The 72,089-nt window shown below is 39.5% G+C and overlaps 2 protein-coding genes across 5 annotated transcripts; both read left to right on the top strand.

The window, feature by feature from the left end:
- The first annotated feature begins 15,255 nt into the window (after nucleotides 1–15,255).
- On the top strand, nucleotides 15,256–68,992 carry LOC121525613 (tenascin-like). 4 transcript variants are annotated; one of them, XM_041811680.1, is made up of 24 exons: nucleotides 15,256–15,401; nucleotides 29,336–29,892; nucleotides 32,229–33,542; nucleotides 36,375–36,638; nucleotides 39,714–39,829; nucleotides 42,908–43,061; nucleotides 44,088–44,357; nucleotides 45,052–45,237; nucleotides 45,331–45,420; nucleotides 45,650–45,913; nucleotides 48,556–49,032; nucleotides 51,239–51,514; nucleotides 59,487–59,759; nucleotides 60,064–60,186; nucleotides 62,195–62,338; nucleotides 62,453–62,572; nucleotides 62,689–62,832; nucleotides 62,962–63,092; nucleotides 64,979–65,111; nucleotides 65,470–65,621; nucleotides 65,804–65,900; nucleotides 65,977–66,138; nucleotides 67,882–68,045; nucleotides 68,291–68,992. In XM_041811680.1, the coding sequence occupies exons 2-24, from the start codon at nucleotides 29,412–29,414 to the stop codon at nucleotides 68,399–68,401; spliced, it is 5,646 nt and encodes a 1,881-aa protein (XP_041667614.1). In that variant the 5' UTR covers nucleotides 15,256–15,401; nucleotides 29,336–29,411; the 3' UTR covers nucleotides 68,402–68,992. The 4 variants fall into 4 exon arrangements, with proteins under 4 accessions (XP_041667614.1, XP_041667615.1, XP_041667617.1 ...); XM_041811681.1 differs by lacking the exon at nucleotides 48,556–49,032; XM_041811683.1 differs by lacking the exons at nucleotides 48,556–49,032; nucleotides 51,239–51,514; nucleotides 59,487–59,759.
- Nucleotides 55,000–56,885, top strand: LOC121525614 (tenascin-like). Its single transcript, XM_041811685.1, has 2 exons — nucleotides 55,000–55,317; nucleotides 55,405–56,885. Exons 1-2 carry the CDS (start codon nucleotides 55,182–55,184, stop codon nucleotides 55,719–55,721), a joined length of 453 nt encoding a protein of 150 aa, XP_041667619.1. The 5' UTR covers nucleotides 55,000–55,181; the 3' UTR covers nucleotides 55,722–56,885.
- Nucleotides 68,993–72,089: the final 3,097 nt, after the last annotated feature.

Raw genomic sequence — 72,089 nt, 5'->3', positions numbered from 1 at the left:
GAGTATTCTCGCTACAATTCACTGTCTTTGTCTCTGTTACGCTCTGACTTGTCTCCTTGGCCGGGTGTGCGTCTTTCAAAGTCTATAAACTCCAAATCTTTGAATAGAAACACACCCAAAAACTGCTGCTGGGATTGAAGTTACTCATGTCCGCCATCTCCTGGTGTAAAGTGGTAACAGCGCAGACCTCTGCCATTAGCCCTATCTCCCAATAGTACAGAATCCTTAAAAAAATTCCTGGATCCAGACGGTGATCCGGATCACTCCCAAAATCTAATCAGTTCTTCCTTGAGCCATTTCTGACATTTCCTGAAAATATCATCAAAATCTGTCCACTACTTTTTGAGTTATGTTGCTAAAAAACGAACAAACCCACCCGATCACATAACCTCCTTGGCGGAGGTAACAAATATATCAACATCCACATGACAAGACCTGTGGAGAAAACACTAGCACTACATGCAGCACAGTGAACATTTTACCTCAATTGTCTTGTTTTCATGAAGTAGTGAGCCAAAATCATAATTGACATCGAGCCAGGAATAACTGCTCAGCACTGATAACTGTTGCTGGCTGCCATCATGCTGTGTTTAGATTCCATGTCACGTCAACTCTTACCGAAGGTGGAAAGGTTGTGAGATGCCTCACTTCTCACTAGTCTCCACTCTAGAAAACAATGTCATATAGCCTACATGTACAGCATAAGATAGGCACAATGATGTAACCAACAAATTCTCATTGACATGTCATTGTTTAACCCCCAATTCATACACATTCATACACTCATGACAGAGTACACTGAAAACTGCATTTTATTATAGTGCTGCACTGCTTATGAAAAGTCAGACCTGATGCCATTGTTGAAAAAAAAAAAAGAATTTGGCGGATAGCTGTGTCTATACTGATGTTTTTAAACTACTGTTGTTACTTGTTTTGATTTTGTGCTTATTAACTTTTTCATCTAGGCTGGGGTCCAAAATGAACTTTTATTGTTGAACATCAGAATAATTCCAGCCTTTTTTACACTTAACCTTTAAAGCCCGAGAGACCCCCCATATGGGGCTAGCTTCGCCTCTTTGAGGAAAACCTCTAAAAGGCAGTCTCAGAGTCCATCAACAGAGTCCTTTCACACACCCTTTGAAGCCCAAAGATCACGACAAACTAACAAGCACAACATATTCCACCGAAACAAAACACAGCTCAGACCACAACCAGTGGAATGAAAAGATGTCAAGAACTACAGTTCCTCTAAACACGGTACTTTACTGTAAACAAGGCACCCTCAATACTTTATAGTTCAAGCCAGCGACACAGGAGATATTTACTCTAAAAGTGAAAACATTTTTAGGCAGGAAAAAATCAGTTATGCTATTTTCCATCAGTAACTTCTACAGGGGAATCTACCGAAATCTGTGAAGAGTTATCTTTACATTGATGCCAAGATTATTCATGCAGACTCTGTAGTTGCAGAGAAATACTCAGTTGTATTTGGGTATGTCATTTTCAAGCATGAACACTGAAAAAGGCCCTTGGGATGAAAGGTTAATAGGAGAATCTTTGACGTGTCATTATTTCTTGCTGATTTCAACCACATCTGAGACGCTGCTTATTGCAAACTCAGCAGACGGCTCCAGCTTTCTGATCTGGACAGTGTCGTAGCTTTAGTCATATTTCAGCATTTTATCTCACAGCAGCATGCACTTCAGATTTGTCTATTTTTCACATTTCTTCACATCAAACACTGACAACAGTCATCTGAACATGCCATGTTTTTTTGCCAATGGCCCAGTGAGCGTTCACAAGGCCACCATCAGCCACTGATGCATTGGTGCATCATTACTTTATTATTAACTAATCACCCTCAGTCCTTGTTCAACCAAAGTAAATGCTGTGACTGTTTCAGCACAATGTCCAGAACATTCCTGGTGGCTTTAAGTTTATTCCTTTGTAAACACCAATTGGCTGTCACCAGTGAGGTTGGGTGGTTATATGGTAATACTGCATCCTGGATTTTTTATAAAATAGCCACGGTATCTCTAAAATTGCCACTCTGCTGTATAATGGAGACAAGTTTATGAGAAGCGCTTTAAGACTGTGTGTTTGTTTCCATCAGTACCACTGCCTGTGATTGGAGATGCTATAAAGTGATAATAGAATTCCTCATTATTTAAACATGCTCAGATTTGGCGCCACATAAATGTCTTCTCCAGTCAAACCAGTCATTGTAATGTGATCTACAGCAATGTTCAGTTTAAAACTGCATTCAGTTTTCTTTCTGGGGGTTAAAAAGTTTTAGAAATGGTCAGAGTTTATTGTCAATAAACCGTAGGTGGGTTGAACAAATCTTTATTTGATCATTTTTTCCATTGTGACTCCATATACCAGTGAAGTTCTACAAAAATCACTTCCAGTGCCCCAAGGGAAAATTAGAGAAATGTTTAATGGTATTAAAACTTGGATACTGCCCAATCATAGTCACCTCTTCTGTTTGGGATTTTAATTATCTTCCACTTCTTTCAAACCCTAGAAAAGGAAGGATGATTCCTTCATGATTTTTTTTTCCCTTGGAAAAGACCAGAGTTAAGCCTTGATTGTGTACACAGGAATCCAATGACGTCAAATAAGTTAATTTCTTCAGTTTTATTGACATTTAACCCATACTGCTCTGTCTTCTTAAGCTAAAAGTTCCACTGCATAGCTGTTAAACACTAGAGGGAAATTTAGGCAACAAGACTAAATGTCCTGTGTTTATAACATGTATGTCCTACTGACTAGTCATTTTTGAAGAGACCCAGAGACCTAACAGGATTGTCATTACAAAGAAAGCCTTCCACACATTAGAAAGGATTACTGTATACTGCTGGGATACAGACACCAGTAGAGACCTTGTGCATGATATCAGTGCAAATACATCCAAGCTCTGTTCTTGATTTGTGTTTTGGGACTTACCCAAAACACAAATCTGGTGTATTTTGGACAGTGCCTTTTGTTTGTCCTGAAAGCCAGACGAGAGAGGAAAATGCATGTTTCCATTGTCGTAATGGGTTTGAAAGCATCAGTGGTATTGTGCACACATTCAGATATGCAGCAACAAAGGATCAGAGTGTCTACAGAATAGTTCAGTCAAAACTACAAAGTTTTCAAGTCAAATAAGGTAAGCACAACAAGTGCTGTCAGAAGTTATGGGTTTATTATAGAATTATGACAGAGACAGATGGTATCTACTGCTGAATTCTCTCTCTGGGTTTCAGACGACTTTGTTTCATTAATAACTCAGAACTCTTTACATCACTGAGTGCGCTGGGGCATGTAGCACTGACAAAAGACTCGACTAATGCAGTCAATGCATGTCTAAGACTTCTTTGTCTGCTTTAATTGACAATTTAATTCCTCTCACCACTCAATAGGACTATTATTGAAGCAAAATTAACCAGTCAAAGGAGAGAAAGAAAGCACTAAGATCCTTTTGGTACGCTTTGAATTGAATGCTGGACATTTTATATATGTCTGTAGTCTTGATTCTGGGAATATGTTGTTTTTTATCTATAGAGGCATTCAAATATAAGTAGCTGGTTATCTAAATAACTTTGTTTTGAAGTTCTGAGTGGATATAATCAATACAGTGTACCTGATCACCTGTACTTTAGCTAACTCTGAAAAAAAAAAACTAAGCCCACTGAAGTTTGTTTGAGTTTTGCACAGGATGATTCCAATTAACATTTGGGAACCCAAAACTTTTCCTGTATTAGAGGTGGGCAGTGAACCAGTATCAATATAACCTTGCAAAGCAGATGGATACGCCCGTTTCCTTGTTTTTCGCTGGCGAATCCACCTTGTTAAGCTCCCATCTGAACCGTTTGGGCCTGGTTAGAAGGTGACAGGACCAATCAGCAACAAGGGGCAGTACTTCCAGGCGCAGCAGAGTCGTGACGTAAGCAAGCAGCAACAACAGGCCAGTGCAATTATGGCGGTAGACATTAGCGTGGATGCTGCTAAAGCGCCATTTTTATCAGAACTTGACAACATTTCTTCGTTAAAAGAAGAACAAAGGACAGCAGTGAGTTGTTTTCTTTTCAAAAACGACAAAAGTCGTGTACTGACATTTCTACAGTCGCCATGGTTTGCTATTGCTTGGTAGCTGCGCATGCGCACCTCGGGCGCGGCTACGTTGTGTTTTGTTGCTCTGATTGGCCCATAAAGATGTGACAGACAGAGCGTTCATCCAGTTTTTTTTCAAATCCTCTGCCTTTTCCCAAATGCTTAGTATCTAAGGTTTTCCAGATGGATGTGTGAAACAAATCAATCTGGCGTGTCAGGTTACAGCAGCATGGTTTCACTTCTGCTCTGTTCTTTGTGCACAGTTTGGCAATTGTGTAAAGAAATTTCCTTGCTTTTACAAAAGGCTTCTATTCAGAAATTTTCCTGGCTCATTTTAGCAATGAATAAAGTCACTTCAGGGAGATTTATTGATGTAAAACTTATGGAAAGGTCAACAGCCACAGTGCTTACAACTATAACATATACCAGTAACATTTCATCAGCTAACCTTATCATTATACCCAACCACAAATATTTACATTTCAGCTTCAACACCTACCTGGTACATGTGGTAAATATGCCTGCTAATTGTTCCATGCTAATATTTAGCACAAAACACAGCAACAAGAAGGGTACTGTAACATTAAATTGGGAGTACTTTAGCATTAGTTCCTCCATGTCTAAAGCCTTAAGTCTTGCAGAGCTGCATAGCTGACTTCAGACATAAACTCAACTAAAACTGAGCTGACTTCCATTAAATTGCTCCATTACTGTTGGATGTGCTACCTAAATTCTTAATACATAAATACAATTATATAGTTTAACTTAGCACTGTAATTCTCTTTAAATATGACATCGTTAGTGATTAATGACAGATCACTGATCCTATTAAGGATATTGAGCCCAACACAGATACAAACAAAGGGTCACATTCAGTACACATCATTTACCAGTGTCACACTAATCCTCAAACTAATGCCACAGGGTGCAGATCCTCTTATCTGCATAGAGCACAAGCTCATTAGAGCTACCACACTGAGACAACATGGGGAAGGGATCTGAATGCAGTTTGTGTCTTCTGTTCGAGCCATCTCTAAGTACTAACTGCAATCAGAAGCTCTCATTAGACAAGCTAGCAAGCCCCAGAAGTGACCTGAGAGGGATTTGTGAATCATTCAGGACCATATTAGTTCATGTTTGTGTGAGCTGTGACTTCTCTGCTGCGCTCAGGGCCTGCTGGAGGCTGTTAGCTGACTCAGAGTGGGACTGATGTAACACCACATTAGACAGTGCAGGACTCTGCCAAGGACGTTCATAGCACACTAATGCTAATATTTGCAATATTATACGATTTTTAAGAGGGAGGATCTTGACAAGTCTTCCCTGCTCACCTTTCATTAACACTATCTTGCCATTATTTTTTTTCTCAGTTTAATATTTATAGGCACGACAGTGAAGTGCCCTTTTCACCTTAGAAAACCCCCAAGTCTCATCAACTTTATGGTTTTCTGACTTTAACCAGCCTTTGTGCAGCTGTTAGAATGAATTACGTTGTTTGCAGTGAAAGCATCCTCTAAATATCTTTATTCAAACACAAGTGTCGTTTAAGTGTCACCGCTTTGCACAAGTTTTAGTGAGTCATTAAGATTAAAGAGGCTGTGGATTCTCTGGATTCTCTGTGTTTGTTACTGACAATTTATAACAAATCTTGTCATTTCTGTCGGAAATACTCCATCATTTTAAAAGTCTAGCTAAATGGATCTAAACTGATATGGATAAACAAAAATCTTGGTTAATGGTCTAATTATGACACACAGAAATATCCTGTAGCCCCCTGCGTCATATGATGGTGGATCCAAACAGAAATCACGTAATAAATGTCTCACACCCTGAACAGAAGATGAGTGTTTGCATTTTTGTGCACGCTTTGGCCAGTTCTGACTTGTTTGTGGCAACAAAGGATTACAATAAACCTTTACTAAAATATCCCTAATTAAGAAACAAACAAACAAAAACAAATTTGCTCATAAACAGTAGGGATGCGCGTGATTAGCCTGCATAATGATTAAATGCCTTGCCCCTAAGTCGTTAGCGCCAGAATTACTTGTCTGTTAACCTAATTCTTCAAAATTTTAATCACTTAAGGCCCATAGTGCCTTACAGATGTTCTGTCTGAAGTGTATAACTCCCACCCACCCAATAGAAGCTGCTTTTTTCATTTTTTGTGCAAATAGAGTCCATGACCTTTAGCAGGCTTCATCCAAACATTCTGCTGCAAGGTTACAAAATTAACTTCTGCTGTCATCGGTAGTGTCTTGTTTTGACTAGCTGGAAACGTTTTCCTTTAAAAAGATAAGTCAGATCACTTTTTTGCTCTCAGGACAGCTCTATAAACACTTAACTGTGTTGGTTTGTGTTGGGATAAAAGGAAGCTGCCAAATCAAAAAAGCAGCAGCAAAGGACACAGGCCCTTAAGGGGGACTTTTTATTTTTAGCTAATTTTACAAGACACTATTCACAAAATACCTTCCTTTTTAATCTGACTACACTCTTAACTTCCTGCTACCCATGTTTTTTTGGAACGCACAATACAATAAAAAGGACTTTGGCTGATATTTGATATGCTGATATTTACAAAATGACTTTACCAAGACCTATACTGGTACTGATATTTGAATAGAGTTCAGACCTAGAACCTCAGTCCTCAAAACACAACATTTCAAGTTTGAAAATCAGGAAAGGAAGGAATTATGTTTTTATTATTTTATTTATTGTATAAGAGAGTGCACATTAATGAACATGGACATGTGACAGATTGTAGCCATAGGCTGATTTCCATCTGTAGTTCCAAGCAGGTTGATGGTGTGCATATAAAAATGTACATCAAGCATGCATATTATGAAAATAAAAAATGCACTTAAAATCAGACAACATGCAGAGATTAAACATAAACAGTACAATATTATACAAAGATACGCATATAACAATACAGAAGGTGGCTATATGACTTGTCTTAAGCTTGACCATAGGGTAAAGCTACCATTGCAGTTAAAGTGCATGAGGCAGATGGTAAAGTGCTATGAGAAAATTACACATTTGCTCTTGGCTTGTTCATTTAAAGTGCTGATATGATTGCCCATTTGCCCTATTGCACATAATTTGCATGTACAGATGTGTTTATGCATGCATTATTGCACAGGGATAGTATACATGAGTGCTTCTCTGTATAGCACAGAGGATTCATACATAGTTGTATGTAAGTATGTACGCATAGAGATAATGAAAAGTTTAAACATGCTCACATTTCTGGTTTGTCCTGAGCCAAGCTTTCAGATGACCCCTGATGGTGGATAAACAGAAAGACCTCCGCTGACGTAGGTCTGTTGGTCCAGCCACTAAAGTATTTGTAAGTATGGCAAATATTTCTGGTGATGTAGTCAAATTATTATAGCTAAAATATCGTTTGTAAATATAAGCAGACATTTTAATATCTGCCAATCAATATTTCACTTTTAAGCTTATATCTGCGGATACCCCTATCATACTGATATTGTGCATCCCAAATTTCACCAGTCCCTAATCATGAAAACCATCATGAAGATACTGCTACATAACCCCGATATATGAGAAAATAAACCCCTATACATTTACAAAAACAATAAGTGTTGGCACTTTACATGGAAATTCAACATCAAAAATGACATGTATTTTCCTGCTTACGCCATAAAATGATAGGATTTTTCATACATAAATGTATAGAATTTTGTAGCAAAAGTACGTACTAGTTACTATTCATTCATTGTTCACAAATATACAGATGCTTTGTTTGCTGACCCAGCAGTTCATTTAAGGTGAGCAGTTGAGCCCAAACTATCCATGACCCGTTGAACTCCATGATTACAGCCTTTAAAAGTTCACACTAGAGGCACTTTGGCTTTCCTTGTGGCATTTTATCCGAGTGAGATTACAGAGCACAGGACAAGGGAGCATGGATGAATTAACCATAATTTGTAAGAAGAAATGCCACGGTATAAACCTTCAATAAATGTTTAGTCTCAGTCAAACTGTGAAGTGCACAGGACACAAAAATCATATCATTTCTTTTAAAAAAGAAACTGTAACTACTTCTGTAATGGATCAGAAACTATCTTTCAAATGCTTAAAATAAGATAGGCTTTTAAAAATCTCAAAAACAGGTCATCAAATAAAACATTAAGCCATTAAATTATAGGATTATTATGAAATTAAGGGTTTAGTTTTGCTACAGATCAGTTAATAAGCTGATTTTTTTTGTAGAGTGTTGTGAGAAAGAATCAAACAAGATGCAAATAACAGAAAAATGACCAAAAAAACAACTATTTTAAGTAGGTTGTTTCATTTAAATCTGTGCTGAAACTCAGTCAATGTATTGTCTCACAAGGAGAAGAAAAATGGACAAATCCCCTGACTGAAAAAGAGAAGGGTTTCAATTTGAGATTGTTGTTCAAAAAGATGAAGAAAAAGAAATTATCCATGAGATTATGCACTGTCTACACCATATCCAAAGAAAGATACAACACTTCTCAGAAAAAAATAAGTATATATCTAAATTTAAGACAGAACTAAAGAATTTTTTCAATTGAGCATTTTTTTCTTAGTCAATAAAGTCTCAAAGTTTACAGCCTTTAACCACTTTATGGTCCTGGATTTGTCTGTGGTCATTTATGGTCTCCTTAAATCTTACCTCCATGATTCTCTCTACCATATCGACACTAAAAACCATGTTCTCACCACATTATCATTTCAATGCTCTCATATTTTCTGTGTCTTGTCATGGCCACGTGTAGAAAGCTCTGAATGAAGAATTGGATGTTGTTTATTAGAAAATGACCCGTGTGTGTAACAACCACTTAAATCTCCAACTCACCAACACCTGTGTTGTTTTAACAGAGGATAGTTTGGGTCTGAGTGTCTTCACATCTGCTCTGCAGATTTTCTGATGGTCTTTTTTACAACGATACCTTTTTATGCCAGATTTTCATAACTTTGCTTCTTTTTAAGTTTTGTTTTGAGGTGCTAAAGTCGTTGATAGATAGCAGAGCTGCTGTGTTTACATGGACAGCAGTATTCTGATATTAACCTGATTTAGAGAGCAGCCACTGCCATGTAAACAATGCTCTCTGATTATCTCAACTGGAATAAGGCACTGAAGAAAAGACATAATTAAAGTAAGATCCTATGTGGAATATATAAATCTGAGTCGCTTTATCTTGTACATTATACACGCTATGATGTTTTAAACAAACTTAAACACTTCCATTGGAATGTTGTCCTATTCAGAATAAGGTCAGTGGTGCTGTCTACTCAAATATGTCTATCTAAACATTGAGATGTGGCTCTTGTGGTCAGTTGGGCAAGCACTACCAAATAAAAGTTTTAATCAGTTTGGATGGTTAAAATTTTGTGTTGACAGTCTTAAGAGGCTGTAAGACGTGCGTCTTGGTTGCGACACAGCTTGATTTTGAGTTCATTTGCATGTTAACAAGGCAGGGCTTTCAGTCTGTCTGAGTGCCATGTCCCACCCACCTGATGCACACGTCTCACGTCCGGAGAATCTAGAGAACTGAGGTCTTGCCTATGTTTTTCTGCACGCTAAGCACCAAGTGCATTTATCAGCCAAAATAATTAGGAAAATGATAAAGAGAAATGATTACGATCTGTTCCTAGCAAGCCAAAAGTGCAGAAATCTGCCACTTTGCAAATGCTCTTGGGCAAATAAAGTGCTAGAAAAAGAATCTGCAAAAAGCATTAATGTCGATGTTTCAAAATAAGATGCTGAAAAAAAGGTTTTTCAAAATAAAACACATTTAGAATGGTGTTTCGAAATACTACTCTAAGCACAAGCACTTAAGTGGTGTTTTAAATATGGTTTTAGTTTGAAACAGTTCATTACAGCGTCCTATTTTAAAAATACCACAAATAACCCTAATTTTCAAGCAAGAATGGTATGTTTTACAGCCGTTTACACAAAGAATTGCAACTTTTATGGTATTTTTTGGCCAAAAAGCACTTGCAAAGTGACGAATTTTAGAATTTTTGTCTTGACGGCCCTGCCACCTTCTATTTGTGAAGCTTTCTGTTTGCACACCCATACAATATGTCACAAGAAGAGAAAAAACAAAACAACTGCCATTGAATTAATTAATGAGAATAGTGGATTCTTTGGGTTGAAATGCAAATGTAAATCTGTTATTTCTTCAAAGCTTTGGTACCTTTAGTATTATGAAGTGTATAATAATGGCTATTGTATTGTTTTAAGCATGTGGTTTTCAACATGCTTTTAAATTGACTTCAACCCATTGATCACGATATTCATGATCCCTGATGTTTATTTTAGGATTTTAATTTTGATTTTGATATTTTGATTTTGATTTTGATTTTTGTACACCCTGGACTGGTGGCCAGTCAATCACAGGGTTGACATATGGAGACAAACAAACGGGCACTCTCTCAGTCACACCAAGGCCAATTTAGAGTCAGCAATTCACCTTATGAGCATGTCTTTGGTGGTGGGAGGAAGCTGCAGTACCCAGAGAGAGGCCATGCATGCACGGGAGAACATGCAAACTCTGCACAGAAAGACCCTGACCGGGATCCTTCTCACTGTTAGGCAACCGCTCTAACCCCTGAGCCACCCTGCAGCCCCCCAACTAACAGATATTTAATCAAAAACCTAAAAAACTATGATCGTCCCACCAACTTCATGTTAATTGTTTGATTCTTTAGAATTAGTCAGTTTATCAGCACTATTAGCTGTTTCATAGTGACCATGGTGATGTTGCAAAAAGAACTGTTTTGCAAAAGAGTATTCGCGCAGAGTTGCAAGCTTGGCTGCACACCCCTACTTTAATATCAGGATGGTTGGCTAAGTGTTTCTGTTCCACTGGTGGCAGATTGTCGTGTTGTAATCATAACTATGTTGTTTATAGCTGCAGTAGCAGTATCTTGCAAATGTCTCTGGTTTTTGTCCGAGCCACATGTGCCGCAACGCCACATGTCGTACATGCGAAACACATGTGGAGTCTTAAATTAAAAGGGGCCACGGTGTGACGTATTTTCTCGGTTCCACACACATTTTCTCATTTTTTAGGGCTCTCATTCAGAGAGAATCCCTGGGGTCTTCTGAAGCTTAGCAGCAGAGCTGATTTGATGAATGTTGACAAATTTATGGGTTTATCCTCTGTCTGTGAGTGGACCCTCTGCAGCACATACTTGAACTCTCTTCAGACACTGATGTGTTTCCTGTTTGGCACCACAACAGTACAGATGCTCTGTCTTTGTATCTTGTTGTTTTGTTTACCTGACCCGACCACACTGCAATGAAAAGTGACAAATCTACTTAGCCCTTAGATTAGCAGGGTTTATACAGTATTCTCCTGCTTCCTGTCTCTTTATAAAACCAACATTACTTATTTGACTTGCCACAGTTCAGGTCAAATCTTCAGATGCATGTTTAATTTCTAAACCTTAGCACATTTAATTGAAGAAACTTGGTGTTTGGAAGGTAATTTGTCAAACCAGTTGATTTGAAACATTACCATGGGCTTTAGTGAATTGTACTGAAAATATTTATCACTGTTTGACATTTCATAAGCCATTAAAATAAAAAGAAACCTACTGTTTCATACTTTGCAATAAAAAAACACCCTCCATGATGGCTCCTATATAATCTGCACTTTGTATTGATAAACAACCAGCACGCCTCAAGCATCTTAACCAGCCTCACAGACTCACTTTAAAGATTTAAGCTGATACTTCCTTTATCCTCATTTAATCATATTAAGGTTAAACTGTGTGGAGACTGAGTACATATGGTGGCATGTAGTCGGCTTCCCCTCGTAGTGTTGTGTTTTCCATTCAGACTTTAAACCAGCTACCACTGATATAACATCTCTAACAGCAGCTCACTTTCATTTTATTCTAAAGAGGCTGAACACAACAGCTACATTTGATTCCTGCTTTTCTACATCTGTTAAATGTATCAGTGTTTCACTGTCTTTGGAAGAAAGTGCATCAAAACAAGGAAACGTTTTCTCTAGAAATCGGAAACTGCCTTCACTTTTAGACACTGATTTATCAGCATCAGGGTAAATAACTACAAATACTCAATCATGGATTTTGCTGTGGACATCCATTACCGTCTGTGACGGAACTGAAGGAAAATTTGCATCTTTTCTGTTTATGCAGATTATCCTTGTTGTCTGCATGCATAAAAATAACAGTAAAATAAGACCGGATCAAATGTGCAAATCAACAATGATAATGCAAGAAGAACAACCCGAGGGCTTGTTGCCATTTAGTAAAAAAATTGTACTCAGTGTAAAAAACGTCGATTAGTCCTCACCCTCAAAGCGATGACCTGAAGGCAAAAGGTCAAACTCCCTTTGAAACAGATGATTTGGACAATCCAGTATAACATTAGCCCTCCTAATAATCTGCCTGTCATAAACGGCCATAAACCCGGCCTTCCAGCTCCCTGAGATTTTGCCAGCAGTTTTTACAAGACTCCCAGGATGATTCTTATTAGCCTCTAAACCATGCAACAATGCAGACAATTAAAACAGATTCATTTAAACTTCTGATAAGAGAGACGTCTGTATAAGAGACATGGAAAGTTTCATTTCACTTAAGAAAGGTCTTTGTTGAACTGTTTTGGAGGTAGAAACAAAGAAAGGTTTAATTCACATTTTACTGTCAAATAATGTTAGATAATCGTTACTGTATCAGTCTCTTAGAGATTTAACAGTATCAAAATCTCACAGTAGGATAATACCTCTGTACAGTATTTATTGCAATATTAAAAAAAAAAACTAATGAAGACTTGGGAAAAAGTTATAATAGCATTTATTAAACAACAATTGTACTTTGAAAATATGGCAAAAAAGTGCCATAGGTGTGGATAAGGCTTAAAACTATATGCTTATACTTTGGCTCAACCTTTGTTGTCCACCACTGAAAATAGTTGCAGGTCTTTGACGATATTGTACTGTTGTGGGGAAGTGTGGTTGTGAATGCTTCCTTAGGAGTCTTTGGCCCAGCCTGATTGTGCTCCTTGTATCTTTTATAAAGATGTATTTTTGGGCTTTTTATACTTTTATTGATAGAGGAGGACAGTGGATAGAATCAGAAACCGGGATGAGAGAAAGAAGAGACATGTGGGAAATGCCACCCGTGTACATGGGGCACACCTTAAACCACTAGGCTATCTGTGCCCCGTGCTCCTTGTGTCTCTGTGCTTCTTTTGAGGATGATTAATAAAAACAATATCCTCCTGACGAGGTGCTTCACAGCAGTCAGGCAGTGTCTGCATATTGTTTTTGTTTGTCCGTCACTTTTTCTCCTTTTTGATTTCTTGACACCAGGGAACCAAAATGCTTCCACACACCAGATTTAAAAGTGGAGTCTCCACAATCTCAAAAACTTCAGTTGCAGTTACCCAGGTCTCCCTGTAGACGGATTTTCCCTCGTCACTCGTAGTAACCACCATTTTCAGGCTGTTAGGTCAAGCCATGGAGAGGAGTACAAAGGATGATAGGTTCACAAGAAAGTGGGAACCGTAGTACCTACTTCTGTTTGCTCTGCTCTGCACTGAAAAGAGTAGTGGTCATTTTGGTCTGCAAAAAATTGCATTTTTTTTCATTATTAAGTTCTCAGCTTTTGCAAAAACCTCATAAAGCCAAAGGATTGGCCAGATTCCACGCCTGTCATGTGGCAGATCCATCTTGCAAAGCTCCAGTCTGAACAATTGTGCCTGGTCTGAGAATGGACTGGACTAAACAGCGCCATTTAAGGAGACGAAGCTGTATCTAGATATTGTTAACAGTTTTAACAGAACTGGACCACATTTCTTTATCAAAAGAATTGCAAAGACCTGACGCTAGTTTATTTCACCAACTGGAGTCAGTAATAATCGCCAAGTCTCACATTCATAGCCCAGATGAATGTGTGATAATCTATCTGGTGTGTCCAAATACTTTTGCAATAAAGACATCCAAATTTATCACAATGAATAAGAAATTATCTAAAGCACATAAGTATTGCATTCTAACTCAGCATATGTATATTTTACACACTCTCACACCACCTCTGCACAATCAGATGAACCCAAGTGAGGTATCAGCATGAATAGCATTTTCAAATAGCCACAGGTAAAGCTAATGCTGAGTCTTTGATATAAGTGTATTACACGTCATATGATTATCTCACTGTTGGAAAATAGTCCATCACATTTTTTCCTCATGGTGTCATCCCAACATTTCAATAGAATGCCAGTCAAAAAACATAACTGAAAGATTCAAATGTTAGTTGCCTTTATCTAAGCGTATTGATGCATTTATTTTTAGCTGTGTTTCATTTTGCAGGAGCAGAAAGAATGCCAGTTTTCACCCAATCATTCGGCTCTAGTGGTCACTGGGGAAGGAAATTCCAGCGTAATTCAGGATATGATACAGTAGAGTACAATTTTATATGAAAGAACACAAAGCAGAATATCCTGTGAGTACCTCTGTCCATTCCCACCCATGTCCATAAGTGTATGTATCTTTTTAATTTCACCTGCATACATCACAAAAATAAGCATATGTTTTATCATTTATAATATCAATGTTCTGCACCAGCGATAGGATAATAACATCAAAAGACATTCTACTGCTGTATCAATATTTTGTCCCATAGTGTCACTGGGTGATTACAGAGAAAGTTTCCTTAAATTTTCTCATTAAATGAAACTAATCAACCAAATTAATGTTGTGTATTTGTCACTGTAAAGTTAACATGGATTAAGGGAAACTGCTGTCTGCACTCTGACTTCACTTTTTTCCTGATTCTGGCTTTCCCTTCTAATTTTTCTGCACAACCACAGATGCTGCTCTGTCTTTCATGACTCCCAGTAACACTGGCATCTCATTTAAAGGTCCGGCTCCGCATCCATTAGTTACAGTGGAGGGAGGGAAGATAGGCTGCAGCGAGAGAAAGGGAGGGAGAGTGACGGCTATTTAAGGGTTGGAGTTAAAGCAACGGGGGTCTGACCTAAACCCTCCTCACACTTCAGAAGTCCCTCTCCCTCCCTCCCTGTCTTTCTCTCTCACTCTATCTGGGTTTCACTCTCTCCCTTTCTCTCTGTCAGTGAACAAGCTGAACTCCAGCCTGAGCTGTGAACAGAGGGGAGATAAGGAGCCGGCTGAAGGAGGACTGACAGAGCTGCCACCTTGCTGGAGAGGCTGCAAGACAGAGCAAAGCATCATTTTCTTGGCTCCAGTGAATGTGTGAAGACTCAGAGGAAGTCTCATCTTGCATGCAGGGAATTGTGATTTGCATTAGAACAGGTAAGAGTTTAAACCACTTATTTATTTTTTATTCTTGCAGAGATGCAATATTTAAACAGACAAATGCATGGAAAAATTTACTAATTTACTTTACTTTTTTACACCAAGGAGAGTGAGTGCAAGTGTATATATGAACAGTCTTTTAAAATGCTCAAATGAAGTGGGAATTTTGTTGGATTTCATGAGACAAAAGTCCATTTAAGAGGCTTTAATTTTGTTTGTGTGCTCTTTGAATGGTTGAATTCACTTTAAAGAAGTATAAGTCAATTCAGTGGAAAATAGAGGCAAATGCTGCAGTAGTTTCATGCACCTTGTTTTCCCTTGAAGTGGTACATTTCTCTCTAGTGTAGAGTTACTCCAACACCAGAAGGCATCGATTATAGTTTATTGGACGTGCATTCTTGGTGTATACTGCAACTTCTTCCCCAGTCAAACTCTCACAGGAGCCAGTGCAGAGATCAGAGATGACTGAGGGAGAGAGTGAACATGTGCAGGAGTTATCCATATCTTTGATCACTTTGGTAGCCAGACAGCACATCTGAAGCCAGAAGTATTCCCTCATATTTGTCCATTTGAGGATCAATACTCCTAAAATAAATCCAAATACATTTATGTGTGTGCGTGTGACTCTGTCTGGTGAGGTTTTTGCAGTCCGATGATTCATCACATTACCCTGGGCGATGCAATTCAGCTTTCATTGTGTGTCATTTTTCCATCTTGGAGATTGAATTAAAGGGAAAAGTGGGTAGCTGGATTTGCCTGTGTGGGCAAGGAGAAAAAATACTTCATCCATTCAGTCCATTAGCTCTGCTTAATTTAAACCTAGTCTAGCTTACAGTAAGGTTGTCAAAATGTTAGACCCTTAAATATAAAAAGGACCAAAGCTTGAAAAGAAACAACCTTTCAATAAGACACATGCTATTTTGTCATTTCAAGGGCACAAAACAGCAGCGGTTTACCACTCACTGTAGTAGCTTCCTGCTCTCACAGTGATGTAAAATGAGGACACTGTTGCTCCTGTGAATGTCTCATTTCACCTAAAAAAACTGAGTAGACAAGTCAGAAGTAATCATACCCTGTGATAACCAAAATTCCACTTTCATTCACCCTCTCCTCAGCTATTTTAATGCACTCTATCTATTGCAAGGTTTTTTTCTGTGTTTAAACTAATGTTTTTTCGATCTACCCAAGGTTCCCTATTTTCATTCAAATAAAAGGATGTTTTAATCCAAACAGGAAGTAAATTCCCTCAGTTTAGGGCAGCACAAATTACAAAATTAAAGCATAACAAATAACTAGGGATGTAACAATACCAAAATCTCACCGTACGGTAAAACCTCAGTAACAAGTCCATGATGTGGTATTTATTGTGGTATCAAAAACCCCAAATCCACAATTGAAGACTTGGAAAATCAGTGACATTACCATTTATTAAACAACAGTTGCATTTTGAAAATTGCAGTACATGCAAAAAACATTTACTTACACTTTGGCTTTAGCATGTTTACTAACCTTCTGAAACCTTTACTGATACATCGTATGATCTGCCCACATCATGCATCTCTGCAAATCTTCCCAGGCTGATGATTTGCCAAGTGGCTCCTCACGTTTCTCGTATTCCTTTTGAGTGTGCCACCACAGTCTGGTGGTGTCTGCCAATTATTTTTTCTCCTTTCTCATTTCTTGACATCAAGGAATCAAAACACTTCCACACAACAGTTTCAAAAGCAGCCGGAGCCTCCACAAGCTCAAAAACTTTGTCGCTCAGTTCTCCCTTGACACTCTTAGCATCCACCATTTCTGCACTGTTAGAGCAAGCCAGTGAGTGGAGTGCAAAGGATGATGGGTATGCAAGGGCTGTGGTTACTCTAGTTCCCACTTCCATTCGCTCTGCTCCACAAAAACTGCACTATCTGCCCTGCAGACCTACCGTTTGAAATCGTCACGTCCACAACAGTGTCGAGACGCTTCTGTCACTGCGATACTGCATAATTAACGACTCCGTTACATCTCTGTAAAGAACACTTGTGAAACTCCTTTAGCTTAACTTCACTTTAACATGGTTGCGCTATAGAGACAGAAACTTAAAATCTGAATGCATGTTGACCAGGGATCCCTGGATATCAGTGAGTCATTTTGTTCATGCGCTCCTGCTTTTTTCTAAACTGATAACAGTATTGAACACTGTATACATGATAGACACCTTAAAGCTGTCTCATACTTAAGCAGTGCAGCTCTATTTAAATAATACATCTAAATATGTCCCTTCTATTTGTTTTCCAAATCAAAAGACTGATACAAATTGCTGCAAATTTTGAATATGTTTAAAAAAAATGCAAGGTTTGAAATGCAAAGTAATTGAATCTAAAGCATGCAGTTAAAAATGGTTCATTACAATTCTCTCTTGAAATTCAGCAATTACCTGGGATTTGAAAAATCTATTTGACAGCCCTGAAATGAAAGTATTATCAGAAATTGCAAGGACCTCTGGCACACTGTCTAAATTGCACAAATAAACTTGTTGTGTATTTGTTCAATGTTTTGTGCAATTTTCTTCTTTCCTCTTTTCTTGCTGTGACATTGAAACAGGTATCAGTGTTGCGTGGTTCTCACTAGTATCATGCTGAAGTTTAAAGTTCTGGTAACTCGACAACCTTAACCTTCAGACTTTAGTTTTTTTCCCCTAAATTTTCCCACTGGTCTCTAAATGCACATCATCTCCTGCCCTGTCTTTTTCAAACTGGGATGTTTTACAGCCTCCTGCTATGCACCGTGTCCTAGGATGTGTCCGTGCAGCAGTGAGAAAGGTGTCTTGTTGAACAAACCTCTGTCAGGGCAGAGGGACAGCTGGTTTAGTAGCTGAAGCTCCCTCAGGGCTCGTGCTGCACTGTTTCCCTCTGCGTGACCTCGACATGCAGAGCCAGGGGTTGATCATAACTCAGCATCACACGCCTCTTGAGTTTTATGTCAAAATGTGTCCGATTATTTCTGTGTCCTAATTTCCAGGGTCAGTCTGGAAACAGGGGTGTTGCATGATGGCACGAAGAGTTAATGACGGCATTGTACAGAGGTTTATGTGCCACATAGGTCATGTTGTTCCTTCTTCCAAGGCAGAGAATTAAGTCATAGCTGAGCTCATTTACAGTTCACAATATTCAGATAGATGTGTGTATAGGATCATGTAAGCGTCCTGTTCTGTGTGAGCTCTAACTGTGTCAGTGTTGTTTAACGCTGGGCATTGTAAATCTGCCAGGATGTCCAGAACCAGGTGTGTCATTTATGAGGGGGGATGTGCACAGATGGCTCTCTTGAAAGTGGAAGATGTTCCAGCTGATTCAGATCAGCTTTTATTAGCAGTGAGAGAACATCTTCTAATACACCAGTCATCCATAAATAAATGTGCTGAAAGAGAACATTTACTATAAAGCTGAAAAAAGAAGCACTTATCAATCTGACTTATTTGGCTTCCTTCAGATTGGTCAGTGCCGCCTCAAAGAGATGCTACAGCTCTTCTGTTAATTGTCCTTTTATGTTCATCAGCAGGTTAAATGTTCAAAGTTGCATAGTTTAGACAGCGCTGTAAAGCCCAAAAGTTTAAAATTATCCAATTTTGTCAACCTGGAACCACTAATTTTAGGGTTCAGCTGTAGTAATAGTCACTTTGCTATACTCAGTCATTATCTGACAACACTAGAAGTTACTATTTTCGATAAATTTGTCACAGTGTTGAGATTTAATGTTATTAAATATAATAGAGTTTAGGATTTTAATCACATACTGATCATTTTGTATGGCAAACTGCGACTAAACTATGATATAGTATATTTTGTAGTCCTCTGAGGTAGTTTGCATGCACAGCGACAAACAAGTATTGTTGTAGTTTACGAGCTTGTTGGTGGATAATCCTCATGCTGAAGCCGGTCTTCCAGTTCAATTAAACCACACCTGTAGCTACCGCTTTCTTCTCCTAAAATGATGCTGATTGGTCCGTTTTCAGACCCGGCACTTCAGACTGGAGCTTTGCAAGATTGTACTGCCTGGTGACAGACATGGAATCTGGCCAATACATCTGCTTTGCAAATTTATATTGCTAGAAGTCAAGTGTGTAACAGCATGTCCTAACAGCATGCAACATGAGCAACTAAATACTCTTCATTCAGTAACTTCCTAGTACACTTTCCCAACTGTTTGTTAGCAATGCAGTGGGAAAGCAGCCAGTGAAATGCTCCCCAATGCCTCATTCAAATGTTCCTTTTCCTTCACTCACGTTGAAATGGACGAGGAATGAGGAACAAGGGAGATTGGCAAGGTGCTGGGAGTGTTCTACTGGAAGATTTTCTTGATGTTCTTTCACTTTTCTCGCTCAACACAGCTTGTAAGCTTGTTTCACAAAGTGAATATGGTGATGCCTTGATAATATCCACATCAAAGTTGTTTTTTCACAGCAGCAAAATTACTCATCTAGCTGTCATCAAAACTTAACATGCTCACTGCCATCAAAGCACCACATTTTTAGATTTCTAACTGACACACCAGATAGGCTGGATCTCATATCCATTGGATGGGATGTATTTTACCTCCATTCCAGTGCTGGGCAATATGGTTCATAAATTGTAGCTCTGATTTTTTTTTACACCAAACTTGATTCATGATTTTAAACCATTTTAATAGTTTTTTTTTGGGGGGGGGGTTATATAAAAAAGAAACTACTAGAAAATGTTTCTTTTATTTTTATTAACAATACGTAACAAAATTCAGCTGATGGTTCCTTTAAAGGTCAGAGTGGGAGCTGCAGACTTGTCTTTAAAAGTGCACCATGGAGGGTTATTTACATCAAAGCTCAGGCTCTGAAAGTTTGCTTTCTCTCTCCATGATCCATGCACGTAAACGAGACCATCAAAGGAATATTGATTATTTCTGTATATGTATTTGAACACTGTGGTTACACATGAGAATTAAATCTTCTTACTGTAGCTTTTACTTTTGGTATTACAGCAGTAAAATTTAATAGAAAATCTCAATTTTCAAAATCTTGATTTTTCAAAAACCCAGTTTATGGACTTAATAGATCTGTTGCCCAGCCCTACCTCCATCTGGGCAACCGCCTACAGTCTGTGTTTGGGAAGGGCAGAGCCTTTGAAAATTATCTACAGAGTGTGATTGGATGAATGTTCTGTCTGTCACATTCATTATGGGCCAATCAGAGCAACTACACACATGAAGCTCATAATGTGAGCTCAACAGGCAGCTGTTATCTTTGTTCACTATCACTGGAGCCAGCTGGTAAATTAAACTTGGCTGGGAGAAGAATGAAAACATCTTTTTTACCAAGAAAAGCTTTCAGTTTGATTCTTAGCTCATCTTTTATTAACGAAATGTCCAATCCTGATAAAACTGTAGCTATAACTGCATCCGAGCTAATTGCATCATGTGTCTGCACTGTTCACAGGTGTTAGTACAACTGCTCAAGCAACGGCCTCGCTCTCCTCTGATGACACTGGTCAGTCCATTCATTCTTAGATCGGGCATAAACGTTTTAGCTTGAAGCTTTGCAAGATAAATCAACCCGATGACAGACATGGAAGCTGGCCAATCCACTGGCATTGCAAGGTTAATAGTTTAAACGGAGATAAATGAATATTTAACAGATGCATTGCAGACAGGGATAGTCCAATAATGCAGTACAATATCTGATGCCTACTTGTTTTTAGGACACATTGTTATTACAGTTGTGTTTAATACTCCCATAGTAGAAAATTAAAGACATGCCCATCCCTAAAAAAGTGCTGCTCCAAAGCCAACTCTCATAAAGAAACAAAGGTCTGCTCCCATGGGTGACATCTACATTGGTATTTATCCAAAATGGTGAGTCAAACATGCGTTTGCAAGTCTGAAGATGATGTTGGCTTTGAATGTCACTTGTTATAAATAAATATTTCAAAGGCTGTTTCCTGGTGTGCAGACGTCGTTGCTTCTCTCTAAACAGTCTCCTTAGATGAGATCCAATAATTGCAAATAAACACTAAATAGTGCATCCTGTCTAGGCTCAACTGGGGACACATGAAGCTCTGCTTTATTATGTTATTAGGACCTATTTGCAGTAACTGTGCAGCCATGGGGATATTTGTAAGTTTTTTAACAAGGTGTTGCAGTTTCTATTGTTTGTATGTGTAGTACAGCTTTTCTGCATTACATTCATAATGTTATATGTCTTAAAAGCTCAAATCATGCTACATCACACTTAACCTGCATCACCTGGTGACATATTAATCCGAGGTTTATTATACTAATATGGCTACTGAATAGTATTTATGCTCCAGTGGGGATGTTTTTCCTTTATTAGCAAGGTGTTGTAATTTCTATTGTTGTAATCACCATAATAATTGGTACAGCCTGCACACTTGAGATGATTTCCAGATGCCCACAGAACCAAACTTGACCATGGAAAGTAAACATGGTGCAATGTCACAGATGAACAAACAAATTAGATGCACATGATTACATTTCATTGCTGACACACTGCAGTCCGGCACAAATGTTTCCGTAACAAATATGTCCAGAGAGGCCGTGCTTAAACTGCTCTCATGGATGTTTGCAACGCTAACTGTCTGTGTTTCATCACCAGTAGCAGCCTGCAAAAAAGGAATGATCAGAGACAACAAATTAAACATTAAATCTTTCACCCAGGAGCTTTTTCAGTCAATGCAAATGTAGCTTGGGCAGTGTGTAGACACGTATTTTAGTGCCTTTTTTTTTCTTGACTAGGCAAAACAGATGTCCTCACTCCGTGGCCAACATTCCCAGTTTCTCTTTTCCACGCGGGAAAATTCCCTTCTCGCTGCCAGCATGGGGGGAAAGCTCTGAAGCTACAGCAATTCTGGATTATAGCTTAGTGAACAGGTTATATTTATTTCAATTTTGTCTCCAAATTGTCTTCCCATGTCCCGTCGTCAAATAAAATGTCCTCGGTCAACCTCTACGCTGCTTTAAATGATTTATTCCTGGCTTATTTTAACCACAAGGACTATTACACTCATATAATATAACGCTGCAGTGCCTGTTAATACAGATAAATGGCTGTAGTATCATATAATGTCTGAATAAAATCATATTAGTGTTAATTTATGAGCATAGAGCAGCAACAGGAAGCCAAGTGAGTAATGATAATCATTATTTTTCTTATAAAGAGGGTAAAGTTCAAAGTAACTGACAATAAAGCAAACCAATGGTGTTGAACCAAGACTTTGATGATTCAAGTTCTGCAAAATTCAATATAAAACCAAAGATTACAGTGCTAAATAATCAAAACAAATAGTAGGGCTGGGCAATTAATAAGAAAATTAGATTAAATTACAATATGTCCCGCTGCAATTTTCAAATCGGAGAATTTATAATATTTCTTTAACCAGAAATTTGAGTCAAAATACCGGTTTAAAACTTTTATTTGCAGCAGAGATGTTTTGCATTACATATGCAATCATTTAAGACCCTTTTTTGAAAACAGTCTACAAAAAAATCATACTTTCTTCTTTTTGTAAATTTTTTAGGATAAAATATGAAGATGACATTCATATACAATTCATATGCAATTTACAAAATGAGTCAAAATCATCACAATTACAAAATGAGTCAAAATCATCACTATTACATATTTTTTTCAAAATTGTGCATCCCTAGTATTATCTCATATAGTGTTGGTTATAATATAGAATGATCTGTTACTTGTGTTTGTTTGAAAATACATAAGATAAGGAACGGAATAATTGATCAGCACATTGCAATGTTGGGGAAAAAATCGCAATCGCAATTAAATTGTTTTCCCAAATCATTCAGCCCTAACAAATAGGGTGCTATCCTGCAGAAAGAGACGAATGTTAAGATTAATAATTGAATAAATGATGTTGATTTTAAGACAAGATTTAAAAGACAAGAACTATACATTGATGATGCGACAGGAAGTTTGAAGCACAAGACAATAAATAAATATTTTTTTAATTTATTTGAAAATTGGCCAGAGTTTGCATATTTCATAGACTTGGGAGTTTAAAAATTTTCATGCATTAAAGCAGCGATATGAACAATAGTTTTAAAGTTGATCTAATAATACAGTAATAACATTTAACATGGAGAATAATGTCTAGTGCCTAGTCTCTCTCTCTCCACAGACTGCCCAGTCGCCTGCTTTCAGCACTATGTAACTTTAGCAGGGTACCATGTTGTTTTTTTAAGCAAGAAATGCATGCAACTTAATGGCAGTAGTTCACACACCAACCTTCAGCCAAGAAGAAGCCAGTTAACTTGTCTCTGCACTGTTTGATAGAGTGGCTAACGCTAGGAGATGGAAGAGGAGTTATCAACATAGAAGCTGAAGTAACAGTGACAATCTGACAACAGAGTGTACATTCGTGCAGATGTTATTTTTGTCAGTTTGTGGTGTAGCATTGTATCGTAATCTGTGTCATTATTATCTCATGTTTAGTAGCCTTAGCAGTTACGCGTTACTCAAGTTATATCTCTGGCCCGCTTACAAGTCAATGAATAAATCCATCTTGCACTAAAAAGTTGTTAACCTTGCAGCTCCTGTCATCAGGCGGATCCATCTCACAAAGTTTCAGTCTGAAATGTTGTCCCTGGTCAAAGGCTGGCCTGACCAATCAGCATTATTTGAGGAGAAAGAGGCAGCAGCTATGGATGTGGTTCGGTTGTACTGCAGGCCTGTTAACAGTGTGGAAATCAGCATGGATGCAGCTATAATGGCAGTTTTATCAGAACTATGTAGAAAACATTTCTGCTGTCTCAACAAGCATGTAATAACTTAACCTTACATCATGGCAACAGTTAAATCGATGGACTCCACATGCAATCAACAGGCTGTAGACACTAGCAGAGTCATATTTGTACAAAATCCAATAATAGTACTTTACCCTGTATATCATTGTGCTTCTCACACCTCTTCTGTCTTCACCAGCCTCTGTTGGTCAACAAAAGAGGTGTAAAAGTAAGATCTATGCTTTATGATGGTGCAATGGAAATTCAAGACTTCTGTGCCAAAGGGCACCAAAAAACAGAGACTAAGCTGCTGTTTTTGTTACTTGTGAAACTTTTTTTCAAGAAATTTAAAATGTTTCAAATTACCAAGCCGACCTTCAGCTGGAACAGGCCTCATGACGATTTTGTAAGATTCATTCTTTGCCCTTAAGATTGCAAATTGTCGGTCTTTGAGTCTTGTAAATTTTTCTCGAAGCAGGTCAGAGACATTTCTGAAGGCTGTCTTTTCTGATTTACAACAGCAGCAGTAACCTGCCTTTATCCAGGCACACACCAGATGTGCGAGACCTCGTGAAACTCGAGCTGATTTTTATATCTGTGTCTTTAACAGAAGAAAACATGCTGGTCAGGGGCACATGAAGAAAGAGAGGTCAGGTCATGAGTCAGGACAGAGGGCAGAATAATAAAAGAGGGAAGAGGATTGATGGGGGGGAGTTGTCCTTCTTAGTGTTACCTTAGCTCCAAACACTTTTAAAACACTGTGGTGACAGAAAATATGTCTTAAATGTTAATTTGATTTAAGGAATGCATAATCCTGCCTGTCATCCTGTTACAAACACATTAAACAGAAGTAAAAACAGCAACCAAAGGAAAATATTCTCTTCTTTGATGCTCTAATCTTATTATTACCACAACTTATCAAAATGACATCTGTTGATTCCTGCTTCTACAATCTATTGTGTCATAAACATAAAATGTTACTCCCAATCTTTGTCGGTAGCTCTGCATATTTAAGACTAACCAGAGCACATGCAAGCTCAATTTGCAGATAAACCCTTAATGCTTTAGCCATCAATCTTAATAACAGCATCAAACATGGAGGAGTGGAAAAGTCATGTCAAAGATTGCCTTTTATTATGGCACTTTGAAGCTTTTTCTTTACAAATAATGGGTATGATTTTTACTAGCTTAGGGTTTGATTGAAAGAAGTGAGAAAGATTGCTACACAAATGACTTAAGAGGGTTTAAATGAACATGACCCTTGCTCGAATATAGGGCTTGACATGTAAAAATTAAAAGTGCTTTTGATTTTTTACACTACAGCTCATACATTTTGATATAATAGCACTGCTTTAAGAACCTGTTTCATCCCTTTCTCTAATATTACCTTGCCCTCCTCCATCCCAAAAGCTTCAGATCACTTTGCATCACATTCAACAACAGGAAAACCTCCAACCAGCAGAATGACATAAAGGAAAATTGTTAGCATCTTGTGCCCAGATTATGCAGGTTTTCCATCTGCCAAGGAGGCCAAATGACATACTATAGTACATGATGTAGCAAAGAATAGCAAAATAGCAAATTGTCTACTTTCTTGTGTGGCACTTCCAGTGCCGTTGTTCTCTTCTTGCATTTTTTCTTTCAACAATATTTGCTTCTCAAAGTATTCAAGCGGAACTTATGGAGTCTTGACCCATCTTGCTGTGACACTTATTGCAAGAAAAAGTAAAATAGTATACGAGTGCTGCAGTACAGTGGAGGCTTTCAGGCTCTTTTGCAAGGGTTTGCATATTTTCTGTCATCAATCAAAGACAATCTTTTTGTAGGAGAGAAAATAATTTTACTCCAGTCTTTGGATTTGAGTTTTTTTCTGCAAGTTTTTATCAAAAAGATTGGATGGAAGTTTTGATTTATCTGCAGGTGCTTCTGTTTTTAGCATCTCTTGAGGATGAAATATGTCCCGTTTATAAAAAGAAAGAAAATCCTTTCCAAAAGGATTGTGAGTGCAGTCATGGTTACCTGAAATGCAACAAACAGTCTTCTGAACCTTAAACCTTGTTGAACATCCCTGGCCTTCCTGAAGCTGTTGTTACCTGATAGCTGAATGTCAGCATCATCTTTGTAAAAAGTTTCCAAAAGTCCTCATGAGAACCTGAATCCAGGTGCATCACATATCTTTTCATAGCCATCTCTGCATGAAAAATTCCCTCATGGAAGTCGTTTTTCATGGGTTTGCATGCGTAAGCTCTCAGAACAATCAAAGGATCTGGATGCAGTCCTCTATCACAGACAGATACTATTCATTGTAGAGGTAAAGCTTACTGTAACCCAGACAGGTGTCCTGTCTGGTCTATATTTGCTCCCTGTGTGTGGTGTGGAGATTTAGCACAGGAAACTCTAGGTTTATGCAGGAACAGGTCATGAGAAACACACAAAAATGAAAGTTTATCTTAAATTCAGCCTTTGGGTTAAGTTTCAATATTCTTTACAATATAACAGCTTTTTATAAATCAGAAAAATGATCTTAATCCAAACAATGAAACTTTAAGACAAGATTTTCAGGCCAAAACAAATTCTATTTTGTAATGCACCTAGCATTACTCAGCTTCTCCCTCCACACTGGCCCCGATACACTCCTCCCGTTTCACCAACAAGTTTCTGCGAGATAGAAAGGGTTGTGTATCTTTAGTCAGTTGTCATATATTTCTTGACTAAGGAAAATAATTTAATTCCCTTGGTCTATAAAGTCTGTTGGTTTCCCTTTAGTTGTTGTCTTGTTGTGATACTTCTTCATTACGAAATCCCAATGTGATTGCAATTTTCAAATCCCATAAAATGCAATATTTCTCTGAACTGAGAGGTGTTTCAAAACACCATAACATTTTATGAGACAGAAGTGTTATTCTCTACGTATCATACAAACTTTCAAGTGTAACATGCTTACAGAAAAATTTGCAACAAAACAACAACCATACTTTCATTTTTTTGTACGTTTGTCTTGTTAAAAATGAGAATGGCAAAATGATCATTCCCTTCAATACAAAAAATCACATTAAATTTGCAGTGAGTCAAAATGATAACAAATAAGATATTGTTTCAAAATTGTTCAACCTCAGTTCTATGCTTGAAATATTGTGTTTGTTGTAACGTAGAATGATTTTTTGCTTGTTTGTTGAGATGTACAGTACTGTGCAGAAGTTTAAGGCATGTTTGGGCAAAATTTGAGGCTGAAGTAAAGTTTGTAATGGAGAGGGCCCCATCGGGCAGGAAGGAGGATCGACACAGCCCAGGTCATGCTCTGGATATCTTTGTACATTACCAAGGGCATGGAAAAATAATCTGATTAAAACAAAAAAACTATAAATTTAGGGCGGAGTTATGGGTAGATGTGGCGCTTAAACATAGCCTAGGTTACCGTTAGGGCGGGTAGGAGGGTTGGCACAACCCCCTGGTTGTCGTGTGTATGTTCTAAGCACCTGAAAACTGTTGATCGTTGCTGGGTGTATTACCAGGGTTGCAAAGGCCTGGACAAAAGAAATGCTGTTAAGCTAGACTTTGGCTGCTGAGCGACACACGTACATGTCAAATGTGTTGACACTGACTCTGGCCGCCCTCCCTCCTCTCTTCAATCCGGGGTTTTGGAACATCAGGACCTGTGAAGAACCGTTAGCTCTCTATATGCCTAAAACTTCTGCACAGTACTGTACATGATTTGAGGAACTTGCATATTAAACTGCAATCACAATATTGGAAGGAAAAATCACAATTAGATTATTTTCCCAAATGGTTCAGTCTACCTTTGTTAGTCTCTAGAAGAAAAGGGTTTGAACTGTCTTCTATTTGGTTCAGTAAAGTCAACAATGTGCAGTTTCTGTGCAGCTGTTTTGCTCTTTTAGTACTCTCTGTTTCTGTCCATCTACTAGTTGTAATTCAGTAGCTGAGCTTTCAGCCTGTGGTGAGAAAGACTCACAGCCCTTGTCTCTCTGCCCTCCATCTGTCACGTGTTCTCTTTAACAGAGGAGCATCCTCAGTCATGCAATGTTTTTCTTTTTTTTTGTTGTTTTTTTTTTTTAAGATTTATTTTTGGACTTTTTCGTGCCTTTATTAGAGGACAGTGGATAGAGTTGGAAACAGGGAAGAGAGCAGGGAGAGACATGCAGGAAATAGTGCCACGGGCCGGATTTGAACACGGGTCGTCTGCGTATATGGTGCCCGTCTTAACCACTCGACTACCGGTGTCCCCCAAGTCATGCAATGTTTATTTACTTATCTGTATACTCTCTGTTTCCTTTAAATGCAGGGTTATGACCTAACAATAAAGAAAAGCGGTTAAAGTGTGACATCAACCCTCTTCAAAGTGGTCTATGTAGCCACTTGCAATACACACTGACTAGGGTGAATTTTTTCATTGGTATCATCCAGAGATGGTGGCACACTTACAGTACTAAATGTGCATATCTCAGTACTTCATACTGGTGCATCAGTGGCATTGGTGTATGGAACCCAGCCAACTCTTTAGATAACAGAAAAGGTATTAACAGTGCACTTTATACATCAGGTTTTATGCTCCATGTCTCCAGAAGTGAGGACGTGCAGAGATGAAGTAGTCAGTGCAGTCATCGTGGGTCTTTTTCTATTGATTGTTCTTGCATGCAGTGCTTACTCAGATCCTCTGGAAACTCAGCCTTGAGTGATCCAAGCAGGCTTTCCCACGCTGAGGAAGAAGCCTGTCATTAGTTCTAGTTTGGCTCCCACAAATTATAGTGTTTCAGTGTCCAGCTGATGAAGTCATCAGAGAGTCGTGGGCAAAGAGGAAATCCCGCTGTATGGGATATATTCTGCAGCTTTTCTTATGTTATATATACCATTACATTTAAAACAGCTGATACTTTTCAACAATGTGTAGAACTACAGAGAGAGCAGTTGACATGCCAAGACAACTGAGGATTCTTTAGTGATAAAGCCTTTTTTTTATAGAGCAGTATATACTTTCTAACCCAGAGTAGCAGGAAAAGAATCTGGGCTGTATTAACGTTGTTTTTACCTGCTTTTTATAGTTTAGTTTTTACAAGCAACAAGTTAGAAAGAATGCTAGTAATGTTTAAAGTCTTCCTGAATTGCTTCATATATGCATCTCATACAAAACATGTTATTTTCTTTTCCAGACCCTTCATCATCAACCAGGGCCGGCCTTTAATCAGAGGTTTAACTTAAATTTACTTGACTAAATCCACGTCTAGCATGGGTACAAGAGGCCTTCTAGGCTGCCTCTTCATCACTGCTTTGCTCAGCTCCTCACATGCTGGGCTTGTGAAGAAAATCCTCCGGCATCGACGGCAGACTCTGATTCCCTCTGATGAACATAACATCAGCCTCCCCAGTGCGGATCATCCGGTAGTTTTTAACCACGTCTACAACATCAACGTCCCGGCCAGCTCTCTGTGCTCTGTGAACCTGGACGCCCCAGAGAGCACGCAGCTGCTGCCCAAAGACGCTCCGTCCTCTCTGAGCCATCAAGCCACTGAGCACACAGTAGATGGGGAGAACCAGATCGTATTCACCCATCGTATCAACATACCACGGCGGGCTTGTGGATGTACAGATGACATGCCGGGCCTGAAAGACCTCATGAGTCGGCTGGAGATGTTAGAAGGAGAAATTTCAGCGTTAAGGGATCAGTGCAGCAGTGGTGACGGGGGCTGCTGCAGTGCACAGGCTACAGGTAGGTCTGATCTGTCATGCAGAATACAGCCTGTAGTGTAAAATAATCACCACTAGGGAATATTTCGTAACCCTGTTAGTCTTCTTCAGTATGAGACATCTGTTCCAGTCATCTGATGAGAACTTCTTTGGTATTTAATGAGTGGGTTTGATCCTCCCAGTAACTCAGTTACCTTTTGAATGGGGCTTTGTGTATCTCGAATGACATGCAGTGTCTGAATATCAGTGACAGAAGTTTCTCTTGTCCTTGCTGACCTTTGAGAAGGATTATTTTAATAACAGACTCCCAAAGCAATTCCAAAGTGCCTGAACTGTGCAGAAAATTTATACAAGCCCTTTTATACAAACAGCAGCAAGCTGAAAAATGAAGTCAGCGCCAGGTTATAAAAAGTTAAGTGAGCATCCACTTCCACACAAGGCTGGCTGCAAAAGCCAAAGAATCCTCATTTGAATGGCCATTTTTACAGCAGAAACAAACCTGTCTACTGCCTGGTTCAAGGACAGCTTTGGTCTCAGTAGATCGTTTTCTCATTTTTGAAAATTTTTTCTGTTTTTTTTTTCTACTTTTTCTACGTATGCAGGGCTGAGGATAGTGTATGTTACTTTGAAAAGGGGGAGATGTGTTATAAAGGAAATAGTTCACTGATGTCAGGCCAAAACCTTGTATCTCCATTTTTCATGATTTTACGGTTTTGTTTTGTTTTTCATAAATCAGTGCTATTTGTCATCGTTTACATCTGTTACTTGGTTTGGACCAGTTTTAAAGCAATAAAAAGTACCAAAAAGATGCTGACTATGACCATTCACTGTTAAAATAAGTGAAGCAGTGTCTTTTCCTGAGAAGTGTTGATTTTGGAGATATGAGGCTTTTGTCCAAAGCAAGCAATATGCACCAATTGTGAGATTAGGCTGGCAGCATTAAAGTATTTGGAAACAACAGATATGACACAATAATTTCTGATGGCTGATGTTTGTCAACATTGCACTTGGACCAAAAGTGTGATTACTTGTAAATTTAAAGAGAAAGATTCAAGGTGGGTGTTGTGATTGATTATTAAAAATTAACAGCATGCTTTCTTTTAGTATGGGATCACTGGATATACATGAGCAGAACATAAGTTAAAGAAAGGGTTGCAAAAAATAACACATAATCAAAGTTTCTGACTGTAGCTTTAACATTTGATTTGACTTTAGTTAAGTACAAGTAAAAAAATATTTTCATTTTTCAAAATCTCAGCTTTCCAAAAATCCCATCAGTCTGGCTGCAGACCACAGCCGTGAGACTCCACCATTGTAAGAACATAAATACATGCAACAAACCTCCAAAATAAAATCAAAGTACACATCCAGTTAGAGTTAGGGTAAAAGGCTATGGAGTTAAGGTAAGGTGGATTAGAAATGGTCTTAATGACAGTAAACAAATCTAATTTTTATTACAAACTTTGAGTCTTTCACACCTAAAGTAGCCAACCTGACCAGCAAACCCTGATTATAAGCTATTTGATAACAGTGTGTTCAGAGAAGAAAACTCAACCTCCATGAAAACACACCCATGCAGCTGTTAGCACTAAAGCTAGCCATTGCTTGTATAGCATCTCCTAAAACAGCAAATACATCATTCTTGTAAATTATGCCACTTCCATCCTGACAGAGTGATGTCTCAGAGCAGCGGCGGTCTCCAGTCAGACCCCCCTTTAAAAAAATCAGATTTATTGATTAGATTGATTTATTGCCCAGCCCTGGTCAAGTCAAACATTAGGTGAAATGAGCATTTGTAATCTAGTGCTGCTGTTCTTTGGCTTCAAAGCTCCTCTTCAGAAACCAATATGTGACATCACTCATGCTATGTCTGTGTTTTTCCCTGTCAGTGAGTGCAGAGTTCATGTAAGGTCTGATTTTTCTGATGTGTAAACAGAAGAAAAGGTCTAGACAATTTAAGATTTCACTTTCTGTTTTTATGAAAAGGAGAAGACACTAAAGAAGATGTGTACACAGGATGCGAATGAAGGATGCTTATTTTTGCTTTGGTTTTTAATGTGGCCAAACTTTAGACTTCTTTACATGCCCATTCTTGCAACACAATTCTTCTCATTAAAGTTAAAAACCTGCTGGCTGACAATTTCATTTTATTCAGAATTGTTATTTAAATTTAGGCATTTGTTGGTGCACTAGTGATTTGAAGAACTCAGATGTTATTGATTGTTTGGGCTTTGAAAGCTCCAGAGCCTGGATTTGATCCTTATTCCTGCTGCAGCAGCTTTCTTTTCACAAGAGTGAGTTTTCAGGTTGGGTCAATAACTTATAATCAATTGAAATGTCTTTACTCTTTTCTGTCAGGTGATGTGGGAACGAAACCTTACTGCAACGGTCATGGAAACTACAGCACTGAAATCTGTGGCTGCGTGTGTGAGCCGGGCTGGAAAGGACCCAACTGCACTGAGACCGACTGCCCCAACAACTGCCAGAACCGAGGCCGCTGCGTGGATGGAAAATGTGTGTGCTTCAAAGGCTTCAGCGGAGAGAACTGCACACTCGAAGTCTGCCCCGTGGACTGTGGAGAACAAGGCCAGTGCGTGGGCGGTGTTTGCATCTGCCTGGATGGTTACTTCGGCGAGAACTGCTCTCAAACAAAGTGCCTCAACAACTGCCAAGGCCGCGGCCGCTGTGTGGAGGGAGAATGTGTGTGTGAAGAACCTTGGACCGGCCCAGACTGCACTGAACTCATCTGCCCTAAAGACTGCTACGACCGTGGACGATGTGTGAACGGCACCTGCTACTGTGACAGCGGATACACCGGGGAAGACTGTGGGGAAAGAACCTGTACAAACAACTGCAACGGTAACGGTTTCTGCGTGGACGGCCGCTGTGTCTGCATAGCTGGCTTCAGTGGCGAAGACTGCGCACAGCTCACCTGCATTAACGATTGTAACGGCAGAGGAACGTGTTTCAACGGGGTTTGCATCTGTGACCTGGGGTACCAAGGTGAAGACTGCAGCCAGTTAGCATGTCTGAATAACTGCAACCACAGAGGTCAGTGCATAAACGGTCAGTGCTCCTGTGATGTTGGCTTCGTTGGAGATGACTGCTCTGAGCTTTCCTGTCCAAACAACTGCCTGAACAGAGGCAGGTGTGTTAACGGACAGTGCGTCTGTGAAGAAGGCTTCGCCGGCGAGGACTGCAGCATCAGAACCTGCCCTTCAAACTGCTACGGCCGCGGCGAGTGCGTTGACGGACTTTGTGTGTGCCATACAGGCTACACAGGTAATGACTGCGGGGAACTGAGCTGCCCAAATAACTGCCAGAACCGCGGGCGCTGCATCGACGGACAGTGCGTCTGTGACGAAGGCTTCAGCGGGGAGGACTGCAGTCGGAAAGCATGTCCGAATGACTGCCTGGGCCGGGGTTACTGCGTCGACGGGAGGTGCGACTGTCAAGAAGGCTACTCAGGAGATGACTGCTCTGTGCTCACATGCCCGGCCAACTGCAACAACAGGGGGCGCTGCGTCAAAGGAAAGTGTAGGTGTGAGAGTGGATACGAAGGAGAGAGCTGCTCAGAGCTAAGCTGTCTCAACAACTGCCAGGACCGAGGTCGCTGTGAGAACGGTCGGTGCGTCTGCGATGAGGGATATATCGGAGAGGACTGCTCAGAAGGTAAGAGGCTCTGATTATAAAAGAGGAAGTGTAAGGAATATTATTAAAAAATAGGGACATTGGACAGTTTGCTTTCTTCTGACTTTTATTCTGAAACTCCATTAGAAGTAACTTAAGTTTACTGTTCTTAGAATTACATTAGTGTCTTTCACACCTTTTCCAGTCACACCATGCCATATGGCTTCGCTCTCTGCTCCACCTATTTATTTATTGTTTCTTCAGGCAAATGTCTCAGACTCAGCATAGTTAGTCTGTCTCAGTGTCACTTGTACTAACTTTATTTGAGAAATAATCCCACTCAGTAGCCAGAAGGGAAATACTTTCTTTCATGAACGTATGATTGGTTCAACAGGTTTTGACAACATTTATACAAATAGTAAAACCAGACTTTGGATAGCTGAGGCAGCTTCAAACTCCACAGTTGGTCTGGCTAAATGACTGAGAGTCAGGATTCTAAGGATATCACTGTCCTCCTGCTAATGCCTGATTCTGTACTGTACCCACTTATTTCCTCTTAAAGGGTCAGTTTTGCCCACAAAAACTCTGGGTTCTTAAAAGCAATAATTATGATGGTAACGATGCATGTTACAATCTTAACAGAAAGTCGTGCATGATACTGCCCACATCAGTAACAACAGCTTTAACAGTAGTAGTGCCAGACCATAGGACATATCATTTTGCAGATGAGAATGCAACATGGGCTTGGCAGAAGTTACTTTCATGGGTATGCAGCGTTAATCACCTGCTTTTAAATATGTTATACTGCCACTTTTATGTCTGTTGAAGCAAATTGAAACCACCAGTTTTCTTGTTTCTATGACTAATTTCCAATAAAAGTCTGTCTGATATCACCATCAGTAGAGACAGACCTGAGGATTTGTCATGCAGTCTGTCTCCTGCATTTTAAAATATAAAGGATAGAGACAGAGCAGCATGGTGCTAGAGGAATATGCTCAGTTTTGCAAGATGGATCTTAAATGAGTATTTCTGCTATCAGCAGCACCTTAAGCTGGGTGCACACTGTGCGATTTTCCTGCGATCCAGCCATGAATTTTGAGTCACATGACTCAGTCTGAAGTCGGGCTGACTTTCAGTTGGATTGGGCGTCATTTGTTTTGCTGTGTATAGGGGATACGACGGGCGACCACGGCCCGACTATGACCTGACGACCTGCTCCGACTCCAGACACTTCACAGTGAGAGCAGAAACGTGAGCAGAATAAACAACTTTGGGGGATTGTTGTCCTTTGTAAACTGTCAGACAACATCCTGAATTACCATGACAACAGCTGGAATGACAGCAGGAAATATTCCTACCCGCAGACCTGCGGCTGACACGGATGGTGATGCTGTTTGTGTTTGGGATAGAGAGAGATAGAGGGAGAGGGGGAGGGGGAGAGAGAGAGAGAGAGAGCGAGAAAGTGGGAGAGATGAGGGGGATATAACTGGAAACACTTCACCTTCAGTGTGTGTGAGACTTTTTAAAAAGGAAACTCTGCAGATTTCTGTCTCAGTCTGTCCCGACTTCATCTGCACAGTGTGAGCACTCAGGTCTTGCACAATGGTCGTGTGTGGTAAGCGATTCAGTCTCGGTCTCACATGAGATGAAATTCTGCCATGACTGTCGTATGGTCGGCTTGGAATCGCACAATGTACAGCCAGCTTTAATCACATATACAGTCCATTAATAGCATGGATGTGGAGCTGATTTTTTTATGTTACTGATGCAGGTGTGAGAGTAAAAGATAGCAACGTGAGCTTTTATTTAACAAGAAGTTACAATTACAGGGCTGTTCATAAGCATAGTTTTGAACATTGTTAGAAACCATTGAGGACATTAAGTAACAGCAGCTAATTTATTTGTAAAGTTTATGATGAAACAAGCCTCTCTGCTTGCTCTCTCTCCACTTTCCCTACTCCTACCCCTCTGTGTGAGTTTGAATGGCTGTCAGAGGGCTGGACCCAGTCTGTGATGAAAGAAGGAGAAGGTTTTAGATTGAAATCAGAAAATTACTTGAAGACCCAAATGAGAAAAAAGTACATTTGTTTGACTTAAATTTTAATGAAGGTACAAAAATGACACTGCATTAATCTGATATAGTTTATTTTTTTATTAAAAAGTCATAGAAAGGAAAAAAATATTGCAATCTCAGTTTTTTTTCAACATCCTTCAGCTTTATACGACACAGTAAAGAGCAAAGCACTTAACAGTCAGAAGTACATCCAAAGAGAAAGTATTAAGCGTTTTCTGCAACTAGCTCACAAAGAAGTGACACTGATGTATTTAAAGGTTTCCTCTGAAAGCACTCTGTCTTTATTGCATACTAAGTAGGGGATAATGCATGCAATAGAAGTAGACTTTTGTGTGGTAGTACTCTATGATTTCTGCTCTAACATCATTTTTTGCTTTGGCCTGGTCAGTTTTTGGAATACATATTTCAATCTCATCCATTCTTTTACTTGGCTAATAAAAGGCTCTATATATAAATCACACAATTCACAGTAGAAACACATACCCACACAGAGATTGGCAGTCCCTGAGTTCTGAATGTTTCCATGTGTCACTTGGATGTCCTATAAAAGCAAAGACAGGGTGATGTAATTTCCTCCAATTCTCACAGTTCACTCACCAAGCATTTTTCAGAGAGGGTATATAAAATAGGATCTAGGTTTTGTATGTTGCCATTGTCTGTTCTGTGTTCGCACTTTTCTTGGCAGTTCTTCACACCACTGCCAGATGTGGCTCTGCAGTTTGCATTAGGTAGATTGAGGGCATGAGAAAGTGTCTAAGACAACACCCACGGTTGTTTTCTTTGCTTTCTTTTCTTTCCAGTGTCTCCTCCAAAGGACCTGACAGTCGGCGAGGTCACCAGTGAAACTGTGGACCTGGCCTGGAACAATGAGATGTTAGTGACGGAGTACCTGGTGACGTATGTGCCCACTCAGCCCGGTGGTCTTCTGCAGGAGTTCACTGTGTCAGGAGACAAAACTGCTGCCACTGTGAAGGAGCTGGAACCTGGACTTGAGTACTTAATCAGCGTCTACGCCGTTCTGAGCAACAAGAAGAGCGTTCCTGTTAGCGTCAGGGTCGCCACAGGTACACCAGATGTCTCTGTAATACTTTATTGATTATGTCATGCCACTGAAAGTTTTATCAGCTACAACACACAAAAACACATGCACAGTAGAGGTGTGGAATGAGATTTTAGACTGTGAAGCATTATTTCAGTCAGTTAACTAACATTTATTGTGTTTCAGACATCTATTTGCGGCAGCAAATCAATTTGAATTTGGCGTCCAAGTGCTGGGGAGGATTTTTTAAGAGAAGTACTGGTACAAGACAGCAGGGGTGACAAAAGAAGAGGCAGAGCAAGAGAGTGGAAATCTTGAGGTTTCAATAAGCTGCCAAATTTGGGAGACACATGGGATGGGAGAATGTGACAATGACGTACGTTAGCTATGAATCAGTGCAGCTCAAGTTGTCTGCCCAAACAAGCTTGTAAGCTTCACTCCATAATATTTAAACAATCTGCAAAGCAAAGAGACCACAGTATTTGTCCACAGTTCCTTTTGTTCAGCTGTCCTGTCAAATCAAAGCAAATATTCCCACAAATAATAATAATAGGAAACAATGCAAATTCTGTGTGTTTCAGTTTTATGTTGAGGTCATGCATGGAGCATACATTTTGAAAAGTTGGATCGTCAATTTCATTTCTCTTTTTTTTCAATAAAGGTTTTCACAATAGTTTTGTCTCATCTGTAAAAAAAGGTTGTTTTTTTCTACATTATTTTATGGCACCTAGTTGTAATGTGGATCTGCCATCACAGGGTGGCTCTAGCACATCTGTAAACTGTTTGCTAGCTGCCATTAATACCAAAAGAAGAAAAATCCAGAGACACAATATTCTAGTTTGCTTCAAACCCACCAACGCCCTGAGACAGCAGCTGGGTTATCTTAAGGACAGCAATGCAGCTTACACCATTAAATGGACTGGGGAATGTAAGGACTCGTATATAAGGGAAACCAAACAACACTTGCGTAAACTCATGGCCCAACACAGAAGAGCCAGCTAATCTGGACTCAGCTGTTTACTCACATCTTAAAGATACAGGACACTCCTTTAAGGACAGCAACGTTAGGATACCGGCCCTCAGCTGTCCCACCAGGCCCATGATTCCTCTGAGCTTTAAGTCGCTTTAGAACTGGCAAAGCCTTTTGGAAGAGAGGCCAAATGTCTTCAAGACCCTCAGTCAAGTCCAGTTGCACACATGTTAAAGATTTGGATAACCATGACCTGAATGAAGAAGAACCTACTCAGACAAAAGAAGATGAAAGCATTAGCGCCAGAAGGTACAACAGTTGTGTCACAAACTGTCGAGATGTTAAGAAAACTCACCTAGTAAGTCATCTAAAGGAACGACCTATTTTTCTTAACATTGGCAGATGAAAGCATGTGCAAAAGACAACCTAAAGAAACTTTTAATAGAGATCAAAACAGACCCAGTTCCATATTTTTCAGAATCAAACGTCAATAAGGTGTCGTGTCTCACATTCTCTGTGATGTGGTGTCATTTTATGACTTCAGTGCAGTACAACAGTACATCACTTTGGGCAAAGGGATCATAAGCTCAAAGCACATCAATGCTGTGCAGCAGATTAAACCAAAATATGGTACCTTCAACAGTCAGCTTGAAGAAATAAGACTTCCCTGTAGAACGCTCACACAACATTTACTTTAGCTGCTATAGGACAATCTTCCTCATCTGCTCAGATCAGCTTTGTTGTACGTCCTGTTAGTTAGCATATTAATCCAGACACAGATTAATAGATATAACAGATTAAATCTCAGTTTATAGCACTTCTGCTGTAGGTGTCTGGTTGTCATTTTGTCTTTCCACCAACAATAGAGAAGTATCCATAGTGGTGGGATAAGGACTCAGATTGCTAAGAAGTTTCAACAAGGGAATCAACGTTGATAAAATTAATAATCTCCATTCCTAGCCATTAGGACAAATGCAGGGTCATCAGCTGGATACCATCCTTCATTGATGCTTTGCTCTATTAATTTGTATAAATTAGTTTTTCCCTCTTGCCCCTGCAGCTGACCCTAGGACTCTTACCTTCCCCGTATCATTTCCTCTCTGGTTAGCTAGAGCCAGAAGCTTCCCTGCTCTAAGATCGAGTCTCATTTTCATGTTAAGTTATTGATTCATGAAATCCAGAGAGCAATCTTTAAATATAGACCTTCTCCTCTTCCTGGTGACTCCCTCTCAGTGAGCATCTGCTTCACGAAAGAGTAATCCCTCAAAAAAAAAGATGGTGACTTTAGTTTGAGACTTGGGCTTACATCTCTCATATGTTCTTTATGCTCCTAACCCTAACCCTAACCCAAACTCATACTGGAGGTTTGAGACTTGTGCCCAGCCATTGTATGAGCTGAATGTCTCTCCTTCACATTATGAATAACCCTCAGTGTCTGGAGCACAAGCAGCCACATTCTACAGGTGACACAATGGTGAGTGCCTCACCTGCAGGTGAGAGCCGGGGGTCCACGGTCAAGAGGAGCTCTGCCTTAAACCCTGACTGTTAAGTAGGATGTTCCATGCAGTATACTCGATTTTTTCCTCCTGTTATGATCCACCTCACTGCCTCCTCTCCCTTGCACACCTTGTCATTTTTAAGCCTGAGAAAGAGAGCACTCATATAGAGGAAAAGGGAGAGAAATAAATCAGTGTCTGCTGTAGCTTTTCTGTAACATTTGAAGTTAAAGCTTTAAATGTTGGTGTTGATGTTATTCTGTTCTCTTTTAGTTTTTCTAAGTCAGTTATAACAAGCAAATGAGGCTCAACTGTTGCTATTTATGCTTACAAAGATTATCAAGAAGCAGATGGTAAGAAATGACGAAAGGTGATGAGGTTCCTGCTTTGGATGTTGTTTAAAAAGTGTTTTTGAAACAGTATATCACAGCTGTTTCAGTTATTTTTGTGCACGTTGCTTGAAGTGATCTGTCAACTGTAAGAACATTCCTATAAGCTATGGATTCAGCATGTGTTTAAACCACAGCCTATGATTGGATTCGTTTTTGCCTTTTAAAAATACTTCCCAAAAGACAGAAAGTTCATGTGGCAAAGCTGTGAATGTAATCATTTATTTTTGTTTCCATCCGTGCAGCTCTTCCACAGCCTGAGGGTGTAATATTCAAATCAGTGAGAGAGACATCAGTGGAGGTGGTGTGGGACCAGCTGGACTTCCCCTTTGATGGCTGGGAGATCTATTTCCGCAACATGGTCAGTTTGCCGCTTGAAGGCTTTCCTGGGATTTTATTAAGCGACAGGGGAAAAAGTGAGAGGTGATAAGCTATGCCTGCTTATTGAAAGTCTCAGCAAAACATGGATTTATTTCAGTGCAGACCATTTAAATTGCTTTGACGTATGGAAAACCTCATCGAGGGCGAGTCTGGAGCTGCGGGTAAATCTGCTGCCTCCAATCCGAGCCAGGAATTCTGTGAAATTAATGAGTGTGCCAGCTGATAAGTTTTGCAGTTCCTGCAGAGTTGGTGCCCTTTTTCGAGACGTTGTCCTTTTTTGAACTTGATGTTAATTTTGATGATGGGCTCTGTGTGACAACAGTTCTGTCAGAGTCGTGTTGTTTTGGTTATCAGTCCTCAGCACATTTCCTCTGCTGTGTCAACGATTACGTAATGCACTCTGTGTCATCAAAGCTCAATTTACTGCATGCTGAGTTATAAGCTCTCTGTGACCTGATTTCTGACAAGTCATGGAAAACAGAAATATGGATTCTGTTAATTGTATGATAAGCAAAACTAGAGGGGCTCTCTAAACTTCAAAGAAAAGCAAAGATTAACCAAGTACGAGCACTCGAGAAACATGAATTTTAACACATGTCCATTAGTAATGCAAAGTGATAAAAACTTAATCCAAAGTGCAATGAAACAAACTTTATTTTCAACCAAAATGAAATGTTTTCAGACTGGTCAGCTGGTCTAAAGTAAGAAAAGTGAGGCACAATTTATTCAACACAACAAAACACTGTCAAAAGCCTTGTTGCTTGTTGCTTGTCTTATCATTATTTGAAACAGTTTATAGCATTCTTCAGCAAAAAAGATGTCAACTATCTTTGGCAGGGCTGAAATGCGTGGCAAATTTTATTTAATACAGTCTGACTGAGACTTTATCTTCATTTTCCTGATGAAAAACGTTTGGGACAGTGTTAAATAAGTTGTGCCTAACTTTTTACTGCCAGACTAGTCAACCAGTCTGAAAATTCTCCACTATGCTGGTTTACATCCAGGCAGTAAGGTTGGGATAGCAGGGCTCTCGACCAGAGTTACAGCCCCCCTGAAATCTTGTGGCAGGGGGCTGCGTTACAGCAAAGGATGTGTGCAGTAAGCTGCCTAAATCACTAAGCTCAGACCCCCTCATAGTTGGCACCAGAATTACCAGTTGGTTAACCTAATTCCTGGTGTTTTTTTAATCAGTGTAGACCCACAATCCCAGTCAGATGCTCTGTCTCAACAGCAACCCATCCGTCCACCACTGTGGCACTTTGACCTGTAAACAACAGTGAACAACAGCATCTTTTAAGAACAGCACTTTTTGGATGTAAGAAATGGGAATAAAGTTTACGAATGTTGTTTGAAGTAACCTCAGATTTAACCGAGGCATTGAGTGACAACATCTAGCACAGAAACAAATTAACACATTTTAGTCCTTACAACACTTTGAAAGGTCACATATTTTACCCTTTTAAGATGAGTTTATATTGGTCCCAGATGTCCCCAAAATATGTCTGTGAAGTTTGTTGCTGAAAAAAAACTCCAGTACAGGATTTTTGCATGTCTAAAAACACATCTGTTTCATCCCTGCTGAGAACGAGCTGTCTCTGTGTCTGTGGCTTTAAATGTTAATGAGCTCTCGGATTTTTTTGGTACCTGAGGGGACTGTCGACAGGCCAGAGGCAAATATTTATGTTTGAAAAGCCTGAAAAAGTGTATTTTACATAATATGTCCCTTTTAAAGTTCGAGTCATGATGATGAATTTAAAAAGACTTCAACTGATATAGGCAGATATTTATAGATAAAACACTGAATGCAAATATTGGCAGAAATTTCCACTTCTGCCACTACTGATGTCATGTCCATGATGTCATTCATCCCTAGATGGGTGTAAAAGTCAAACAATATTGATACTTATTTCTAAACCAGAAGTACCATTTAAATTCTTGTTTGTAATTGGCAAAAAATTGCAAACTCCAACTTATGGTCTATGTTGCACAGAAACATTATAGGTATTTCGGCACCAAAACATCATCAAGTTTTTTTGCATATTTAAATTATGCTCTCAGTTATCACCCATAATGCAACAAAGTTGTGCTGTTAATTTGAAAGGACACCTTTTGAACTCATACTGTCTCTTATGGCAGCTTTAAATTGGAATTGTGACTTAATCTGTAGGGTTTTTTCCCTGAAAATCCCTACTTTTTAATACTATCTTTCACTGAAATAACAGAGATTGTATGTACGATCTTACAGGTGGTATGGAGGGTTTAAACATGGTACGGGAAGTATTGAAAATTTTGAAAGTCTACGAAGAGATGCTTCTGTATCGTCCAAGATACTCCAATATTCAGATATCGTCCAGGCTTGAGGCTTTTTCACATTAAGGGCAACAAAAATGAATGGCACGAAAATGCAAATAATTCAGAGGTGAATTTTGACATGTCTTTCTATGTACATCAGGAGCGATGCAAATTTGGAAATAAATATATTCTTCCTGCGAAAGTCTGGAGTGTTTAGCACTATCCTGTGATAAACTGAGATATATTGGCATGGAAAGTGAAATTAGGTTTCCCCCTATCTCTCCTCCAGTCCATGCATAATGGCACCATTTGGCACAGGTAGGACATCAGTGTGCTTTTCGGGAGTGAAACTTTCAAAAATCAAACATGGTTCGAGAAAATGTCAGCCACAATATTTTGCATGGTGAAATTATGTCACTGGTGTGAAAGCTCTGATTGACTCATAACGTGCTTAGGGAAAAACAAAGCGGTAATTATTTGCACAAATAAACATCTGGTGTGCAAAGGCCTTTAACTGTACTCTGCATCCATTTCAGTATTAATTAAGTAACATGATATCTCAGCTTGGAAGAAGTAGTACTCCTATTTCTGATAAAGGGAAGTCTGAATACTGAGGGTTGGGTGTAAAGTTTAAGTTAGTTCAGTGTTTATGAATGTGTTGTTTGTTTTGTAGCTTAAGCCATATTTTCTCTGAGTATTCTAGTATCCAGTGTGCATGACTTCAACTGTAAATTTCACATTATCATATACTTTTGTGTCCTTACAGAAAGAGGAAAATGGAAAAATCTTGAGCACTCTACCATCCTCCAAAACCCAGTTTGTCCAGTCAGGCCTTGGACCAGGACAGGAGTACGAAGTCTCCATCAACATCCTCAAGAACAACACCAGAGGACCCCAGACATCCAGAAGAATCACAACCAGTGAGTTTACAGCTGTAACAAACATTTTTAGGCTGAATATATGAGATCATAGGTTATAAGAAACATCTATTTGGTACTAAAAATCTATTTTAGCTTGTGTGCCATCCTCCTACGCCGTCTGGTAGCTATTAACAGTCTGTAGGATTAAAAAAAAAACCCTTCTCTCGTGCACAGAGTAAAAATGTCAGAATGAGAAATTCCTTAATGAAAAGGAGATGAACAACAGGAAATCCCTGCCGGCTCTCCGTAGTTCCATCTAGCACATTTAGGCATACGAGCCATCACTCAGGCACATTAAATCTCATCCTAGCATGACCGTGTAATAGCTTGGTTTTCACTTTCACTCAGTCTTGCTCTTAGCTCTCATCCTCTACTCACTTAAACTTTTATTGCAGTTTTGCTCCATACATTACTTTGTGAAATGCTTCCAGTTACTTATGCAATCGATATAACATGCCAGGCCAAACCACTTTCATTGTTCATGGAAAAACCATCTGTTTTACAGGTCTCTGTTGGTACCCTCCCAGAGGGTATCACACCACTTCATGTCTGAAGTCATTTATTTGTACTGGCTGAAGGTAGACTTCACTCCCAGACATGAATTATAGAAATATGGTCAAAAAATGTTTTGCTATTTCAACTCTTTATATTGTTTAACACATCCTCAAAAACATACAAAAAAGAGGTGTCTGCTCTGTGTAAACTCTGGAAATTTGTCAGGTAGTAAACACGACTTGCAAAGGAAAGGGAAAACATAAAATTTCACAGTCCTGTGTCGATCCAAGTTAAGGTTTTGTCCTTTGAAAGGAGCCAGGTTGAGTCTTGTGGGTGTGTTTTATAGTCAACAGCAAGGAAACACAAGGAAAAGAGGTAAAATAGTCTTATTCTCTGGCTCACACCTGCGGAACTTGTCATTTGTTGATTATTTTGGAAATGTAAAATAAGAATAAAGTGTACTTAACTGAGAAAAAGTCAATTTTTACTATTGTTGAGGTGTGTAACATTCTCTCCTGAATCCCTGTTCAGAGATAGACAGCCCAGGACAGGTGGAGGTGAAGGACATCACAGACTCCTCTGCTCTGATTGGTTGGTCACAGCCAGTGGCTCCTGTGGAAGGAATCACCTTGTTATTCGGGCCTGTCTCCGACCCCTCTGATGAAACCCACGTGGAGGTTCCTCCTCTAGACAAACAGTTCAGCATTGACGGTCTGAGGCCAGATACTGAGTACAAAGTGTCGCTTATTTCCTGGAGTGGAAGCAACAGCAGTGACCCCGTCACAACCACGTTTATTACAGGTAGAGCTCGTGGTTGCATTTACTCAGAGTTTATTTTATGTTTCATTACTTTAGGTCTTAAGCAGCAGTTTTCTTTCAGTGTGCTTTAAAGTCACAGTGTGTCACACAAGTAATAACCCTCATCTTACTTTGCTATGATGCTCCAACTCCAAATCAAAATGTTTTTTGAGGGTCATCAAATGCAATGAACTGCAAGAAAATAATCCATAATTCTGAGGCATGAGGGAGATATTGCACAGTTGGAACTTTCACTTCCTTGTTGAAAAATGCCAATATACCAGGTAAAACAGATTTCTTAAGGGTGAATATGTTTATCCATCAGTTGTCTGTGTTTTTTGACTGCTTTGTTTGTTGCTAAAGGTACAAATGTGTCTATTTGACTTCAAGGTTGTAGCAGAAAACTGTGATTAACTTCAAGGAGACTGAATGATTATGCAAGACACTTAATATTGATAAGAGTTGCATTCATGCAGCTTTTTTTGTCCGTGAAATTAGAATTAAAATACCCAGACTTATGTGCATAAGATGCTATTTTAATAGCTTTTAACTATCTAAAAAGTGGCCTGTGTCTTCTATCCTTGTGCAGTTATATTCCAGATTTAATGTTGAAATGCTTTTTTGCTTTTACATTAATTTAAAGTTTGTGAGCTGAAAGTTTGATTTTCTTTAATGAATAAAAATGTGTTTTCCTCAGCTCTGGATGCCCCCAAGGACTTGCAAGTCGTTTCCCAGACAGACGACAGCATCTCTCTGGAGTGGATGAACAGTCGCGCTGATGTTGGCAGCTATCGAGTGAAATACAGCCCCCTCTCTGGAGCGAGTCATGGCGAGGATCTGTTCCCACGAGGACCGGGAGACACAACAAAAGCTACTATCAGTGGTAGGGGTGGAAGCATTTACTAAAGAATGGGCGCTCACATATTCTATTAGTCATACCTCAGGGTGATAATTCCTCTGTTCCTCCTTATGGTAGGGCTGAATCCAGGAACGGAGTATGGGATTGGTGTGACGGCTGTGAAGAATGAGAGAGAGAGCCTACCCACTACAACTAATGCAGCAACTGGTGAGAAACGCTGCAGAGCAGCTGTGCAAACAGACGTCCTTCACACCCCTTCATAAATACACGATGGAGGAGGAATTTGTTGATACAAATTGGGTGATGAAATAAAACTAATGGGGAGAAAGTGATTTGTGATTTGAGCGTGCAACAGAAGTGACGAGAGATTTAGAAAAATATCAGAGCGTGAAATTTACAATCTTACAGTCTAACACTTTTTTTTCTCCTCTGTCAGACATCGACCCTCCTAAAGAATTTGAGCAAGTCGAGTCCACAGAGACGTCACTCACTGTGAGGTGGCAGAAACCCCAGGCCAAGGTCAGCACCTACAGGCTGCTGTATGCCTCCTTAGACGGGCTGGTGTTGGAGGAGGAGATCCCGGCCTCGGTGACAAGCCACGTCCTGACCAACCTGAGTCCTGGGATGAGCTACACCCTGACTTTGGCTGCAGAGAGGGGCCACAAGAGGAGCTCACCTGTCACTCTGTCTGCAACCACAGGTGGGTGGGAAACACACTTACCAAAGCATGATTATGAATTAACAATAACACAAAATCAAGGTGGAAAAAGCTGTTTTTTTGTGAAAAATATGTAAGTTATTTTTTAGGGCTGTGGCATGTTTCCCATTAAAACAAGTTTTTTTGTTTTTTTTTTAATTATTATAGTCCTAGAAAATCAGACCCTACCTTTTTTTTTGATATGTCTGTGTTTTGTAAGGTTGTGAAAATTTTACCACATATGAAAAATATATGATGAATTGAACTGTACTGCATTACAGCTTTAACGCTGGGATTCAGGATTACTTCAAGGAAGAGTTTCATGGCTGAGAAATAATTCTGCAGCAAGCAGAAGTGATCAATATGAGATAGCGATAAACCAAACTAATGCCTTCTTAATTTGTGCCTCTTTGTTTTTCTTATAGCTTCTTTCACATTTTATTTAGCTGACTCAGACGACCGTGCGCTAACGACTCCTACAGGCGCAGAGGACAATGTGATTAGCTTTTCAAACTTAGACCCCTCTGAGTCCCAGATCTCTGGGAGACATCCTGAGGACGAGCCTGGAACGCTGACGATTTCAGGCATCACGCCTGAAGGATTTGACCTCTCGTGGAAACTAAATGCTCACACTGTCTTTGATAGTTTCACAGTAGAGTATACAGACAGTCAGCGATTATCAGATGGGAGAGAGATGCATCTTCCTGGAGATGTCACTGGCTCTAGAATCCGGGGCCTCAAGGCATCAACTGAGTATCAGATAAAGCTCTATGGGATAAGAAGTAGCCACAGATCTGCACTACTTGAAGCTGTTGCAGTAACAGGTATACGTTTTCTTTTAGACTGAGTTTAATCAGGGAAATTTTGTTTAGACTGCAGGTCAAAATCAAGCAGCAGCCTCTGGTGCTGAAAGGGGAAGGCAGAATTGCAAAAAATGCAGTTCCTTGATTGTCCACTTAAGACCAACTCAAACGCCAAGGATGCCCTATTAACACTCATGTTAAAATACAAATTTTTATAGCAAAATTAGACATGTTTACATCTTGGTACAAAAACGTCTTGGGTTTAAATAGCTATGATTATATCAAGGCTAAAGTTGCTAATACAGTTGCATCTCAAAAAATTAGAATGAATTTTTTTTCTGTGATTTAATTTAAGAAGTGAAACTTCCATCTATCCTAGATTCAACTCATACAAGGTGAAATATTTCGTGACTTTGTTCTAACCTTGATGATTAAGATGTTTCACTAAGGATTATGCATTTAAAATGGGATTACAGAAAGTATGATGTCAGTGTTGTTTGCCAAGTGCAGCTATCATTAGAGTGTGGCTCTGGTCGAGTAATTTTATGCAAGTTTAATGTGACTCAGCCTGAATATAACTCTTTATTCTTGAGACTTTATTATTGCCAACCTATACAGCTCTTACAATATGATATTGATGCTACCTACTCCCTGTTCTTGTTTATTCCAGTCGATGAAACATTATAGCAGCATGGCAGGAGCCGAATAATTGTAATTGATAGTGGTGGACTGCTGCGTTAAAGTCAAGATGGTGATGGAGCCTGAATTGATTTTTAAGATTTTTTAGTCTATCCAAATGTTTCTCAGCTGGTTACATATCCTCATTTTGTAGCAAATCAAGAATTTATTTTTGCATATTTGAGCCAATTTACATTTGGAGGAGTTTTAAATACAGTGACAATCATTTTGTTCCTGACAGTCTGCCTTTAAAATGTTAAATCTGATTTTCCTGCAGTCTAAACAAATCTTTAGTCCTTACAGCTTTTCTCTTCAGTGGAATAGAAATGAAATGGTTGCTTATGAATAGAGAAGCCTTGTGATTTGCATGCTGACTTTAGTCTTCCAATCAAGTTTTTTTCTTTTGGAGGAACAAAGCGATTCGTCTAACCTTTGTAAGAAACGGCATGACGAGCCCATCAGACATAGCGACTGCATCTTCACAAAGAACCCCTAACTTATTTTCATTTAATTCCCTCTGTCACTCATCAAGACTTCTTAAAAAAATCAAATACAAGAAGAAAACTACTGTGGAGACTGTCATCTCTGAGTCTGTAATAACCTTCAGATACACAGGGTTATAGTACATGGACTGTCCCAGTTTCTTCCTGCATTTGACTTTCAAATGGAGCAACTTTTCCTCCCTAAAAGCCTGCACCACTAATTTCCTCTTCATCACTCATCGTCTTGAGCCACGATTAAATGGCTCCCTAGCAGTTGGAGAAAATTACACGATGTGTCACTCGCATGTCAAACAAGCGACTCTACAGCGAAGTCTCTTTAGGGCGGTGGCAACAAAGTGGCTGTGCATGGCTTCACCATCGATTTGAAGATGACTGTGTACTTCCACACTGGTGGACTACTCAGAAACTTCAATATTTAATGGCTCTGACTCAGGCGCCATTAATGTCTCAGCTGCTGCTTCATGATACAAGCTGCAGATCCTGACAAAGTTGGATAGCAAGAAAAAAAGGAAATTGTGCAGAATTATTTGATCTGAAAAGCACTGCTGCATGCTATAATGTTATATCTTCTTAACCAGGTGTCTTCTTTCCAGGTTCTTTTTCAGACAATCAGCAGATCCGGTAACAGTTTCATTCATTAACCTGCTTTTATTCATTATAGCACCACAGCCTACCTCTCCAGATGTGCTAACGCTGAGAATCAAAAATGTCCCAACAACCCCACAACCAGCTCTGGATACCCAACAAACTCAAACCCCAGAACCCATAAATCCTGAGGCCACTTCCACAACCAGGACTGCTCCTACTTCAGAGGCTTCTCCCACTTCTGATTCTAACGTAACGATCTCTGAGGCTGAGCCTGAAAGCTCAGTCCTGGACAAACTGGGAAACCTCACAGTCAATGTTTCCTCCACCAGTGTAAGCCTGGCGTGGTCAGCGCCCGATGAGGCGTATGAAAGCTTTTTGGTGGAAGTTATTACTCGGTCAGAGGGGACAAAAACTCATGTGATGTCACTACCAGGAAACATGACGAAGGCTGAGATCGAGGGTTTGTCCCCTTCAACACAGTATAATATAACGTTACATGGGCTGGTGGAAGGAAAGAGATCTTTTCCTCTAAAAGCTTTTACCACTACAGGTACTTGGAGCTTTTGTTTCTTTTGCAGGAAATCATCACAACCCATCTTCATCAAATCCCATCATTTTTATCCTTAAATCAATGTTTAAGAATCCCTGCATGATTGTTTTGTGTTCTGCATGTAATTGACATTTACTGTGTCACACAAATGTTTATTCACTGTGATTTAATAAGGAGTGTTGGGGCTGCAAAATCTAGAAATTTAAAGACATAAGTAGAAATAGAACTGTAATACTTTATTAAATTAACAGGAATAACAGTTATAATATTTAAAGATTTGTACATCATGATGAGGAGAATAACATATTTCAAGTATGTGAAATAATCACTTAAATTAAGATATACAGATTTCTCCCTATGGAGGAGGAATAAAGTTTATATTCAAGTTAGGGCTGTCAAGGGATTTACTTACTTAATCACAATTACTTGCTAAATTTTGATCGTTGATCAGGATTAATCACATTTTAATTGCATGTAGGTATGCACATATAGACAATGTGATGCAATTCTTACAAGTGTCTTGATTTGGAATTCAAATGATTACAAAGAGAGAGTTTTATAATCATGACTTTTAGCTTTATCATCTAAATGAGTGCTGCACCAGTGTGGTCTGAAACCATAACTTAGATCAGTGGTTTTTAAATTTCTTTGCCCAAGTCAGACTTGATCGAGGTAAAATCTCAATGCACATCATATCCATATGTACACAAAATGTCCTCTTAAGTTGATTTATAGTTTTAGCGATAGCATATGGTTGTACAAATTCCCACAGCACACCTGGATTTGCCTCAAGGTAAGGTAACACCAGTTGGGAACCTGTGACTTAGATGTAGCTTCAGAGTACTTTTTCAGTCAAACGGTCTTAAACACTACTACACATTATGAAATATGAAGGGGCGCGTGTACAAAATGACTCACTGATGTCCAATAATCTTGGTATATGGGACAGCTTTTAAACTATTTTTGCTTTCGTTTGGCTATTTCTGGATATTAGCAACCAAGTAAAGGTTAACAAATGATCTCAGGGAACTTATTAACTGTTTTTATGCTTTTGCCTTGCAGTTTGCCCTCTTTTTTTTTTTAGCTAAATGTACCTTAAATTTTGTTCAGATAAAAACTGCTGTTATTTTCCTTTAACTTTTTTAAGGAACTGTGGTAGCTCAAAAACAATCCATAACAAGAAAAGTTAATGGAAAAGCAAAGAAAAATGATATTTTTTTCAAGCACAAAGTGTAGATGACCTTTGAACTGTTCATAGAGCTGACAAGTTTGCTAAAGTGAAATGAGACATTCAAAGCAGAGTCCTTTCTTATATAACTGTGAGAGCAGGAAGAAATATGTAAAAAAAAAAGAATAAATCTGTATCTATTCTGCCTCTCAGCTGTAGAAAGCAGGGACCCCAGGTTTGGCAGGGTGCAGAGAACACACTACCATGATTTGGTACCAGAATCAGGCAAGAAAATAAATGCTTGGACTAAAAGTAAAGACTTAGATGTGATGACTTTTTATGGACTAAAACTGAAAAGGATAGAAATGACTAAAATGTGACTAAAACTAAAATCATTTCATTTAAAGACTAAAACTAAGACTAAAATTAAAAATAGCTGCCAAAATTAACATTGCATTAATGTGATCATAAAAAATTGATGTCTGAATTTTGGATCTTAATTGCATCACGATTGCGTTAACACTGACAGCCCTGCTTAAAACATATGGTTGTATAGTAAATATTCCCATTTACTAAAACATAACTAATTACTTATTATTTTTTCCCATCATATTCAAAGATTTTGTTGTGTTTACTATGTCAAAAAAATGGTAACATTTAAATAATGTGGAGAGGACCCTCCCTTTGTATGAATAAAAATCTTATCCTAAGTTCAAGAACTATAATAATTGTATATATTCAGGTGATTAAACACCAATTTAAATTGGCCTACAAATTAATATTTTGTTTGATTTTTACCTAGTTTATGTATTAAATGCGTAGTTAAACATTACACACTGTATCTTTGAAGCTCAACTTCTAGTCTGCAAACTTTGTTTTTATGAGTTCCTCTTAACTCTGAAATCTGGGAAATATAAATTGCTGCACTGGTCCTGTCACTGTTTAGTCCATATAGTGATGACAAATGTGAAATTTAATCTTACAGTCCTTGATTGTTGTTCGTTGAGTTGACCCCACTCTGATCTGTCTATCTACCAGAGGAGCTGAAGCCCATGGTGGTGAACCTCACCATCTCTGACATTACATGGGACGGCTTCACTGCGTCCTGGACCCCCGTCGATGGGGAGTTCGAGAGCTTTGTCATTGAGGTAACAAACCTGGAGAATTTCGCAGAGAGCCAGAACCTCACTGTGTCCGGAGACGCTCTCAGCCTGGGCATCTCCGGGCTCAATCCCAACACCAGCTACATGGTTGGCCTGTTTGGGATGCATGAGGGCTCCTTCCTTGAACCACTGTACACTGAAGCCATCACAGGTACCTGCAACCTGCAGCGTCTTAGCCCTATGAATCTTCAACTTTCTTTACTTTATTTTTCTGTTGCAGCCACACAGACACTAGATCCTCTGTTGTTTCACTTACACTGGAGCGTCCACACCTCGCTGCATGAACAAACAATGAAATAACCATATTCCTTCTTTAATCACCACTCTTCAACGCCCTGATTACTTGGATTTGTACCTCTTCATTTTAACCCACATGTCATGAACCATTCTTTACCCTCCAGCCACTGTTTCTGTCTCGCTGAGAGAGGGCAGGGTGATGAGTCCGCATCACTGAGCCTCGCAAACGCCCCCTCAAATGTTCACCCTTACTCCCCCGAACTGCTCCCATCATCCCAGTTACCAAAGTGCATGAAGCCCCCCTCCCCCTCCATCGCTCCCTCCTACCATCCCATGCATCGTGGTGAGGTTTGACGCTGATGTGCTGCAATGATTGCAAAAGCAAAACCAATAACTCTCACTCTCACACGCCCGTCACACCATGACAGCGTGACCATCTCATTTCATCCCATCAGCCATCATTCAGTGTGTAATCGATTAACCTTGAAGGGATCATTTGCCTGTGGATGTGTCAGTGCTGGCGCGAGTTTTAGTGACATTTGTGTGAATGGCACAGTTTTGTCAGATTTGATACTGTAGATATCTCAGCTTTGATGCTTAGTTTGGTTGATTCTGGTTGTCCAAAGTAAATACACTGATTTCTTTTGAACTATTAGGTGGCAAATGATTAAATCCTCTTGTCAATATCAAGGTAAAAGGCTAATAACACAATCTAAAGTTAACAATTCGCCACCTTTCTGTATGCTTGAATGATGCTTTAACAGTTTCCTGCAAGCCTGCATATGCATCTGAAATTCTTTGTAATTGCATGTAAAATATCTAAAACAACATGGCAGTGATGCTTGCTTGAAAAATCTTGCATGATCAAATTTCAGAAACCAATTGTATTAACTCCTTTGCCACATTTTTACATTAAAAGCAACACTTCATTCACTTAAACTTGCAGGTCAGACTTCTAAAGCTAATTACATGAAAGGCCTTTCTGTTTTACTACTTGGCAATTCATGTCTGTTTATCTGATTTGGTATCTTAAGGTCATGGGCATAGTGGGTTTAAATATTCATGCTGCTTAGTTAGAATTTTATGCACAAATATATGCATGTGTTTAATCTTTCATTGAGCTACTCAGGCTATCAGGATTGCAAATGGGTGGTGGTGAGTTTATTTCAGCGCTAAATTCTACTCTTTAATTAGAGCCTGACTGATATTTTATCAGGGATGTCATCAGAGTGTTTCTGTATGGGAGATTTCACTAAAAAGGGATTTTGTTCTGTTGTGCTATGATTTGCACATCAGTTGTGCTTGCATCCACTTAACATAAAGCAAACAAAAAAACAAGAACCTTTCATACTCGTCCTGCATAGTGATCCAGACTGTCTCTACATGTGGCCAAAGTTTGTGCATTTGTGCTGCACCTATGTAACCCTTGATACATGTAGTATAATTGTCAGTGTATTATTTACATACTGATTTTAAGGTCCTACAATGGTGAGATTTTTGCCCTGATAGTTGGAAGGTTTGCACGAGATATAGTGCAAAATCACCATAATGATAATTTTGGTTGATAATGAGATTGTGGTTATTGAACTCAGTTTCACAATTATCTAAGAAAATCTACATCCGTGTAAAAATTTCATTACATTAGATAAGTTTGTCATGTTTCCTTGGGGGAAGCCACAACTGTTGAACAGATTCTGTTAGTTACTTTGTGAGGCACCGCTCTTCAAAACCAGATTGCTTCTACATGACTGAGGTCATTTTTTGTGAGCCAGCGGCTGCCTTTCGGTCATCTTCTTTACCCCCCTGTCTTTTCAGACTAACTGTGCATGTGCCATGGCTCCTTCTGCTCCTCACTTAAATTGAAGTGAGAGCTATTCAGGTAGGAGGAGCTAAGCCTGTGCTGTGCTAGAGCAGAAGAAAGGGACCGCAAATGACAAAACCTATAGACAAGATGAGTGATCATTTTGTTCTATGATTGTAGGCAGCAAAAAACAAAATTGAACTTAAAACTTGATTGTTTGCCTGGCATAAATATGACATCCCTTACCAGCAACTTCCAGCAGATGGTAGGCATAAATCTGGTACTGACATGGTACCCGTTCCAACCAATCCCATACCTACCGGACTGAATTACAACACAGATGTCAATACTTTATTGTGATACCCTGCCACCCCAAATGAAAGCCAGAAATGCATCATGGAATTTTTGATTTGTGTTAAATTGCACCTTTTTTAAATCAAATTTTCAACTCACATCTTATAAAGATATTTCAGCAAATCATTTATGATATCAAGACAGCTTTTATTCTCCCACTGACTTTCAACCCACTTTTTTCCTCTCAAAAGTATCAATTCAGGCCCTGTTTGGGCACCGGCACCGTATAAGAAGTATTGATTTAGCACCAGTATCAGAAAAAACCCAAATGATACCAAGCCCTAGCAGATGGTAGTTTTTTCATGCAACTGCTCGGGGTTATAAAGGTCAACGTTTGGAAAGTGGATGTCTTTTTCTGAGGCTCATTTGCATAAAAAGTACTAAACCTGAGCCTGTGAATTTTTTTTTTTTTTTTGCTCAGATTTATTTTTGAAAATCAAGCTCATGAAATAGAAAGCAATCAAAGCATGATCATTCCAACAGAGTGTGCTATGACTTTGCAATTTACAGTTCTCTTTGCATTTTCTGCAGTGTATGCAGCACATGCATTACTGCTTGGCACATCATGGAAAGCAGTAGAATTGTTATCACAACCAATTTTTCAGCTTTTTTGATTAAAGTGTGCCTTTGCAATGTAATATTGTTGCAGAGTCTGTGTTGAAAAAAGTATTTTCGTCTCTACTCATAAAACTGATATTGTTAGTGTGTATTTCCCTTCAAAACTATTTTATCAGTCAGGCTCTAACTAAAACTAGAACTAACTACCAGTCTTTGATCATCTCTATTTTTCCTGCCTTAAAGATTTGAATGAAAATCTAACAATGATTTCTCTCTCTAGTGAATCAGCCAGTGGTTGGCAAAGTATTTATCTCAAACTTAACATCAGAGAGCTTTACAATCCACTGGAACGTCACTGATGGAAAATTTGATGGTTTTATCCTGGAGATAATTGATTCTGATTGGCTGATGGAGCCAAAGGAATATAATATATCCCACAATGTGAAGTCCCATGACATCACAGGGCTCAGGCCCAGCACTGATTATGTAGCCTACCTCTATGGGACGTTCAAGGGATCACGAACAAATGCTGTCAGTATTGTTGCATCAACAGGTATTTTGCTTTTTTTTCTATTTGTCATAATAATAGGTTCATCTTTGACAAACTTAATATTTCAGTTATTTTCTGCACTGTACTGTTATCTTTGGCCTGTATGCATACACTAAATAGAGATTTGTGTCTTTATATTCATAAATAAACATATTTGTTATATTTTTCTCCCCCCCTGTAGCTGAAGAGCCTGATTTGTACAGGCTAGTTGTTTCTAATATTACCTCAGACAGATTTTCTCTGTCGTGGCGGACAGGAGAAAAGGCATTTGATAATTTTATAGTAGAAGTCAGAGAGTCTGCTTTGCCCTCGCAGGCGATGGGCCGCGCTCTGGCTGGAGACGTTCACTCAACAGTCATGGCTGGGCTTAAAGCCAAAACAAGCTACAACATAAAGCTTTACGCCAGCGTTGGCGGCCAGAACACTCAGCCCCTGTTTGAAGTAGCTACAACAGGTATACCTTACATGCATTTTTTTAACCACTGCATGTGTAATTTCCCAGCACAGCTTCACTGAAAAGCCCTGTTCTTTTTCTGTTCAGAGGACGTCCCCCTGTTGGGGCCTGTAGCTGCTTCGTCTATGAGCCCACATAACCTCAGCGTGTCCTGGACAACTGTGTCAGGCCACTTTGATGGCTTTGTTATACGGGTCAGTGACCAAGAGCAGCAGTCTGATACGCTGGAGTTCAGAGTGCGGGGCAAAGCCCGTAACTTTACCATCTCTAACCTGATGGACGCCACAGGCTATGATATTGAGCTGTACGGTATCTCGCATGGGCGCCAAACTCCCTCTGTGTTAACCCAGGCCGTCACAGGTACTATGTATTTTACACACATCTGGAACTCTAATCACCTATAAATGGAAACCATCTGTGATTTTACATCTTTAGAGGATTGGTACAAAACCTTGATATGTCTTGAATGCTTTCTGCACGATTTCCCAGAACAACTCTCTTCAAAAGTTATCGAAACTTTAAATGTTTTTTTATCAGCAGATGTAAAAGTCCATAACACATTAAGAGCAGATTTAACATGCAGCATTAGCACCTAATGTTTTCACCATGTAGAAGTATTTATGCCCATGAAACTTTGATTTATTCATTTACCCCAAAGAGGTCAGAGGGATGCAATGTAAACATGTTTTACTTGTTCATTTTAATACACATTTGGATCTTTCAAAGAGCAACTATTTCCACATATGTATATTTACAGAACATGCCTAAAACTGTAGTTTTCATTTGTGTTATTAGTTTTATCCAGCTGTGTCAATTGATTAGCATTAAAGACAGGATATCAGTTTGAAAAAAATCTCTTACATGAAAATAGAAATACCAATCCAAAGATATAGTTGTGCATACATATCCTGCTTTTTAAAGTATTCAACCAGATCTGCAAAATTATGCAAAACATATTTGCTGACATTTTTGCCTGGTTAATAGTTTAAGGAAGCTAAAAGACCATTTTTGGTGAATATGCTTATTTTTCCAAATCATGGTGCTCTATAGGGATTGATGCACTTTTGGAGCTAGCTTCTAGTGGCCAGTCCAGGAACTGCAGTTTTCAGACTAGCATGTTGGCTCTTCTCTACTTTATAGCCTCTGTGGTAGCTGTGTGGTTGACACATCCTTTTATTATTCTGTTACGCTTTTTTTTTGGGCGGGGGGGTCCAAATATAAAGCCCATATCCAAGCTTTAAACTGTTTCCTCAGATATTTTTTATTAGGTTTTTTGGAAGCGTATAAATCTCTATGATACATGACAAATTTATCCTTTATGTGTTTTGGACTTTACATTTTGACTTTAATCAGATCAAACGCTGCTGAAACTCCAAATCTCACAGGAAGAGAACAGATTTCATGTTTTGCTTTTGCAATCATTGCAGACATTATCCTCCTAATACACCCTCCTTTGTTCCCCCTCCCACACAAAATATCATGCTCACTTCCCTCCAGCTCCTCTGCCCAAAGTGGAAAACCTAACCATTTCCAACATAACCCCCTATGGCTTCCGAGTGTCGTGGGAGGTGAAGCAGCAGCAGCAGGAGGAGGATTCAGCCCCCTCTAGTGGCGGCTTCAGCCAGTTCCACATAGTGGTGACAGACTCCGGCTGGCTGCTGGAGCCGCAGGAGTTCACTGTACCAGGAAACCAAAGTCACCTGGACATCTGGGGCCTCATCACGGGGATAGGCTATGAGGTCAGACTGACCGGGGTGTCAGAGTCAGGGCTGCTCTCTCGGCCTCTCAATACAGTGGCTGTGACAGGTACCACCCACAGCACTGCGAAGCCCCCTCCTCTTTTTTAAAAGTGTAACTCTAACTTTTTGTTGTTGCAAATACTGTACAGATGTGATCATAAACCTTCATGATCCTACTCTGAAGTTTTGCCACCAAAATCTGGCAGCTTTAAAAGTATAACACTTGCTTTTCCTACGTATGTGAATATATAACCCCAATTCCAAAAATGTTGGGGCGCTGTGTAAAATTTTAATAAAAACAGAATGCAAGGATACGCAGTCTTATAAACCCATATTTAATTCACAATAGAACAAAGAAACTGAAGCATTTTACAACTTAATAAAGAATAATGACTCACTTAGAATTTGATGGCAGCAACATATCTCAAAAACATAGGGACATCGTTGCAATAAAAGCTGTAAAAATAAGTGATACTGATGAAAAACAACTGAAAGAGCATTTGGCAGCAGGTCAGTAACATGACTGGGTATAGAAGAAACATTTGAGAGAGGCTAGATGTAAATATGGGCTGTGGTTCATCATCCACAGAACAAAATATCATCAAAAGAGTCAGAGAATCTGGAGAAATCTCCGCGCACAAGGGACTAGGCAGAGAGTCAGTATTGGATGAATGTGATCTTAAGGCCCTCAGGTGGCCCTGCATTAATAAGAGGCATGATTCTGTACTGGAAATCACTGCATGGGCTTGGAAATACTTCCAGAAATCATTCTCTGTCAACACAGTTGGCTTTGCCATCCACAAATGTAAGTTAAATCTGCATCATGCAAAGAAGAAGCCATATGTGCACATGATCCAGAAACACTGCTATATTCTGTGGGTCAAAGCTCATTTAAAATGGACTTAGGCAAATTGGAAAACTGTTCTGTGGTCAGATGAATCAAAATTAGAAATCCTCCTTGGAAACTGCGTCCTGTGGACTAAAAAAGAGGGGCACAATCAAGACAATGCTAAACCACATAATGCATCCATTACAAATCATGGCTTCACATTTGAAGAGTCTGGATGCTGAACTGGCCTGCCTACAGTCCAAACCTTTCACCAACAGAAAACATCTGGAGCATAATGAAAGGAAAAATCCTGCAGAAAAGACCCAGGACTGTTAAGCAGCTATAATCCTACATCAGACAAGAATGGGACAACATTCCTCTCCCAAAACTCCTCCTATAAAAACCTCCCCGCTTCCCAGACGTATTGCTACACAAGGGTGTAGGAATAATTTTTTGACATGTTGCTGCCATCAAATTCAAAATAAGCTAATAATTTCCTGAAAAGGTAAAATGTTTCAGTGTCAACATCAGAAATGTTGTTTATGTTCTGTTGTGACTAAAATATGGGTTTATGAGATTTGCAAATAATTGCATTCTGTTTTGTTTACATTTTACACAGCCTTCCAACTTATACAATAGATGCTAAATAAAGTTTGAGGGTTGATAATGAACGTTTCAAAGTCTCTCCCTGCTTTAATGATGGCATCCCACAATCTCATCCTGAACTTTCTGCACAATACACATACCTTTTAAATTTGTCATCGTTGATCCTGGAGTCTAGTTCCATTTGGCTAAACTGATTCTGATTTAACAAAATAATCTTAAGATTTTGGTTACTGCCATGTTTTGACGGTGAGGCTTCAGCTCAGTATTGTAACCTAAACCCAAACTCTGATTTGAATGATCTCACTTTTCTTTTATAACAAGCTCTTTCTTGGTGTGCAGCTTCGTCACCATGAGGAGGACGTCTGTTTCTTCTTTCCTGCAAAATATGGACAAGCAAATGTGTTTGGTTTCATATTTTTCAAAGTGTTTTCCTCCAGATATCTAGCAACAGATCTCTCCAGATACAGTGGAATTATGTTAAAGGTTTTAAGGATATGTTCTAAAGTTTCTTGTTCAGTTTTACCTCACTGGTTTATCAATTTTGCTGAGAAATAATGTAGCCATTTAAAGAATGTATTGAATGTTGGAAAACACGATAAATCAACAAGACATTCAGAGCATGAAATGTCTGTTGATTTAACCTCTAACCTTATTTATTTCATCTCTGAATGCACTGAGGTTGTCTTCAAGGACGCATGAAATCAAAGCTGAAATCAACAGATTTGTTTGTGCCTCCGTCTTCTGACATAAAAACATTTTCTCCTCTTGATTTACTCCAAACTTTGCGCCTCTCCAGCCCTTGTGTTTTCTACTCTAACGGACACCGTGGCATGGAGGATTGGCTAAAAGGCTTTCACTCTACCGCCTGAAAACCTCCCGGCTCGATTGCTACCTTCCACTTCTGGCGTCTTTGGCCTTCTCTCAGAAATTCATGAATATTGCTGGAAAAATCCCCCAAAACCTTCTGCACAGTTCTGTTTCCCTTGTCTAACCAGAGGCTGAGCCGGAGGTGGAGCATCTCTTTGTCTCGGACATCACAGCCGACAGTTTCCGTCTGTCGTGGACAGCCGATGACGACCTTTTCGACCGGTTTGTGATCAAAATCAGAGACAGCAAAAGATTAGCCCATCCTCAGGAGTACAGTGTCAGTGGAGATGAGCGCACCAAGGTTTTAACCCGACTCATGGGTGGCACCGAGTATGAAATCGAGCTTTATGGTGTCACTCTGGACCACCGCTCCCAGCCTATAACTGGGGTAGCACAGACAGGTATATGAAAAACCCTGCAGTGTGAAGTTTTATACTAACTACTCTACATTTCACACTTCTTCTTCCTCTTGGAGTGGTGTGTACCGTCAGAAAACTGCACCCACAGTCCCACTAATCATCTTCATCCCTCTGGTTTAGGCCTAAATCCATGTCTGACTCTAATGGAAAAAGCTCTTTTGGGAAACAATTTCTGGAGTTTAATTTGGATCCTCTGAGTAATTTTTCTGGCTACACTTGATTCGTTTTAATTCACCATCTTTTTTCTGCTTTCCTGTCTGCACACATTTCGTTTTAACTTTCTTAGGCCTGAGCACTCCAAAGGGACTTCACTTCTCTGATGTGACCGATTCCTCTGCTGTGGTCCACTGGTCCATGCCTCGCTCCCCAGTAGATGGCTTCAGGATCACATACTTACCCTTTGAGGGAGGTAAGAGGTTTACAGGACTATTTGATTGCTAAAGTTTAGCACTGATGTACGTTTTATGTGGAGTCTTACTCACATTTTGTTTGCATTGTCTGGTAAAAGTCAAGGTTAAACCATCACAGGTTTGAGTTCTGCCACAAAATAGATGTTTGTGACACCTTCAACACTGATTTAAACATGAATTGCACATGAAAACCAATTCCACCAATAGCTCAATCAAACCAGCCACAGTGGTGGATAAATATAAGTAACAGGGTGATATGTGACGTGTAACAGCTCGGATAGAGTCCCATAATCAGCATGATTCATTCTTGCACTAAGAGCAGCCAGGTAACAAATAAAAAGTCACCCACCTGTGTCAGTGAAATCAACGTGAAGCACAGCAGTGAGTTAAAACGTGTGATGTTTCCTCTTTAAGGTTTTTGACTGTAATAACAGCAACATGCACCGAGTGTGCTCATTTTGCAAAGCGTCTCTTGCAGCCTGTCTGGGCCATTTAACACAAATTCTGTGCAGATGTGGATTAAATCAGTTTACTTTAGCGCAGTGCTGCAGCAATTTGCGTAATGAAATCTTTAAAAACTGTTTGAAGGTATGTTTTATCGCTTGTTTTGAGTCCATGATGTTTCAGAGGGGTGATCTGTCACTTTAAACATGATAAAGGACTGTAGTTGTTATTTCTGAGTGTTTTTATTATGTATGCACACATCAGGAGATGTGGCAATGGCAGTAACAGCTTGACACACTACAAACTACAGGTGCAGTTACAGAGAACTTAACTTGCAGAGACTTAGCAAAGCATTTTTCTATGATCTTATGAGTAGACATGAGTTAAGTATACGATCACAGGCTTGTATTAGAGGGAGAATACTATAGCTGCTTCTGAATATGCACTTAAATGTTTTATTCCTTTTGATTTTGTATGACCATGATGTCATACCAATACTGCAAAGAGCAAAAAAGATAAAGTTACATAAATTTGGGGACATATCACCAAGCTATAGTTTGGACTTTAGTATTCAATATGTGGCCCGACAGATTTTGGTAAATCAATCCATATACAGACTTTTAAAAGGCCACTACATAGGTTGCTATGAAATTATGATGTTTTGAAAACAGATCCTTTTGACTTTAATTTTGGAAAATTTCTTGTTGTCCTTTTCTGATGTTTTCCTTCTTAGCAAATAGAGTAAGAATTCAACTAGGGATATTTATTTTTATTTTTTTTTTATTTGCACAGTGTAAAAGAATAAGAACAGAACAAGGTGACTAAAGTAAAATACTGGGCAGGAGAGCCAAAGCCCAAGAGACTTAAAAAAATGCAACAACCCTTAGATAATAGGAGTTATTCTAGGCAGCAATGTAGGTTAGTTAAAAAGAGAAACAATCACATAGAGGTGTGTATTCACATGATATAAAGCATCCATCAGATCTAAGAAGAAGACACAGGGCTGCCGTTGTTGACTGTGGTGGAAATAAGGTCCAGAAGTATCAACTTAAATTTCTCAGTCACATCGATAATGTGCTTTTTTTGTCCTTAAAGTCACACCATATTTTAGTATCATACAGGGAGAGCAGCTAGATGCTACTCACTGTAGCTTCTCACAGAAAATAACACCCCTGCTACTTTCTATGTCTTATTTTCCTTCAGAAAAAAACCCAGAAAGCTAATTGGAGAAGTCTGCAAAATCTGCAGTTTGGAATATCAAACATTTCCTCTTTTGCTGTTCCCTTTAGCTATTTACATTTGCTTTTACCAAAAAGTTCTTTTTTTCAGTGTCTTGATTTTGGAGGATGTGCTAGAATTTTCTTATTTTCTTCCAAATAAAAGCAGGTTTTTCTATTTGAATAGGAATTGAAGCACTTTTTAATCAGCCATCATCAAGTCAGAATTTTGCCTTGTTTTGTAAAAATATAACCTGTTAAATATAATGGCAATCCCATTAGCTTCAGCAGTACAGTGTGTTGTATTTTATTACAGGACTCTTATTTTGCTCTTTGACCTTCACAGGGAGCCCGATGATGCTGACTGTAGACGGAGGCATCTTCCAGGCTATGCTACCTAATATGGTCCCCGGTAAAGTTTACCAGGTGACTGTGAGTGCAGTGAAAGGTCTGGAGGAGAGTGAGCCCAGCACTGACACCGTGACCACAGGTTGGTAACATCTGCGTCACTCCTCCTGACCGGTAATGACGCTGCAGTCATTTCTTAGAAAACTGAATTAAAGCCATGTACTTTCAATGCTGTGTTCCTGTTTGTGCCCTGAAGGTCTGGACAAACCTCAGGGTCTGATGGCGGTAAATGTCACCGACACGTCAGCTCTGCTGCTGTGGCAGCCATCCGTGGCGACCGTCGATGGCTACGTCATCACCTACAGCATGGATTCAGGTGTGCATCTGTTTGCAACATTTTGATTCATTTGCAATACATCTATGTTTTATTTATTTGTGTTCCAAACTGATAACTTTGCATTTTTGTTTATTTTCTTCTGTCCTCCCTCACAGTGTCCCCCATGGTGGAGCATGTGTCTGGGAACATTGTGGAGTTTGAGATGGACTCATTGTTTCCAGGAACACACTACACAGTCGGAGTGCATGCAATGAAAGAAGCCCTGAAGAGTGACTCAGCCATGACTGAGTTCACCACAGGTAGGCTAAGAGAGAAAACTGAAGCAACATCAGACTGAATGGTGCATATTATACTTATTGTACTGTTTTTTTTTTTTTGGTAAATGTTATAAATCCAAACTGGTATGCTGGGTTTTTTTTTTTTTTCAGATGTGGACCCTCCCCGTGATCTCACTGCTATCAACATCCAAACTGACAGCGCAACTCTAACATGGAAACCTCCGCAGGCTGCCGTCACTGGTTACACACTCACCTTTACCTCTGCTGATGGAACTATCCGGGTATGTTTCACTCATGAGCTCAAATGTGTATTTGTTTATATTCAAAACCAATGTGCAGGGGTTAGCACTGTCACCTCACAGCAAGAAGCTTCCTGGTTTGACTCCCAGTCAGTCAGGGCCTTTCTGTGTGGAATTTGCTTGTTCTCTCGTGCATGCATGGGTTCTCTTGTGGTACTCTGACATCCTCCCTCAGACATAAGACATGCTCATTAGGTTAACAGAAGATCCAACAGGCATTTTCATAAGATATTGTCTGGACAAACTTCTCTTGTGCACACTTACGCATTTACACAAGACAGTAGGCAGCAATATGCACATAGTATGGGATTTGCAGATCTTCCAAGAGAAAAAAGGAGGAGGAGCAGCCGTGGCATCCACTGGCATCGCTATCTGTTGTTATTTTTGAGACACTGTCAGTGATCCTCTTCCTACTTCTACATCTGCCATGCAGCTAAGAGGGTGAACAAGGCCTCTGCTGCATAATGGTTTTTGAAGAGACAGGAAGTGTTGAGATTAAGGATGCACAATATTGGATTGCTGATATTTACAAATTCGCTATAGCCACTACCGATTTATTAACGTTTTTCAGACCTTCATTTTCAGTCCTTAAATCGCTCTAAAGTTTAAGGATGAACAAAGAAAATTTAAGTAATGAGGATGAACAAAGAAAAACACTTCACATTGGTCCCACCTAGAACTCCGTAAATGTATTTGTGCACACAGCCAGTATTTACAGCAGATGTTCCTGGTTCCCCGGTCAAGGCCTTTCTGTGCGGAGTTTGCATGTTCTTCCCGTGCATGTGTGGGTTTTCTCTGGGTACTCTGGCTTCCTCCCACCACCAAAAACATGCTTGTTAGGTTAATTGGTGACTCTAGAATTGGCCGTAGGTGTGAGTGTGAGCGTGCCTGGTTGTCTGCCTCTATATGTCAGCCCTGCGATTGACTGGCAACCAGTCCAGGGTGTACACCACCTCTCACCCAAAGGCAGCTGGGATAGGCTCCAGCCCCCCTGCAACCCCAAATGGGATAAGCGGTATAAAAATGGATGGATGGATCTGCCAATACTGATATCATGCTGATAAGATTGTGCATCCCTAGTTTAGAATTTCCCCTAAATCTCTACTCGCTGATGAGTACCCCCTGACTTTACATCCCCTGTGGACTGTACTCAAGTACTCTTGAATCATGCCAGAGACCACCTCCTCAAACAGGGTGGTGTGAATGCTAGCGGGGTTGTGTGCAGTCTGATCAAATGACCTGGACTTTGAGGTCAAGTGTACTTGGATTTGGGCCCAGGTCCTTAATATGAGTCACCCTAAATAGCCTGCACGTGTAGGTTTTTGTGTGAATGTGTGCCTCTGTGACTAACTGGAAACCAGTCCAGGGTGTACCCAGATTAGCCCTAGTCCTCCTGTTCCCAAATGGGAGCAAATGGTGTAGATAACAGATGCATATTAAAAACCACAGACTGTGTAAACCCATTGAATCTTGAGACTAATTCCCAAAGCATATTTTGATTGAATTTTTAACTTTTTAGTAGAATTAAGTTAACTAGGAATTTCCTTGAGAAATTCCCTAGTTTCCAAGCTTTTCTGGGTATATGGGTTAAAATAAGATGTATTAATGCATGCATGTCTTTATGTCTTGTACAATATTATTATTTATTTAGGGTCCAAACTGCAACATTTTTCATTAAATGGTTGAACATTTTCAACCATTTCTTGATGGGGTCCTGGGTCCTGATGCCTGACCAGTTGAGAACCCCTGGTTTAGGGTGTCTACTAGTTGTTTCCTCCTGAATTAAAACCATCAGCTGCAGAGTTGTTCATGGTTAAATCTCTGCTGTTATAATTCTTTCTGATTTATGTATGCATGAATGGATTCAGGAGGTGGTGCTCAGCCCAACGGCGTCCTCCTACAACATGGCTCAGCTGACCGGCTCCACAGAGTACAACGTCAGATTACAGGCCATCGCAGGAGCTCAGAGGAGTCGTCACGTCAGCACCGTCTTCACCACCAGTAAGGATCATAGTTTTAACTATATGCACTCCAACATACAGTAGTCATGGGGGGGCTCTCAAGTGTAAAAATCCCATTTAACTGTTGCGTAACAGCCCAGATGCACATTAAAAAGCTATTTCTTCAACATTAAAATTCCTCTCTTTGAACGTGATATTCCACCTGTGCTTGTATTTCATTCTGTCTGAACTGCCCTAAGTGGAAAATCCTTTTTCTTTTCCTTTTTCAAACCTTTTTTTCCAAGCCCTTGCTCTCACATGACACTGAAGTAGTTCTCTTTTATATAACAGAGAGGAAGATGAAGCACCTGTGCCGTCTGAGCTCAGTGAGATGATGTCTTTTTAATGTGTTCTTCCAGTTGGACAGCTGTACAGACGCCCTAAGGACTGTGCTCAGATTCTGCTGAACGGAGAGACAACGTCGGGTCTGTATACCATCTATGTGGGGGGAGAGGAGACGCTGCCCATCCAGGTGTACTGTGACATGACCACGGATGGTGGAGGATGGCTGGTGAGGAAATCAACCCACCGGGATCCAATTAAAAGCCGTTTTAAGCATAAATCACCACGAGTAGGAAAGAATCACTGAAGTTATGTAATGCTTTTGATAGGCAGTCCCAGAGTGACCTCCGCAGAGCTTGTTAAGATAATACTGAAACTGTTGTGACATTCATGACAGCCATTCCTCTCCAGGTTTTCCTCCGACGCCAGAATGGAAAAGTGGATTTCTACAGGAACTGGAAGAACTACACGGCTGGCTTTGGGAACATGAATAACGAGTTCTGGCTGGGTAGGAGCACCTGTCCTCTTTGCTTCTTCCTCTCTCTGTTACTCCTCATCATCTGACCTGTATCGTGTTATCGCAGGTCTCTCCAACCTCCATAAAATCACGAACTCTGGACATTACGAGCTGCGTGTGGACTTACGCGATAAAGGGGAGTCGGCCTACGCTCAGTATGACAAGTTGACCATCGCAGAGCCGAGAACACGTTATAAACTCTACATCGGAGCATACAGTGGAACAGCAGGTTGGTACAGTATAACTGCAATGTAATAGTTCCTCACTTTCCCTTTTTATCCCCTTTCTATGCAGAAAAAAAGAGAGGGCTGAATCCTTTTCCTTAAGTCTGGTCACAATGAAGCTTTGGCCAGCAGCCAGTCAGCTTAGCCCAGCATAAAGAATAGAAACAAGGGGAAAACAGCAAGTCTGGTTCTGTAAAAATGGGACAAAAAACACAAACCAGCTCTGCTTAAGTTTCTGATTATTACTTCATTAATAGTTTCTTGTAGAAAAAAACTTTAGAACTGTTAATTTCTTTGTGTAAAGGTTTCTAATATACTCCAGATAGTTGGGGAAATCTTAAAACAGATTGACTTAACAATCCAGTGCCAATTAGGTGCCGATGGTGTGGTGGTTTAAGGCGCGTCTCGGGTATGCGGTTGGCCTGGGTTTGACTCCAGCCTGTGGCCCTTTCCCGCATGTCTCTCCCCAGCTCTCTCATCCCTGTTTCTGACTTTAACCACTGTCCTCTTCTCAATAAAAGCACTAGAAGCCCAAAAATAAATCTTAAAAACAAAACAAAACAAAAACAATTTAGTGCCAAGCAGAAATGAGGCTCTGGGTAAAATGTTTGGTCTATTAGGATTGTTTGCAGCACTTCATTGCAGATCCTTGTATACAGAGAGAAATAAATCATTATTAGAATTAGGGCTGGGCAGTTAATTGCTTATTAGATTACATCGCAATATGGCCTGCTGAAATTTTAAGAAGGTGCAATGTTTCTTTAACCTGAAATTTGTGTCAAAATACCTGCTTAAAACTTTTTGTTGCAGCAGAGATGACATGCATTATATATCATGCAATCATTTAAATGCCATTTTTTTGGGGAATAGTCGTCTAAAAATCTTACTTTCTTCATTTTTGTACAAAAGGGATAACTCTTCATTACAAAAATAAATCTTTGCAATATGAGTCAGAATTTATAGATAGATATTTTTGTAATTGTTCATCTCTTGTTTAATCTAATATAGAATGTCTTATTGCTTAAATTTTTTGAAATATATGTGAGATGAGGAACTTAAGCAATTATCACATATCAAATCGCAACATGGGGGGAAAATGGAAATTAGATTATTTTCCCAAATTGCTCAGCCCTAATTAGAAAACAGCTGATGAGAGCATCATAAACCAGCACTACCTGATTTTTGCTTTCACATGGACTGTTTCTCCTGTATACACAAAAACCTGCTGATACATAGTGATTGGTCAGCTTGGTGGTGCAGGTTCAGCTCAGTTGGTAGAGCAGGGGTTGACTCTCGATCCTGGCCTGTCTTCCCAGAACACTTCCCACTTTGAAAATCCAGACTCCTGAGTATGGATGACACATTTTAGTAAAATCTGCAAGATCTCATTTAGTTGTTGAGGAGAAATCCTGCAGATAAATCATTTATAAAAATGTAAACCTTGTCTTTTTTTTTGTAATTCAGTTTCATGGGAATAAAAACATTCAGATATGATGTGTCAGTGTAAAAACTTTTCTTACCTTTAGATGGAGCAACGGTAGCAGTTAGCGTCCATTTGAAGTCTTTGTGCTGACATAAAATCCTATCCTCTTGCTCTTGCTTCATGCTTACTGCACAGTTGTGTGAGCGGTATCAAACTTCTCCTTTTACTCTGCAAGAAAAGGGCATGTTTTCCAAATAGATCTGTTTCTTTAAGAAGACTCAGATTGGCTGTGTTTTATAATTGTAACTGTTGATATTCTCCCCAGGTGACTCCATGACTTACCACCAGGGTCGACCTTTCTCCACCTACGACAACGATAATGATATCGCTGTCACAAACTGCGCCTTGTCTTACAAAGGCGCCTTCTGGTATAAAAACTGTCATCGGGTCAACCTCATGGGGAAATATGGGGACAATAGTCACAGTAAGGTATGTACAGGTTACTAAAGCTGTATTTAAATGTTCTGGCTCTTATTCTCTGTCATTCAGCTGTCATATTCTCATTGGTAACTTGTCAGCTCTGTTGAAAAAAAAGCTAATTCTAATTTTCCATTGTGAAGTCCCTGCTATGTGCAAACCTCTGAATGTGTGGTGAAAGGAAAGATAACTCTGATGTGTTAGATGTCTCACTTTTTGAGCCTTTTTCCAATAACTTGTGGTTTTTTTTCCCTCAGGGGATCAACTGGTTCCACTGGAAAGGCCACGAGCACTCGATTGAATTTGCAGAGATGAAGCTCAGACCGGCCAACTTCAGGAATTTCGAGAGCAGAAAAAAGCGATCATAGACTCGTGAGCCCCCTCCCCCGTTCGCACCTCAGCTCCACACAAACTCCCTCTAAACTTCTGTGTTCCCTCATCTTTAAATCACTCTCGAAAATTCACACAAACAACGACAATCACACTGAATGTAATTCAGTTCTGGCTGTGAAAAACAAACCCGGTCACATTACACCAAAGAATTAAATAATTACAGTAGCTGTTTTTGTGTTTTTGGCGTCCCAATCAGGCGCTGGTGTATGAGTGATAATAAAGAAAGAAGTGCGAGGTTTCAGGGGCATGAATGGACATAAATAAAGGGTTTTGGACCATAAACATGAGAATTTAATGTAAAATTATGTAAATGAATCCAATCAGTTACATGTCAAAGGCACATAGTAAGAGACGTCACATCTATTCAGTGTTGAACATCAACTCCTCCATTTTAAACTGAGCTATTAAAAAAGATAAATTATACAAAAATAAGACATTTTAATGAAAACAAAGAACTCTATAAAATGTCATGTATATTTACTGTAAAACCAAGAGATCGATTGAATTGAGTTCATATTTAAATTGTGCTTTACTTATTTTGATAGAAAAATAAACTCTGAATGATGCTCTGCAACCTTCAATACAAATAAAAACATTAGTTTGATAAAAGTGTGTTTGAGCCCTTTTTTAAATACATATTAAGATGAGTTCCACCTTTACACCAGCAGATGGCAGTGTTTACCTTTCATGCAGCACATGCTGGGACTGTGCTGCATAAATGAGATTAAACTTAATGCTATTTCTCCCCAAGCACACAGTCAGGAAGAGTCAAACATGAACATTTTCCAGTCCTAGTTTAACAGGATTTTCAGTGATTTAAAAGACTGAAATTTAGCTTAACTAAAAGGTCTTGAATATGTAGAGTTTTAGTCAGTGCCATTAGACCTGTAACACATACACAGACCAAGGCTACACCCTACATTAGCTGCAAAGCTAAGAAGGTCATTATTAGTGTTGAATTTAGCAAAAATGTAATTAATTATATTTTAGATTGGTTTATCCATCCATGTATATCTTTCTATTTATCCCTGTCAGGGTGGCATCAGTTACTTGTATAATAGGACAAATTTGTGTATACATTGCACAGACACTATATATATTTATTTCTCTATTAAATTATGTGCTTATGTATTCATTTATACACATTTTCATACCTTTCATTACATAGAGGAAAGTTCTTTCAGATTTAAAAATTACCTGTTTTCTATGAGTGTCTTGGCCAAGATTGGTCTTGGTAAACCTACCGTAAAATCCGAAGTATAAGATGCAATTTAAATAGGGGAGAGCAGGGTTGGTTGTCACACTTTTTACTCTAGTTTGAATTACTCATTAACAAAACATCTTTCTTTAGTCATTCCTACATTAAACTCAAGCTTAAGGTGTTGGCTTGAAATGTGTTTCGCTCCCATTTTGCAACTTATTGAAACAAAGAGGTAATTAACTATCAAAGACACTGACACATTGTGACAACCAACCCCATCACAGGGCACGATGTCACACCATGGTGTTGTGTGCCGCAATGTTATTTTCATGGGGAAAAAAACTAAAAAAGAAGGCAGTACAGAAATTTGAAACTTTAATTGCATTGACACATTGTCAGATAACTTAACTTAATACATCCTAACAACAAAATAAGCAAAGTACATGAACAGAAACATCTTTAGGCCATCATAAAGAGCAAAACAGACAGGCCCAACAATAACAGCCTACTAAACTAGGCTACACACATTACTATCTGAGTCACAGTGATGGCAAATGTAGGGTCTAGACACTCGTACATCCAACACTTCCCCCCATACCTCCCCCAAATGGCTGTGACAACCAACCCCAAAGAGAATGTGACAACTAACCTCAGCTTTAATTCCTTGCTACCATCAAGGCTAACAACCGTCTAACTACTAGTTAGGTAATTAACAACAATGTAAACTATAGCATTCCCTTCACACTTTTTAAGGGTAACAAAAGGTAACTATTGTGTTAAAGCCTTGAAAAAAAAACAGTGACAAGTTGAATATTTACAATCTGATAAGAAAAACACAAAAGTCCTCACACCTCAAGTTCATCTGTCCTACTCCAGAGATGACTATCCAAGTGAGCTTTGGTACCAGTTCTAGAAATTTCTATACCAAATTTGGGGAGACAGCGCCCTCTAGTGTCGAGATATAATGAGTGTGACAACCAACATGTGTGACAACCAACCCTGACTCCTCATTTCCGGAGAGCAAGTGACCAGCAGACCAGTGATAGTTGTTAAATTCAGGAACAGTTAAAAGTTTTAAACATACTGTATGTAAATTTCGCTATCAGGGGACTCCCAGTCGAAATGAAATAACTCTAAATGGACCATAGTAAGGATGAATGGGTGAAAACAGACCTAGAGGATGGAGCATGCTGCTGATTGCACAGAACAGTTGTGGCCCATCAGGAGTTAACGCCATGCCCTAACAACATGCAAGCATCAGATATGTTGCATCGCACAGCATTTCACGTTCTCTGTCCCCAGACTGCATAAAAACTTTTATTTCCCTGCCTTGTGATATTTAATAGTAAATAGTATGACATCCAGCACTTTTATGATAAATAGGTACAAATGGAAGTGTGGAGCTTTATATTGACAAAACTTTGACAGCTTTGAGTCAGAGGTCACTGCATAAAGAGTGTCAAACACATATATGGGGCATTAATTATTAATCTCCAATTTGCAAAGCAAGATTGCAAGCTCAGTTGTGTGAGAAAAGTGAAAGAAAATCAATCAGCCCAGACATCCTTCTCCCCAGCAACATTTTCTGGTTCCTCCTGAGGGATTCCCAGGCCACAGGGGATATATAATCCCTCCAGCGAGTTCTTGGCCTGCCTCGGAGTCTCCTCCCAGTTGGACATGCCCTGAACACCTCCAGAGGAAGGCGTCCAGGGGGCACCCTAATCACATGCCCGAACCACCTCAACCGGCTCCTTTCTTACATGAAGGAGCAGCAGCTCTACTTTGAGAATCGGCCTGTCGAATACCCTCACTCATGAGAAGACCCCAAGAAACCTGAACTCCCTCACTTGGGGCAAAGACTCACTCCCCACCTGGAGGGAGCAATCCACTCTTTTCCAGCAGAGGACCATGGCCTCAGACTTGACGGTGCTTAGACTTGGACTTGGGTTTCTTTAAGTAGAATTCTACTGGTTGATCTTAGAACTTTACATGACTGTAGCATCGATGAAAAGCCTAGGACAGACTTCTCACCTGGTGGGAAAAAAAATTATTCCTGACTCTTCGTTGGCGACTGCCTTGGTGAGACACATCCCATTACAACTTTAAAATTCAAGAATTTCTCAATCTTGAAAACTGCTGGAAAATTTTGAGGTAATGTAAGACATTAAATATAAGAAAGAAATGGTTTAGTCTTTTTGTATAAAAACATTTTAGAGCAAAATTTCTACATATTGTACCTTTAAAGTCTCTCCCAGTGAGAGCTTTCAGGTCTCTTATTGGCATCTACACCATGTTTAATACATTAAAACATTCTCCTTTTACAATAATATAACAATTCTGACAATTAAATGATTTTTTAGGAGTTTTTGTCTCATCCCAGAACCTTTAAATGCCCTTAAATCATCGTGACAAGCTGAAGAGACACTTGCTGGCTTTACAGCAGTCCAACATTTCTTTGGCAG

The sequence above is a fragment of the Cheilinus undulatus genome, linkage group 17, assembly GCF_018320785.1.
Source record: "Cheilinus undulatus linkage group 17, ASM1832078v1, whole genome shotgun sequence".
Lineage (NCBI taxonomy): Eukaryota > Metazoa > Chordata > Actinopteri > Labriformes > Labridae > Cheilinus > Cheilinus undulatus.
The sequence above is the reverse complement of the archived record's forward strand: the minus strand, read 5'-3'. Positions and strand labels throughout refer to the sequence as shown.

Excerpts from the sequence above, each read along its gene's own strand:
- LOC121525613 (XM_041811680.1), top strand. The coding sequence starts at position 29,412 with ATGGGTACAAGAGGCCTTCTAGGCTGCCTCTTCATCACTGCTTTGCTC. Across the intron at positions 29,893-32,228 it reads CTGCAGTGCACAGGCTACAG|GTGATGTGGGAACGAAACCT; the intron begins GTAGGTCTGATC and ends CTTTTCTGTCAG. Across the intron at positions 43,062-44,087 it reads ATCCAGAAGAATCACAACCA|AGATAGACAGCCCAGGACAG; the intron begins GTGAGTTTACAG and ends ATCCCTGTTCAG.
- LOC121525614 (XM_041811685.1), top strand. The coding sequence starts at position 55,182 with ATGGGCCGCGCTCTGGCTGGAGACGTTCACTCAACAGTCATGGCTGGG. Across the intron at positions 55,318-55,404 it reads GTTTGAAGTAGCTACAACAG|AGGACGTCCCCCTGTTGGGG; the intron begins GTATACCTTACA and ends TTTTCTGTTCAG.